Genomic DNA, 72,089 nt, shown 5'->3' with positions numbered 1-72,089 from the left:
TCTCTCATTTGATAGGCTATAGGTACCACTAAATAGGTATTTTTCACATCTATCTGTTAGAGTGGGGTTGTCATTGCACCCAAAGACTAATCTATCAATGCTCGATACAACCACTCAACACACAGGAGGCAATTAAGCCCTTGTCATGAATCTTGAGGGGAGGGTTGAACAAATTTAAAACAATCTCCCCCTCAATGTTATATGAGTGTTTGAGGATTTGAACCTATGACCAAGCTCTAATATCACTTGTTAGAGTGGGGTTGACGTTACATCAAAAGACCAATCTATCTATGCCATATACAACCATGCAACACACAGGAGGCAGTTAAGCCCTTATAACAAATCCCAAGGGGGAATTGAACAAATTTCTAACAATTGTTGGAAAAAATTGATCAATTGTGTATCATTTTTGATGTTACACAAAATGTCATATCATTTCCAGTCAGTGTATGTCGAGCTCACTCGGGCATTGAAGACAATTTATTGTGTTTGTCAAGCATTCCAAAGTTTTCCTAGTTTGGAAGACAAGTGTCTACCAAGTTCACTTGGGTGACAAAGTAAAGTTTACAGAAGTTGAGTGTTAACCAAGCTCACTCGGTTAATGAGAAAAATGTTGGATGGAACCAATGTTAATCGAGCTCACTCGATTACCAAAGGAACATTGTGAATATGTAGTGTTAACCAAGTTCACTTGGTTAACATTAAAAATTCACTTTGAGTTAGTATCTACCGAGCAGGGTCAGCTAACGAAGAATTTTCTTGTTTTGGCATATTAAGTTCAATTGAATTTTTTGTTGGTTCTAGCTGATAGAGAAGATGAATATTAATTATTCTAAGTTATATTCAAGTTGACTTGACAATGTGTAAGATATAAATATAAATCCAAGTTGAGGATTGAATAATAAGAAGATGATTAAATTTTTAATGATGCTTAGAGGAAGTGAATTAGAAGGATAAGCAGAATATCCTTGTTGAGATTGAAAGATACATTTGATCAGAAAGGATTAAGTATACAAACTAGAATTGAGATCTGTAATCAGCAATTCAGTTGCATCAAAAATCAAGTGATCTTATTATTACTCTATAACCATTGTAGCAGTGATCTAAATCTCTTAATAGAGTTGGCTTAATAGCTAATTGCAAATTCTCTAACAAGGTGACATTTCTGTTGACTTGTCTAAAGACCTCTAACAAGGCCACTCTTAACAGGGTGATTAAATCATCCAATAGGGTCACACCTAACAATGTGTTTTGTAATCTTTAACAGGGTTGGCTCCTAATAGGGCTCACTTCAGAAGAGTAAAAATTAGTAACTTGTTACAATTGGTGGTTTTTCCCAAATTGGGTTTCCACATTAAAATCTTGGTGTCAAATGTTTTTATGTTATTTCCTTTATATGTTTGCAACTAAGTTAAAAGTAATATCAATCACAAATAATATCTTAAGGTTTTCATGATAATCTTTATCAAGTTATTTCAATGTTTACTGAGCTTCAACATTTGTTAATATAAACTGAGTACCTATGTATTTGTTGAGTTATACTAGAGTTCTATTCTCCCCAAGTTTTGATTTGTATTGACATCTAAGGGATCTGGCATTTTTTTTTTGGAGCAATTAATTCCCCCCTCCCCTCTCAGTTACTCCTTGTTTATTTCCATTAATTGGTATCAAAGAATTTGATGTTTGTAGAGAAGGTTTTAAGGACCAAAACTACAGATCAGGATGTCTTATAGGAGAGAGATTCCCAAGCTGAACCAAGATAACTTTTTAGCATGGTAGGAACTTATGAGGCTACATTTGGCAACTATCAGTGATTCAAGATGCAAATATCTTGATAGTGAATACAAGACTCCTACTAGAATTTTATTAGTTGAAGATATTGTTAAAAAGAAAAAGCATAACATCATGATGATTGACATTGTTTTTACTCTTAATTATGTTCAATTTAATGAAGTAAAAAATTGCACTACAACTCATGGCATGTGGATCAAACTAAAAGCCATCTATGGAGGAGATGATAATGTAAGAAGAGCTAAAGTTGAAAGTCTCAAAGGATAATTTGATCCGATGAAGATGAGAGAAGACTAAAATATTGTAAAATATGTTGAATGAATTAAAGCAACTGTGAGTGCAATCAAGGCATTTGGAGGAGACATTGATGACAAAATAGTTGTAAGCAAGATATTCAGAACCATTCTTCCTATCTATGCAATTAGAGTGTCTACTATTCAAGAAATGAGATATGATCCAAATAGAAATATAACTTTGGATGCTCTAGTTGGAAGATTGACAGCCTTTGAATTGGATAACTATGTTAACTATGTTCCTAATTCCAAAGGTATTGAGTCTGCATTTGAAGCCAAGCTTTCACTTAAGAAAAGGGGTAAGAAATCAAAAGCCAATCAATCAAAAAGTAGAGAGAAAGTTTAGATAGTGATCTTGAAATTGTTGAAGCCCTACTTGCAAAGAAATATTTCAAAGGTAGAGGAAATTACAAAGGTAAGATTCCTCTAATCTCTTTTTCTTGTGAAGAAATTGGTCACATTGCTGCAAAGTGCCCAAATAGAGAAGACAAGGATGAAAAGAAAAGTAATAAGTATAAAGGTGAGAAGGAATTCAAGAACTTCAAGGACTACAAGGGAAAAGGTAAGAAATCTTGTTTGATGGCTAAATATTCTAACAATAGTGAAGATGAAATGGTGTATATTGTTGTAAAAGATGAACCTAGTGATGAAGAAGATAAAATGGCACTTATCTCTCATGTTAGCAAAAATGATACATGGATTATTAATAGTGGTTTCTCACATCATATGGCTGGAGACAAAACAAAATTTGAACACATGGAACATTATGATGGTGGTAGTGTGAGTTTGGAAATAATGAACCTTGTTGCATAAAGGGAAAATGATGTATCTCATTAACCAATCAACTTAGATGTGACAATGCTTATTGGTTTGAAGGACTAAAGCATAATATAATGAGTGTGGAAAAGTTGAATAACATTGGATTCAAGGTGGAATTCATGAATAGGAAGGCCAAACTGCTACATGGAAAAGGAAATCTGGTTTGGTCTGGGAAACAAACAAAAGGTAATCTATTCTACCTAGATCTTAGTGAAAGTTCATATTTTATTGCTCAAGTTGAAGAAATTGATTATGGCATAAGAGGTTATGTCATGTAAACTTTGATAACCTAGTCAAGATAAGAAAAAATAGAAGAGTAAGAGGTATTCCTAGCTTAAAGAAATTTGATATGGGTCTATGCAAAAATTGTCAAATTGGTAAGATGGGGAAAACTAGTTTCAAAAGCAAAAACTATCATTCTAAAGAAGTCTTTGAGCTTGTACATACAAACTTATGCGGACCTATTGGAATAGAGATTTATAGTGGAGATAATTTCTTCATGATGTTTGTTGATGGTTATTCTAGAATTATGATTAATGTAATGTATCTAAAAGAAAAATCCGAAGCTTTTCAAAAATTTAAGTGGTATCTAGCAAGAGTAGAAAAAAGAAACTGGAAAGAAGCTGAAATGTTTGAGATCAGCCAGAGGTGGTGAATTAATCTCTAATGAATTCAATGAATTTTGCATTGAAAAAAGAATTAAGAGACATGTATTAGCCCTTGGTACACCTCAATAGAATGGTATAGCTGAAAGAAGGAATGGATCCATCATGGATTGTGCAAGAACATTGATGATAGAAAAGAATGTTGCAATCAAATACTAGAAGAAAGCAATCAATACTGTAGTGCATACCTTGAATAGAATATAGTTGAAGAAAGACTCAAATCAAACTCCTTATGAACTATGGTATAGCTACAAACCTAATGTAAGTTACTTGAAATTATTTGGCAGCAAATGTTGTATCTTAAAAAAATCTAGGAAAGGTAAATTTGATGTCAAAGGTGATGAAGGTGTATTCCTAAGATACTCATGCAGAAGTAAAGCATACAAATGTTTGAATTTTTCTACTTATAAAATCATAGGAAGTTCACATGTGAGAATTGATGAGTTTGCAGAAAAGAGTGAAGAAGAAAGCATCAAAGAACCTAAGGATTATCAAAGATTTGTTTACTATGAACCTGATACTTTGCCAAATCTATCTAAAAATTAGGTCTCACCTCCTAAGTCCCCAAAATCTCCAAAAGTTACTGAGTTGCAATCAGTGCAACCTAAGTCATGGATAGTGGAACCTGAGCTTAATATAGAAGATCATAAAGAGGTCAGTGGAACAAACTCCAAATCTAAAGAACCTGTATTAGCAAGATATATTAGAAGGCATCATGCACCTAATCAGATCATTGGAGACAAGTTAGATGGAACAATGACAATAAATAAATTAAAAGGTACATGTTTGTTTTCAGAATTTGAACCTAGAAATGTCAAAGATGCTTTGGATTATAAAAATTAGATTGAAGCAATGAATGACGAAATAGAACAGATAGAGAAGAACAAAACTTGGACTCTCATTCCTGGATGCAAGGATAAAAATATAACTGGCACAAAGTGGGTATTCAAAAATAAGCTAGATGAAGATGGAGAAGTTTTCAGAAACAAAGCAAGGTTAGTATGTAAAGGTTATTATCCAAAAGAAGGCAATGATTATGGTGAAAATTTTGCTCCTATTGCAAGATTAGAAGGTGTTAGAACTTTGCTAGCATATGCAGCACACAAAAGATTTAAAGTATATCAAATGGATGTAAAATCTTCATTCTTGAATGGAATTCTTGATGAGCAAGTCTACATTGAATAACCTAAATATTTTTTAGATCCTAGCAAAAGAGATATGGTTTGCAAATCACACAAAGATTTGTATGGTCTCAAGTAAGCTCCCAGAGCTTGGTATGAAAAACTTCATAACTACTTGATAAAGTTTGGATTTCAAAGAACAAATGATAACAACAGGCTATATATCAAAGAAGGACCAAACAAGAAGATTGTGTTGGCAAAAATATCTGTGGATGATACTTTATTTATAGGAAATGATGACTTGTGCAAGGAACTTTTGGAAGAAATGAGTAAAGATTTTGAAATGTCTATGTTTGGAGAAATAAAATTATTTGTTGGATTACAGATCCGGCAAAAGAAAGATGGCATCTACATTACTCAATCTAAATATATCAAAGAGATACTAAAGACATTTGGAATGGAAGACTCAAGACCAGTTGGAACTCCTATGTCTATTAGACATAAGCTTCCAAAAATGATGATTCCAAGGAGGTAGACCAGACCACATACAGATCAATGATTGGAAAATTCTAGTATGTATTGCATACAAAGCCTGATATTGCATTAGTAGTCTGTATGGTGGCAAGATTCTCAACAAATCTAAAAGAAAATCACATGATGGCAATCAACAGAATCATGAGATATCTAAAAGGTACTGAAGACTATGATTTGTAATACAAAAAAAAAAAGGCAATTTGGATTTAAAAGTATTCATAGATGTTGATTGGGCAGGAAGTGTTGATGACAGAAAGAGCACCAGTGGTGAAGCATTCTTTCTTGATAAAATACTAGTGTCTTCGACAAGCAAGAAATAGAATTGTATTTCTCAGTCTACAGTAGAGGTAGAATATGTGGCAGTAGTAGTTAACTATTCTAATATTGTTTGGTTCAAACAACTGTTGGTAGGTATGAAAATAGAGATCAAGGATCTAGTGATTATATACTGTGATAATCCTAATGCAGTTAATATATCAAAGAATCTTGTGATGCATACTAAAACCAAGCACATTGCTATAAAATACCATTTTTGAGAGAGTTGGTACAAGATAAAGAGGTCAAATTGGAATATGTGAATACAAAATAATAAATTACAAACATATTCACTAAGTCATTACCTAAGGATGCATTTTTGTATCTAAGAGATAAGCTAGGGGTCATTCCCCTATCTAAAGCTCACTAAATGAAGTTTAGTGATGCATCAACCAAAGCATGTTGAAGATCAATCAGTTGATGCAATATTGACAAAGGCACATTGCAAATGAATTAGTACATGAGGTACATAGATATACACTAAATATTGTCTTTGGAATGAGATGTCAAAGAGGGAGAAGTTTGTTGTCATATCTCACAAAAAAAATGTATTACTTCAAAAGATGAAAAAGAGGGAGATATCGAAGGCAGAAGGTTGTTGACAGAGGGAGAAACTAAAGGTAGAGGGAGTTCACACTAATAAAGGGAACTCTCATGGATGAGAGTCAAAATGAAACTAAGGATATGCTCCTTACTTTATTCTAGCTCTAAAATTTTATTGCATTATGACATGTTGTGTTGTCATCAATACCAAAGAGGGAGATTGTTGGAAACAATTGATCAATTGTGTATTGTCTTTGATGTTACACAAAATGTCATATCAATGCTAGTTAGTATATGTCGACATCACTCAAGCATTGAAGATAGTTTTTTGTGTCTGTCAAGCATTCTAGAGTTTGCCTAGTTCAAAAGACATTGTCTACCGAGTTCACTTGGGCAACAAAGTAAAGTTTACAAAAGTTGAGTGTTAACTGAGCTCACTCGGTTAATGAAGGAAATGTTGGATGGAACTAGTGTTAACCGAGTTCACTCCGTTACCAAAGGAACTTTGTGAATATGCAGTGTTAACTGATTTCACTTGGTTAACACATGAGGAAAATTGCTTTTGAGTTTGTATCTACTTAGTAGGGTCAGCTAACGAAGGATTTTCTTATTTTGGCATATTAAGTTCAATTGAATTGTTTGTTGGTTCTAGTTGGCTGAGAAGATGAATATTAATTATTCTAAGTTGTATTCAAGTTGACTTGAGAATGTGTAAGATATAAATATAAGGTCAAGTTGAGGATTGAATAATAATAAGATGATTAAAGTTTTAATGATGCTTAGAGGAAGTGAATTAGAAGGTTAAGAAAAATATCCTTGTTGAGCTAAAAAGATGCATTCAATCATAAAAGATCAAGTATACAAGCCAGAATTGAGATCTATAATCAGCAATTCAATTGCATCAGAAATTAGGTCATCTCATTGTTACTCTCTAACCATTGTAGCAGTGATCTAAATCTCTTAATAGAGTTGGCTTAATGGCTATTTGTAAATTCTCTAACAAGATAGCATTTCTATTGAATTGTCTAAAGACCTCTAGCAAGGCCACTCCTAACAAGGTGATTAAATCCTCTAATAGGATCACACCTAATAGTGTGTTTTGTAACCTTTAATAGGGTTGGCTCCTAATAGGGCTCACTTCAGAAGAGTGAAAATCAGTAACTAGTTGCAATTGGTTGTTTTTCCCAACTCGAGTTTCCACGTTAAAATCTTGGTGTCAAATATGTTCATGTTATTTCCTTTATATGTTTGTAACTAAGTTAAAAGTAATATCGATCACAAATAAAATCTTAAGGTTTTCATGATAATATTTTATTAGGTTATTTTAGTGTTTACCGAGCTTTAGTATTTGTCAATGTAAACCAAGTACCTATATATTTGTCGATTTATAGTAGAGTTCTATTTTTTTTGAGTTTTTATTTGTATTGACATCTAAGGGATCTAGAATTTATTTTGGAAGCAACTGATTCACCCCTACCCTCTCAGTTACTCCTCATTTATTTACATCACTATCCTCCTTGAGTGAGGGAAATGCAGGAATAGAAGAGACTAGCTAGAGGTTGAAATATTAGAAGAAAGTTCAAAAAATGCATGCATTTTTTCCTTGCTCAAGGGGTCCTAATCTTATGATGATGAGACAAAAGATGACATAAAGGTTATCTTGAGGTACACACATCTTCATAAAGAATGAGTACCCAAAGAATTACCTCCAATTAACATTGATTTTTGTATTGACGAGAGGGTATATCGCATAGCTTCATTGCCATGATTTGGGCTTATTTTCCATGGACGGCACAAAGGTCATTTATAAAAAAAATTGTAGAAGATGGAGTATGTAAGACCTGTTGGGAGTTTAATTGGGAAACTAAGATACTGAGAGGGGGGGTGAATTAGGATCTGTAAAAAAAATTATCCCTTAAATCAACTTTATTTTATTCACCATATTGACCTTCTCATATCTAGTTTATGCATAACATAACTTATAAAATTAAAGTGTTATATTAAGTAGATCTAACTATCAATCATATACATGAAATGTAAACACACAACACAAGATTTGGCTACCCTGAAACCCTCCAAGATGAAGGTAAAACTTGGGTGGGGATGACACCTGCAAATCTTCACTATTGCAGTAATAAAGTTAACCTATTAGGGTTACAATTTTGATCACTTCTAATGATCTACCCTATGAGGTGTCTACCCTATTAAAGGTTGTCAAGATTATTAGGTCTTACCTTGTGAGAGTATTTTACACTTACAATAAAGTAAGGACTTAGTTTAAGAGATTTATAAAATGTCTGTTAAACCCACTTTGTTAAGAGATTACCCCTGACTTAGTTATGATTTAGTACTTGATCCTTTGATCTGCACTGTAATTTTTTATTACAGATCTTCTCCTTTCAATATTTGATTCTGATCTCCTATCTGATATGTCTTTACTTAGTCCTTCACTGCAACATAAGGTTGTGGTACATTATTTTTTTTAACTCTCTCATTTGTGTTGCATCCAAAACTTAACTCCTTCACTTCCTTTGCACACTTCACAATCTCTTCCATGATAGCTCTCCTCACTTGTATATAAAAATAAGGTTTGGATTTGCCTATTTAAACACTTCTAAAAAAATTCTAGACACTTTTTTCTTTCCTCTTCATATGATTTTTTTTCACCTCTCATAGTGATTGGTGATCCACATTAAAATGCATAACAACCTATGTAACAAACTCTACAATCATTAAATGTCATGTCTATGTCGACTTGAAATGATTTACCTTAAAGTTTGTAACATTTTAGACTTTTACATCTACTCTATGTTTCTTGGCACTTAATGTCTCTAATGCTCAATCGTAATTGTTCTTCGTTCTATTGCTTAGCCTTAACTATACTCGGCACCTTCTATATAACTTGGAATCTATGTGCTCTGTCTACTCGGTATTCACTAGGCTTGGCTTGTATTGAAAATAATCGACGACCAAAGACTTTCTCAACTCTTATAGAGCTCAACATATACATATTTATTTAAAAGGCTTCCACATGATTCAGTCTATAAAGAGTAGCTCAGTCATAGTGATGACCAACTGACTCTACCTCATATATGACTAAGTGTTTGACACTAATAGACAACAAGATTTAGAGATACCAATAGGACCTTGTTACAATTGCAATAATTGGATGCAAATAGTTTAATATAAAAAAAGTATGTGTAGGTATGCATTGTCAGCAAATTATCTACAATGGAAAGAAAATTATCAAAGTAAAAGACTTTATATTGGAGTATGTAGGACCTTGTTACAATTACAATGATTGGATGTGGATGGTTTAAAAGTATGCGTAGGTATGCACTGTTAGAAAATTATCTACAATGGAAATAAAATGATTAAAGTAAAAGACTTGCTATGTACATTGATGGAAGGCCAAAAATAACATGGAACATTATATGTTTTATAAATAGTAAATGTCTCGAGTCAACTAATAAGTGACCCAATTGTATTTTTGAGGTGTGTGAGGGAAATTGTATTTTTGTATGTATGATAAAATATATGTTTAGGGGAACAGTTGCTAACATACCATAATTTGAATCGCATAGATCTAAAGAAAGATACTATCATGGGACTAGTAAGTACTATATATATAACACTTATACTAATTACTTCCAATTAATAACTCCAATATACAATACACCATTTTATTAATAATTTGTTTGTTAAGTCATTTATTGCTTTCATTACACTGATGCTTTTATATTTAATATTTGTCATAGAGCGACATGGATCTATTAGATGATAGAGGTAAGGATGTTCCTCCCACCCCTTCTCTGGTGAAGATAAAACCTTTATGTAAAAATTAGTGTAATTGTAATTGTACAAAATATTATATCATTATTCTATTTTCAATAGGATTTTATACATTTTTTATTATTTTACTAATATTTATGTCACAAATTGATGCTTAGGGAAAGGGAAAAGCACTAGTAACAAAAGAGCAATTAATTGTCTATATGCAGGTGACAGTATTATGTGATGATGACATTGCATATACCGCTAACCCCATAAGCATGTGTAGAAAGAGCCTAAATTAATAAATTCATAAATTCTTTCCATTGTGATGGATCCAAATCCAACTGAGGAGACAGAGGTGATGAAAAATAAATTGTTATGGAGAGCACATTATCTGGAAGTAAACAACAATGAATTTATAGCTATAACAATAGCTCAATAAAGGTTTATGTTTTATACTAGTTTATGGATCATGAACTAAAATATGCATGTGTTCTTACAGGGATTTTTGAAACCTTGCTGAGTCGTTGAACATGATGAGGGTACTAGCATAGTTCAACCATCATAAGGGACATCATCAAAATCACCATATACCATGCTTCTCTATTGTAGTCCATTAATAGTAGAAAATGCATCATTATTTTCTTCATGATTAATATTGACATTTTTATAAGAAATGTAAATTATATTACTGTTGTTTGACATGATGAGGGTACTAATGTAGTTCAACCATCACAAGGGACATCATCAAGATCACCATATACCATGCTTCTCTATTGTAGTCCATTAATAGTATAAATTGCACCATTATTTTCTTCACGATTAATATTGATGCTTTTATAAGAAAGATGAAGTATATTACTGTTGTTTGAGTAATATATTTTCCTCCTCCAAGTGTGTCATGTTTTTGAAATCTATAATTTAAAAATAAAAATACATTGTATATATAATTATTTTTTAATTCATAATGAAGTACATATGTCTCCTTTGATGAGGTCAATCAACACTCTAAGATTGTCAACTGCAGAATTGGCAACAAGGAGCATGCAAACATCCATGTATGATCCAACTAGAACTAGTAAATCCTTGTTTTGCTATATTTTTTTATGTGTTAATTATGATTTGATTTGTACTTTCCTGGGTTCATTTAATCATAGTCATTGATTAACTTTGTCCAATGATAGATACACCTTCTCATGATAGAACAAAGACCAGTACTTGATAATTTACCATCATTTCTTGGATCATCCCATGTTACTAGTACTAGATCATTGCAGGCGTCATTGTTGTTGGATGTGAAAGATGTGATTTCCTTAAAAGTGCCTAAGCTTCCAGTTTCTTTAAAATTGTTATTATTTAGAGTGTAATTATAGTTTACTTATTCATTACTCATTTTGGACTAATGATCCCATGATGGTTTTTTAGGAAACGATGATATTTATGAAAGTCTTTATGAAATAACATTGAAGCTATTTGGGCCCATATTGTGTAAAAGGTATGTAGCTTCATATAATTGGTAAAATATTTTTCCATTCATCCATTTATTGTACTATATTGAAGGTACATAGCTTGAGCTAAATTTTTTATATAAAAAATTTTTTTTTGTTAAAAGTTGGAATGACCAAGCTCCCAAATTAAAATATCAGCTCATAAAATCTCTAGAGGATCTCTTTGGTCAAAAAAAATCGACAAAGCCAAAATTCTTCAAAAAACTTCCAAACATCTAAAGACTATGAGGGATCAATACAGAAGGGCTAAAAAGGACAACCCAAAGTATGAGTGTCCTCATATGGTTCCAGAGATGGAATGGAATGAAATCGTTGAAGATGTAAAAGAGAAAAGTTGAAAGTTGATGGAATTCAACCAGAAGAAGGAAAAAATAGGTATGTGCTAGTATTAATGTAATTATGCACTAATTAGTTATTTGTATATCTATATAATCTAACATAGTTCAAAGTTTTCATATGTAGACTATGGGACACATCAAAGGCTAAGAAAAGATAAGGTTGGCCAACACCATCTTGGCTCTAGTGGATATATGAAATTTCATGTATAAGTTGTAAGCAGCAGTAATTGAAATTGTGTATAAATTTTTTAATATAAAATTATAAACATTTTTGTCCAATCAAGCAATACATTCAATATTGATGATATTAAGTAAAAAATGTAAGGCTTTGAATTAAATCTAGGGCCCATGGAAGAGGAAAAACAAATTGTCCTCAAGAAAGGCTATAAAGTCGTGGTTGCACGTCACCACATAGATTTCATTGGCCAAAGAGAAGATTCTGGTACACTAATTCACACATGGGGAAATAGGCCTAATGAATAAAACCTCAAATTGAATACTTGAGAAATAATCTATTTGATGTTAATTTCAAACATAAATTGATTATTCTTTATTTTATAATGCAAACAATGATAATAATGTGCATGACATTTCACTATAGCCTTTTAATCCTAGCACAAATCCTACACATGACAAAGGTCGTGATGTGCATCACAATGATGGAGGTATTCATTTTCAACTAAAAATTAATTATTTAATTATTAATAAAATTTAACATCATAAATTGCAATTGGTGTAACCTTTTTGTGAATATTTTAGACCATGCAGAACATCATGGTGTCGGAGTGAAGCATGATGTTAGTGTTGAGAATGTTGAGGTTGGATAAAATGTGATTGTAGATGATGTGGAATTATCAAGTAAAGAAAAATATTTATTATGTTCTTTTTATTAATAAAATACTTGTAACATTCATAGAAAAATATTGTGAATTCAACCCATTTATTTGTTACTGCAGTGAACCCCCCTTTGGCATAGTAGCCTCATGCTCCAAAAAAGAAAGGAGAGGTCATATCATAAGATGATGTAGGAACATCATGGGTGTAAGAGAAATCTTGCATCAACCAAAAATATTTCATTTGATTTATTTGAATAAGGGTTGTCTTAATGTAGAGTTGTTATCTGTGGAGGCTTGCTACTTAGTAAGTTAGACATACGAGCTCAAAATGTCCTAATTTCAGAGGTACATGTTCATCTTCAATATATCAACCTACTAGTTAAGGTTCAATGTCATATCATGAGTATTCATGTTTTATTGTGGATTTTTGGTGTGCAATTTTGGTATAAAAAACTTCAGGCTCACCATTGAAGACCTAAATGTGCCCAGATGAGGCCTGAAAGCTTAACGAATGGGCGGTTGCATGGATCTGAGCTTGTAGATCAAAAGCTGAGGATTCTAAAAGTGGTTACAATGGCCAATCAAAGCAACAATTTGAGAGTTATGGCCTTTGTTGAGATAATGGGTGTTGCACACATTGCATAGTATTGTTATATTTTATTATTTTATTTTATTATCTAATGTTGTGCCTAGATGGACGTGCAAAATGTAAAGATTCCCATGGAATATTTTTGATGAGTTGTAGTGTAACATTGTGATAATATTTCATGTAATTATTTAATATTGGGGAAAAGAATTAAATGCCCAATATTAAATGTGGGGTCAGTGGGTTAGGTAGCACATGGTTTTAGCACATGGATTATGTAATACCACTTATTGGTTTTGTGGGACTTGCTACTATATAAGCAGCCACAAGGGTAGTTGTTGTAGTGTGACAAGAGTAAGAGTGAGAAAGGCAAGAGTCGAGCAGGACAAGGCTTGAATGATTAGCCAAGGGAACATTTGTGAAGGTTGAAAGCATGGCATGGGATGTGTGGATTCATGCTTGTTCACATAGTTTGCTCGATTGTGGCTATGGCCATGAAGGCTTCCATGGTTGTATGGCAATGGTATTTTTTGTTGAATAATACATGGTCATGGATGCTTTTGGAGGCTGGGTTTTTCCCTCAATGAGGGTTTCCCAGGGTATATCTTGTGTCACATTTTGTGGGTATGTTGTCTATTCTCTTGCATATGGATTTTAATTTTGTGTTTATTTCAAATCTATTATGGGTTATGTGGAAACGGTTATATTCTTTGTTGCCAAGTTTCCTTACAAGTGGTATCAGAGCCTAGTATTGGCCTGGTCATGGGTTCACATCTCCCTGGTGCCTTCCCGACCTGTGTAAGCACCTGGTATGCGCGTCGAGGGGGAGATTGTTGGGTGATGTGATGTGCTCCCCTGCCCACAGGTGGTTAATTATGTGGTGTTCCATGTTCACTAACAGTCATGGCTTTTGGTGCAACGGCAAATGGGCCCAACAGCCTTTTGAAGGAGGGTCTACCAAAACTTCCAAAATAAATGTCAAAATTTTATTTGGCCGACTATACGTTTATTGTTAGGGTCTATTGGCCCTAGGTATTATGTTTGAGTGCCTAAGACCTTCCCAGGTGGCATAAAATTGCCTATTTAAAAAATGCATGAACATTGTCTAGGACAGCTCTAGGCGATAGTTCGCAGCTTTGTCTTGCAGATTACTCTAATGAAGGTGCCCATGAAGGTTAGCATATTATAATTTTGAATTCTACAATTTTGAATTTGTGGCAATAATAAGAAGCCCATATTTTTTTCTCGCAAATTGTTGTTACTTCTTTGTTCTTATTATGTGTTTAAGGTACTAAGGGGAGAACCCTTCATCATAATATCAAAACAAAAATAGAAGGAGAATGACAAAGATATTAATGTTCCTAGTAGAATTTACCTTCAAAAATCAAAGAAAAAACCAAAAATAAAATGATTGTTATAAACCTTATTTGATGTTGCAAGAACATTGTCTTAATGAATGTGTTGATGAATGTTGCTTGTTAATGAATTTTATGTCATATTATTGAATGGTATGTGATTATAATGATTTATGTGTTCATGAATTATTGATGAATGTTACATATTAATAAATTTTGTGTCATGTTAATGAATCTTATGTGATTATAAAGATTGATTTGTTAATGAATTATTGATGAATGTTATGCATTAATGAATTTTATGTCATGTTAATGAATGTTATGTGATTATAATGATTGAATGTGATAGTTGGTAAGTAAATAAATGAATGAATGAATGATATATGTAATTATATGTTAATGGGGAATTTAGAGTGATCATAGGGGAGGAGGGGCCAAATGAGCTTCCACATTCACATGGTTGACCTTCTTAAGTAAAGAAATTATATTATACTCAAAACCAAATGAAACTCAAACTTACCCAATCAACACTTTCCCAAAGAGATATTGTTGTTATGCTTATTAATAAATCTACTCACTCTTGATAAGAGTATTTGTATGTCCCCATAACCCACCTTGAGTCAATCTATAGATATTGTTGCAGCTTGCATAGATTTATTGCCTTTTTTTCACAATTGTCTACCTTCACCTTATCAAACAAACTAGTAATTTGATTATTTGACAATAGGGACAAAACATGTTCTCTAACATCTACAGAACCATTCAATCCCTTTTATTGGGTTACACACATGTCCAAAACCTTGAATTGTCCACTTGATTCTTTGCACTTTTTGATAGTGTATCCATAACTTGATCATCTAACTTGTTCTATCCACTTCTTGAAAAATCCCTTGACTCCATTAGTCCCCTATGATAGAAACCATATAAAATTTTGAAAGGAATCTTCCCTACACTACTTTTCATGAATTCATTATAAGGAAATTCTTCTAAACTAGTCACTACTGTAATCACCTAAAAATGGTCATTTAGACTATTAGCACCCTTCTCAGCATTTTGACTTAATTAATTAATTATTTCCCTAGACCAAATTGCTAAAAATTAATTTATTTGATTTTAAAATATAGTTTGACTATATTATCCTAAGTCCATAACTGATTAAAAGAACATATCCCCCTTTTAATTAAATAAAAGACCCCATTCTTCTAGCCCACTCAACGTGCACACATAAATTCCTTTTCCTATCTTCAAATTAAAAGGAAAGGATTTTGTCTCACATGAAGAGTCAACTCCTTTTCATTGGTTTACTTGCTCTTACACATGGATCATGCCAAAAGTCAACCCCCACCCTTGATCGTCCATTTTCTTGATCTTGATCTCAACCATTTGTGCACCTTTAAAAGAGAGAGCTCTCTCCCTCTCTAAAGATCCTAATTTTGAGCTAATGTTATCTTGCAGGTTTCTTGACAGGTTCTCTTAGAACTTTGTGAAAACTTCTTGTTTCTTGTCTCATTCTCTCGTTATCATCCTCATACTAACTTGGATCCATTTCCAAGTAGTCTAGTTTCTTTTACAATAGCTTGGATCACCTAGTTTAATTAAAATGGTTGCAATATGATCGTCTTGCTCAGTTTGGTTGCATTGTGCATTTCATCTTAGCTTAGCTCATTTCTTGCATTGTCCATTTCATCTTAGCTTAACTCATTTCTTGCATTGCATGTTTGAGAATCCTTTTGATATTGCACTCTTGCTCTTGTCTAAGGAATCTCCTATTGCATGGTTTACTACAAAGGGTTGTGTCTCTAAGGCTCAGCTGAGAGCTCCTCATATGCACAAATACACACATTTTCATTCCATGGATAGGGAGCTCTAAGCTGCCATTCAAGTTTCCAATCTATGGGATAGCTTGGATAGAAGGGTTTAGATAAGTGCACAAATTGAGTGTACATTTTTTGGTGCCCATCGTGGGGTGCCAAAAATGTGTGTACAAAAAGTGTCACACTTCTATAAACCATTATTCCCAAGAATACCCATGAAGGAGGGCATCTCAAGAGGTGGCTTATAGCTCTCTATCTATGACATATAAAGGCTATGAGATGGTGGCTCTCAAATGAACCAAGCTATGCAACCCTTGTAAATTGCACCACAGAATGAGAGATTTAAAGAGTAAAGGCAAGAGTTCCAATATCCAACAATCTAGAATAAAATGCAATGAAAATACAAGCTATTCTAAAAGAAATGCAAGTTAAAAAAGAGAGTTACAAAGTCTCCAACTTAAGCTATGTAATCTAAGCTAGAGGAAAAAAGAAAGCTAAGAAAATAATGTCATAATGCAAGTAGAATGAGAGCTAAGTTAAAAATGCAAGAGTGCAAGAATGCTAGTCCTTCAAAGCTCCAAAGTCACCAAGAAAACTTGCAGTGTAATGTTAGCATGAGAATCTAAGATTAGAGATTGAGGAGAGAGCCCTCTCTTTTTTAAAGAAAAATGGATGATTGAGATTAAGAGGCAAAAGAGGTATAATCAAGGGAGGAGAATGCATCTTGAGTGATCCATGTGCACAAGCATCTCCACCAATGAGAAATGATAGTTGAATTTTGAGAGGGTAAGAAATGTGTGGAGGAGAATTAAAGTTATTTTAAAATAGAAGATTCCTCTCACAGAGAAAATTGTGCATTTGTGTGTAGAAAAAAATGTCTTTTCTTTTATTTTTAAAATACGAATAATGATTTATGTGTGCACACTTAGGATAAGTGGGAAGAAAGGCTTTTTAATTAATTAAAACTAAGCATGTTATTTCAATTAAATAAAAGAATTAGGATAAAGTGGCCCCACCATAGGTTATAATCAAATAAATAGATTATAATGCTAGAAAGGGGGCTCATACTCTAGATGACTATTTTTTGGTGATTACATTTTCCCATCTTTGACTAATGTGTGATCGATCTAGGAACACAATACGTAAAAGAATAAAGAACATGGTGGGTCCTCGCTCCGTGCCTACTCATCTATCAATTGTTGATCTCGCACAATTATAGTAATCTGTGTTTCTTGTATCATTGTCTCTAATGCTCATATACAAGCATCTCTAGGGTCCTGTCCTTCACCCCCAGCAGGTTGCTCCTATCGTGGCTCCACTCACTCCACCCTCTTATGCCTCAGGGGACACTCCTCCTCTTACTCCTCCTCCCTCTCATCCTACTCCTTCTCCTCTCTCTTCTCCATCATGGCTTGGTCCCATGTCCACCACACCCCTAGTCCTTAAGAACTACCCTTGACCTCCATCTGTCTCCCACCTCTACCCTTGCCTCCACCACTATCCCTACCTTCTCCTCTTTGTCCTGCTACTGCAGGTAATGCATCTAGAATAGTTAATCAAGGGAAAGGATGCCTCTACATCTCATATAGGTAGGTTGGATTAGTCCCTGCATTTTCCAAGTCTGGTCGGTAATCCCAGGGCTCTCGCATCAAGGTTTTTATATCCCTGACCACTGTCTAGTAGTCTAACATCGATAGTCATCCATGTTCCTCCTCTCTATAAAAGAGGGCATATGTGGTGGTCTCCATAGAAATCACCTCCATTTATCCAAACCATCTCTAGACATGGTTGATAAATGCTCTACTATATTTGCATACCTCCCTACAATTGGCCAGCTATAATGCATATACTCAAGCTCCCAAGCATTTGACCATTTGGCACACTATCAGTATGGCTACTAGACAAAAGAGATAAGCTCATCAAAAACCCATCAATAGTATGTCACATCCCTATTGTGGCTCTAGGGGATGAACCCTTTGTATCTATAAATGTATGGGTGATTGCACTCTCGCGGTTACACCTATGGTCGGATCACTGTGATATGCTCCCACACCCATATCTGGGCCAATATTGCACTGCATGACCATGTCTTACCCTCACAATAGATGATATCATGTAACTCATGGTACATATCAAGCAAAATGGCAAGTCCCCATGCCATCCTCTGAGACCACCCAATCAGATCCACAACCAATCTGCCCCATCCTAGTAAGAAGCCCTTCTGGCTCCTATCTAAAACAAGATCCTGGGAAACCAATGAGAAAACCAAGTAGGGTAGTGTTTATTGGTCTCCATACTCATCTATAAGCCTCTCCCAGCTAAGGTGTCAGTCTAGGATGGTGACATCCTCAAATAGCTCATGTACGACTAATCTCCCCTCTGTCAAGGTTTGATCGTAATAAACCTATGACATACATAAGTTCACATCAGCACACCTCATATGGAAATCAAAAACTTAAAGAAAACAAATGAATCATACTCACCGAATCACCATGGCAGGACACGGAAAGGATGTGATATACATCCTCGAGAGTAATGTTGGCCTCACCAGTGGGAAAATGAAAGGTGTTATGCTCATTGTGCCATTGCTTAACTAAGGTTGTCAACAAACCATGGTTTGCTCGAATATGGGGCATACTCAACAACCATCAAAATCCCATGCTCTTAATAGTAGCCTCCTCATCACCCCCTAGATGACGAAGGATGCGCAAACCCACCACCTTGGAGACTCTAATCAACAATGTTGGGAAAAATAATCTATGTAGTCAAAATCAAGAAAACATTACAACATCAATAGAAGACATAACATATCCAGTAATAGCATACACAAACTTAGTACAGTAGAAAAATAGTGATTGCACATGCAAAATTTTCTCATAAACATTCAAAAATGCTCAATATTTAACCATGTGATACTTTTCATAATATGTATGCGATGTGGTTTGATGATTATGTATCGTGCAATACTTCTTATAGGATTTGGGCAATACTTCTCCTTCGTGCAATAATTTTCACAGTGTCGTGTGACAGTTGGGTATTTTTGATGCAATAAACTCTTACATCGAGTGTGATACAATTTGTGTAGGAGAAGTATCACGTGATACATCTAAGACAGTCGTGCAATACTTTAAAAGTATCACACGATAATTTTCAAAAAAAACTCACAAAAATGCATTAAGAACATGGTAAATGGCTCAAAAAGTGCAAAATTTTTGAAGACTCACCCAAGCCTCGTACTTGGGTGGCCGGTTGTGCAACTAGCTACGCTCAAAATGGTGCATGTGCATTAGAATACTTGCTAGAGCCATAATCTCTCTCAAAATCACTCAAGAGCGCCTCTCCAAAATTGCAAAAGACAAATGAATTGAAAATGATGCTTGGACCCCTTATATAATACTCCGACCTCATTTTTTCAAACTCCTTAGAATTTTGCAAAAATGGCACCCCTAGCTAATTTTGATGTCCTAGATCAATTTTCGAGGTCAGAATTGAAATCTAAGTTCATCAGATAGTCAAAATAGCATTTTAAAATTTTGTCTTCTTCTATACACTTAGCCGACCTTTTGAGGTTTAATCTTCAAATATTTGTTGGAGCATCTTCATTTCTCCATGTCTTCACCATTTCTACATTCTATACTTACTTCGATTTACATCTTTCTCTTCTCATCTTTCTACTTGATCTGACCTATTTATCATCTTATATCTTTCTTGGTTAAACTATGCATTCTATCACTTCCTTGTGGTCACTCTTGGATTCTAATTGTATACACCCTAAAATGGTCACCTAGACTATGGGCCCCAATTCTTCAATTTATCAATTTCATGAATCAATTCAAATCATTTTCCTTGATCATATCGCAATTAATTTAATTATTTCAATATTCCTAAGGTTTGGTCATTTCATCAATAATCGTATTTAATTAAAAGAAAACATCCCTTTTAAATAAATAAAATAATCTTATTTAATTAAAAGAAAATCTCTCTTTTAATTAAATAATTTTATCTTATTTAATTAAAGTCTCTCTTTTAATTAAATAATATTTTCTTATTTAATTAAAAGAAAACATCCATTTTAAATAAATAAAATAATATTATTTAATTAAAAAAAATCTCTCTTCTAATTAAATAATTTTATCTTATTTAATTAAAGTCTACCTTTTAATTAAATAATATTTTCTTATTTAATTAAAAGAAAATCCCTCTTTTAATTAAATAAATAAATCCCCCACTTAAAACATGTTTTTTGATGAAAAAAAGAAATAAATCAAATAAAATCTTATAAAGATTCTTTTTTTTGCACATATCTCTAAGTGGTGGGATTTTTCATCATACTTGCCTTTTTAGGGATTTATCCCACATTTCTCTTGTGAGAAGCCTCCCACCTCCACACTTTCCTTTATAAGGAGCCCTCTCATTCTGATTTAGATAGATGTTAGGTGCTATAGTATTGTTATGTTGCAGGTTTGGAGAGCGATTTTGGAGGAGTTTGAGCCTTAGGACTTGGACATTGGAGTTTCATTGCAACTTCTCTCTTCTTGTCTTCTTCTCTCATGCATTCATGGCTGCCATCATCATGCGTCATCCTTGCATTTTCATATTAGCTTAGAGTCATATTTCCTTTCATAGACTAATTTTGCATTGTTATTTCCTTTCATAGATTAGATTTCCTTTCTTGCATTGATTTGCATTGTTATCATTTAGATTAGCTTGCATATTTATTTGCATGCATATTTTGATATTTGAATCTCTTGTTGTATGGTGTACTTGCATGGGCACAAACTATGTCAAACTGAGGGCCTCCATTACAAACCCTTGCATTCCATGAATAGAGAGCTATGAGTCTCCATTTGAGACTTGATTCTTGAGCAATCTTGGATATAATGACTCATAGAAGTGTGTCAACATTTTAGCACACACTAATCGCTTATCTGTCCTCATGGAATTTTTTATATCTCAATTTAATCATATCTTTCTCATGTTTGCATTCCCTTACCTCATTTCGATTTCAATCTTGAGGAGGCAAAAGTACTTTATCATCACTTACTACAGCTATCTATTTCTCAAGAGCATATGATTGATCTCTTCATTTTCCTCTCAATCATCTACTTTTCTTGATGTGAGTATTATTTTCAAGTTCTGATATTGTCTCTCTCCTAGTGTTCAGTATTGTCGCTACCAGGCTACACATTCAGGACTTGCTATCTCTTTCTGCATTTCGTTCTTCAGAATCATATCTCTCTATCTATTGTTGCCTACTTGGCTTCTATATTCTTTGAGATAATGTGTTCCTAGATCGATCACCATTATTCAAAGAGGGGCAAATGTAATCACCTAAAAATGGTCATCTAGACTATTAGCCCCTTTCTCAGCATTTTGGCTAAATTAATTATTTTCCGAGACCAAATTGCTAAAAATCAATTTATTGATTTTAACCTATAGTTTTATCCATTTTCAAGTAGTGTAGTTTCTTTTACAATAGCTTAGATCACCTAGTTTAACTAAATGGTTGTAATATGCTTATCTTGCTTAGTTTAGTTGCATTGTGCATTTTATCCAGGCTTAGCTCATTTCTTGCATTGCATGTTCGAGAATCTTTTTGACATTGCACTCTTGCTCTCATCTAAGGAATCTCCCATTACATGGTTTACTAGCAAGGGTTGTGTCTCTAAGGCTCGGTTGAGAGCTCCTCATATGCACAAACACTCACCTCTGCACTCCATGGATAGGAAACTCTAAGCCATCATTCAAGTGTTCTAATTTATGGGATACCTTGGATAGAAGGGTTTAGAGAAGTGCACAAACTGGGTGTACAACTACACCCCAGCTCTAGTCATGTTACCTTGTGAGATGCCTTATCATATTGCAAATGAAATCTCTCCATAGGTTAGCATGTTTAACTTAGATGGTGCAGGTGCTACATTAGTTATTTGTTCACTGAGTTTTCTTTTGAAATCTTGTTTTCGTGATGAGCTGCAAATGAATTTCTTACTAGCAATAATAGTTGTTTATGTTTAGTTAACTAAATGAGATTTAGTGCAGCCTTATCTTCTTGTTTGGTGGCATTTCAAAGTATTCCATTATGATGACATCTTGTAATCACTTAGTTGTCAAATGAGTGAAAGAGATATTAGATTTTATACTAGGGAACAAAGAAGACAACAATGTCAAAATCAACAATTGCTTAAGACATCTTTAAGGGCTTTAAGAGAAAGGGATATCAACAAACTAGTCGAAACCATGTTAGAAGACCCTAGACTTTCCTCAAACATAAAGGAAGAGAGAATGGAAAAGAAACTTGATGAAATGATTGACATGATGACACACTTGAAAAAATAGATCATCAAGCAACCAAAAATCATCATCATTATCACAACATTAGCTTAACATAGTGGAGTTAATGGTAACCATCAAGGAGAAAGAATTGTCCAACACATGACAACCATTAGACCTATTCTACACCTAGCTAGTGGCATATCAAACTTTATTTATTTTTATAGAATTTCAAAAGATTGTCTATGAAATTAAATGTATACTTTTTATATCAACATTTTAAATCGCACTCAATTATTGTTTGTGAATATGAAATGTAGGCACCTTGTGCACTACGAGTGCTGACATAATCACAGTCATCATAAGATCTGAAGTCATTTCACTTTCATGGGTTATAGATCAATTGGGATGGGTGATTGGACCATTGGTTCTCATTGCTTTCTCCTATGTCATTTTTATACCTCTAGCTTACTCATAGATTGTTATAGATCTCCTGATCCAATCAAAGGAAAATGAAATTACACTTACATGGATGCCGTCAAAGCCAATTTAGGTGCATAAACAGAGTGTGTTGATGATCAAATTGATTTCAATTTTTTTTTTAATTCATTTTGATTTGTTTAGGTGGTTCATCTCAAATCATACTATACTAATGCAGCTTCAAATAAACTATATAAACAAGTCAAAACTTAGAATATGTTTAAGACTAAATATAATGCACTAAAAAACCCACTAACCATTTGAATGTTATTCCTTGAATCTCAAGAAGTGCACAAATATGGTTATGTTGCTTGAGCAGTATGCCAATCTATATGGAACTTCTATTGGCTATACAATTATGGCAGCTAGCAACATGAAGTAAGACTTTATTTTAAATCTTCAAACAAAATCTATCAGTATTAGATGTTTTTAAATTGATCTATGACCCATTTTGTTTCTATTTATTTCTATTGATCATAGAGTTTGATCCAAAACATTTGATAGAAAATGCTTACACCATTGTTGAACAATTGTAAGGCTATCAAGCGCTCCAATTGTTTCCATGACAATGGGAAGGAAGCTTCATGCAACTCTAAGAACAACCTTTTTATGATTCTAATTGGAACAGTACAACTTGTTTTATGTCAAGTTCCTAACTTTGACAAGTTGTGGTGGCTTTCTATAGTTGTTGTACTCATGTTATTTAGTTATTCTTCAATAGGACTTGGCCTTGGTATTGTAAACATTGCAGGTCTGTCTTCATTTCGTCTACCTTTGAAACATCGACTAATTTGTTTGAAAATGTGAGCTCCAATATGAGATACACTTAATAAATATAATATGATGTGAAATTACAAAAGGGAACTTCCATGGGACTCTTACACGAGTGCCCATTGGTGCAATCACCGCAGCCCGAAAAGTTTGGGATGCCTTCAGAGCTCTAGGAAATATTGCTTTTGCTTATTCATACTCATCCCTTTTGATTGAGATCCAAGTATGACTTCCCAACCTTCAGTATATTGTAGCATTCATTCATAACTTCATTTTTTTTTTTTGCATCTTTTTCGAAGTCTCAATGTTGTAATATGGTGAAGGATGTTGTAAAATCACCTCTAGCAGAAAACCAAACAATGAAGAAAGCCACAACAATTGAAGTGAGTGTCACCACCATCTTCTACATGCTATTTGGTTTACTTGGATATGCGGATTTTGAGAATAATGCTCCAGGCAACTTCCTAGCTGAGTTTGGCTTTTATGAACCATTTTGGCTCATTGACATTGCCAATGTATGCATTGTTGTCCATCTCGTTGGAGCATATCAAGTATGCATGCTTCTCTTTTTCAAAACTATGTTCTTAATTTCTAATTCTCATTATTGTTGAATGGTTCATAAATTAGTTAGGAGTTTGTTTTTATTCTAATCCTCATTATTGTTCACCCGTTCATAAAGTAGTTAGGAGTTAAATCTAAGATCTTTTATTTAAAGTTGGAGAGTTCTTATTTTGGTACCATGTTGAGGTATAACATAAATGTGAGATCTTGTATTTATTGTTAGAATGTTTGTGACATCCTTCATAAGCTTCTTTATAGAATATTTAGGGTTGTAAATTAGCTTGACTTTGATGTCATGTTGAGTTTTTCATGGACTAAATATGACTCATTCTAGGACTTTCTATCTGTTTCCAAAGTGTTCTCGGACATCTGATATTCTAACTTGACCCTAATAACATATTGAACTTTCTATGAACTAACTAGGATTCAACCTTTTCTTTTTTCTTAACCAAGGGGGTGTCTCCCCTACTTGTGGAATTAATGGAAACCATGAAAGCGAAAGAACTATCCCACACATGAGAACCACTAGACCTATTCTACACCTAGTTACACCTACCTAGTGGCATATCAAGCTTTATTTTGGCAGTCAGTTGAAATTTCGACAAGGATTACCATTGAGGACATAGCATCCTTGTCGAATCAACTATTTTTTTTGATGCCCACACTGGTCGAAATTTGGTAAAAATTTTGACGAGGATTATCATCGAGGACATAGCATACTCGTTGAATCAACTTTTTTTTTACGCCCTCTAGTCAAAAATTCGGTGGCACTGGGTAGAAATTTCGACGAGGATTGTTGTCTGAGGACATAGTATCCTCGTCGAATTTAACTCTTTTTCGATGCCTTGTTTTCCCAAAAAAATGATCTATTTTTCAACGGCAACATGCGTCGAACAATAGACGCACAAGGAGTTTTGTCGAACATTCGACCAAAAATCAATAACAGACTTTGGTCAAAATTTTGAGCAAAGGGCGTAGAAACATCGACCAATCAACATCGAAAATTGAGTCCAATTTTAGTAGTTAAATTGCATCATGGAAGAATTGTAAGCGGACAAGAAAAGATAAGACCGGTAAGTATGTAAGATGTCAGGTGTTGGCTAATTGTAAAATGGCTTCTCTTATTTTCAGTTCCAACCTCAATGATACAAATAATTTTGTTTCAAAAGTTCATAAGATGTTGCAGCTGGAATCTCTAAAGAGCCGCAAAGTTCCTAGTGGAAAAAGATGAAAGGGTGCACGAGAAGTTTATTGTAAAAGAAGTTGAAAGGACAACTGATGAAGGGAAAGATGGTCAAAAGGCCCAAGTGATTTCTCAATTTGTAAAAAGGTAGCAGAAGAGGAAAGCTATGACTGAGAAGCAAAGAACGAAGCCTGCAGATTGCTTTGTGATTGCTAAAGTGAATTTGCTTATTCACCTATCTTCCCTGCCCACGATCTTCCCAAAATGAAGTGAGTGCTGAGGATGGGTGCTTTGGATTAGAAGTTCCATGCAATAAGACGGAAGGAAAGGGGATTTTATACAGTAGTAGCTGGGGCTTTGAAATGTCAAATGTTAAGGTTGGAGATATTTGGCAACTTGATTGATTCTGATGATGGGTCTAAAGATGGAAATTCAAATTTCATTTTGTTTGAAATCTCAGAGAATAGAGGTGAGGATTTTGGACTAGCCAAAGACAGTGGGTGTTCTCAATCGGTAGGAGTTAGTGGCAGGAAACGATGGAGAGATGAGAGTATTAGTCTAGATGTGGTTGCTGCTGGATGTTTAGTGCATCTCCGGTTAGGGGACTCGAGCTTGTGAGTAGTAAACAAGAAGCCTGATGAATGTGAGGAGATTTGGTCGTTACGAGACCTTACTCATGGCCACTGTGTAGCTTTGGAGGCCATGCAAGACCTCGAACCATACAACCACAGGTCATATTTACCCCCTACAGAGAGCTCTAATATGGTTCACTCCCCAAGTACATGTCCGACTTGGAAGACTACAGATGTTACCCAATTTGATATGGGTAACACTGGACAGAGCAATATATTGGGCAGTGTGTCACATCCAAGTGATGTGAGAAATTTGCGGGCCAAACTTTTTTCCTAGCGGCAGACACATCACCATCTCATTTCATTACTTGGCCTAGACAATATGAAGCGAATTTCTAATTTAACTGGCCCTGCAAAGATATATGAAAGTGACAATTATGTTCATACTAGTAAGGAGACTACTGGTGAGATGAGTGGTGTAATAGAAATCATGATTCAGGAGGAAGAAGACTATTTTCTAGATGCTCCCTTCAATGTTGAAGAAAAGGGAAGCATTATAACACAAGTTATTCGGCTGTTAGATTATATTCAGGCCGACAATATTTGGAGAGGAGTAATTTGCATTGTATTTGAGCAAAGTTTGGCAAAGTTGATGTCTTATCAAGGTCTGGTTATGATGTAAATCAAAACAGGAAGCAGGGATGTCATTGTGTATGGTTGTGTCGGTTGGTTGTCACAGGGGAGATTGTTGGGATATGAAGTCCAACGGTCACACAACTATTTTTTCTCTCTTAACTCTTCGAATTCGTTGAGCTCTTTATAATGGTCATGCACAGCCCATGTAATTGTATAGTTTATTGATTAATAAGAGTGATTCCTACTAGAGTGTGGACATAACCACTTACGATGAATCACGATAAATACTAAATACCTGTGTTGTGTATTTTGTCTTCATTGATTTCATTTATTTGCTTGTTTTTTATTTACACATAAATCTTATCATAATTAATTTCTTTTTTTGTTATGTATTACTACGTGAGACAAAAAAAAATTGATTCTCTGTAGTATGACAAAAGAAATAGTATATTTTATACTCTTCTTATTTCAATGTCCCCAATTGCACACTCCATATTTTATGTTTCATTTTTTTTTTTCTCTTTTAGAAAAATGGAAATTCTCATCCTTGGAATCATTCCCTCAATGGAGCTATGTCTCAGACAAATCTAAGTATGACTATGTATGTCAATCACTATATTTTGAGATCGGCCACCAACAATCAGTAGATTAGAGACTGTGTTTTTCTCTATCAAAGGTAGAAGGTATCTAATAAATATGTTTGATGTTAATATGCAAAATAGTTGCTATGCGATGCTTAATGTGGTTCATGGAATTTTACTTTCAGTAGTGATGCCACCAATCTTTTCTAGACTAAAATATTATCAAATGCTTTTATTTAAATTATGGATAAGAATGGAAAGTCAAGTCTATGAATAGTTGAATACTTTCAAACATTAATCACATCCTTTCATGTGATTGGTGTTGTCCTCTATTGATTGGCTTCATAGTGTGACTCTTAAGTAGAAATTAGTTGTTCGGATAACATTTTTCCCTTAATTGTTCTTTGTAGATAACATCTAGCCATGTGTGTATTTGTTTGAATATTGATATGTTATCATCTAATGAACCGATATTAATATAACAACCTCCACTAATGTGTACCATTGACCAATTCTCTCTTCTTCTATTTAAATCTTGACTTATATCAATCTAATTATATTACACCCGTTGTATAGTTTGGATTGTCAATAATTCTTTTTTGTTATTCTATTTTCGCCTCTAATCTCTTGATCATCTCATTTTCATCATTAATATTTTCTTTAAGAATTCATATTGATTGAAAATCATTTACTACAATTATTGTGTAGACACTTCTCTCTATGTCCTTCATTGAATTACTTGTCTCTCTGTGTCCTTCCTTTTGTTTGACAGTTTTCATACTCGATTACTTATCTCTATGTATGCCCTCTATGTTTCAAATAATTCCCCCTATAACACCAATTTCGCCTCTCTAGATATTAGTGGCAATATGCACAAATTGTATACATATATATGTGCTAACATTAACAGCCCTATTCCTTTTATCAATGTCTACTTTTCAATCTTTGATATTTGAACATTAGTGTTGATATATTGTTCTTTGTTCTAAATAGATTGTTTATTCATATGTTCATTGCATTGCTTTTTCTCTACTCTTGGTTATGTATCCATATGTATGGGCAAGTGCCCCTCAATTACCTTCCTCGCTCCTTATGTAGTGTAGTAAATGATTTATATTTCATCTTAAAATCGTGTACCCTTTAATAATATATAATAGTAGGCAAAGTGAGAGTTATAAACAACCTTAATTTTTGAATCTTTTTATTTAACTTTTTACAAGCTAGCTCATATATTTTCCTCCCTATTTCTCCATGTTTATTTATCGAGTTTAATATTCCTCTATATACTTTGTAATGACAAAATGTCTTTTCATTTGAATAAATTGTGATGGTAGTGTTGTCAATTTATATATTTTTAATTTAATAAATCATTATATGAAACTATATTTATTGTTTTATAAATCATATTTAATTATCATTTGATTCATTTCCCTACTTTAAATTATTATTATCATGTGATATTATAACATGGTTATAATGTTAAAATTATGTCATTAGTAATGTAGTATTATTATTTTTTAGTTTTTAGTTTTTATTAATTATTTTGATTAATTATTCATTACTATTTTAATAATATAGACTTTAATTCGATGGGGATATCACAAGAACACTGGAGCTTTATATTATTGAATCTGTGATTTTAGATAGCAATTGGAAGTACTCTCAAAATTTTAAACATGTTTGCAAAAAATTTGAGAATTATACCACCATCGTGATCTGTAGTATTTACTCTATCAGCATTTATATTCATTGTTGTTCCAAATTATGATATCCCTATGAAAATACAACTTATATTATAAATAAGAATAATGTGATTATAATATAGACAATGTAACAATTATAATGACAAATAAAAATATATTCAGAATGTAAAATAATTATTTGATTAAATATTATAATAACCAATATTATTTAAATATAAAAATAATTGTTTAATACCAAATAACATATTAAAGATACATAATAATTTTTATAATATATTGTTAATATATTATTAAAATATCAATAGACCAGAACGACTTATAAATCTATTCTTGATAAAATATATAGAATTAATATAAAAGTCACAACCCTTGCTTCAAAATGATACCAATTCAAAATAGTGATATTAGAAGTATCATCCTTTTTAATTCTGAAGATATATACGGAGAAAATATATATATAATCAGTCTGCAGAAAGTTTTAATAGAGAAATTTAAATTAATAAATTAATGTAATGTCCTGACAAGGACAAGGACATTACACAATTTGCCGGAAAACCAAATAAAACTGTACATTATAAATAGGACATACAATCTGAAACAAAAACGGGGTAATGAGAAACAGTATTTTCTCCTCGAAAACCTTTTCAAAGTATAAAAACACCCAGCACGGCAAATATTTGCTGCTGCAAGAAATTTGCCATTCTCCAATAAAGTAATAAATCTTTCTTGTGTCACCCTGAAGCAGAGGTAGATAATAAATCTCAGTACCAGGTGTGGATGCGGATACGGATATGAGAATCCAGTACGTGGATGCGTGAATTTTTTGGGGGATTCTGGGTGTGTGTGTGTGTGTATCGATTTCATTTTTACTCCACATTGTTGAAAAAAATCCAATAAAACTGTACAGCATAAAGACATATTCAATCTGAAACAAAAACAGGGTAATGAGAAACAGTATTTTCTCCTAGAAAAACCTTTCAACTAAAAAAGGCCCAGCACAGCAAATATATGCTATTGCAAAAACTTTTTCATTCTTCAATAAAATAATAAATCTTTCTTGTGTCACCCTGAAGCAGAGATAGATAATAAATCTCTGGGTGTAGATATAAATAAGCACATCAAAATTAATTTTACACATTCCATAAAATCATGCAAAAGATAAATGCGGAAGGGAAAAATAACTCCAATTTTCCAATCATTTTGCAAGGTTAATCTCATCCTAATTTTAAAACATGTAAGCTAAGTTACCGGGTGCTGATGCAGATATGACAACCCAGTACACGGATGCATTAATATTTTTTGGAGGGCCTTCTGGATGCGTTTATATATGTATATATAATGAAAGGAATATATGAATTAAATCATTTGATAGTATGATACAAAATCACTCAATTCGGAGATATGAGTGGGCAGCATGGCAGCTAACTGGTTCCATGACAGATCGAGCATCTGCAAATGCTTGCGCTGCAAGAGGGCATGAGGGAAGGGATCGAAGAAACTATTGGCTTGAAGAGTCAGGCAGTGTGATTAGAAAGGGCGCATATGGTGGAACTAAGGTTGCCAGAAATGGAGGCCCCAGTGAGATCAACAGTGTAATGCTGTTGTAAGCATCACAAGCAATTCCTTGCCAAGCACGGGGATTTTGGTGAGACTCGTTCCAGTATTTCAAAGCATTCTGTGTGTCCCTCCATTTCTGCCTTCTTAATTTTAAGCAGAAACGGCATCTTGGGAGAGGGAATTGCAGTGGAAAAGCAAATGCAAAACAGCGAGAATGAAGCAAAAGCTAGAAAGAACATGGATGGGTATTACTGCTTCCATAATATCTCTATTTTTTGTGAAAGAAAAAAATCTCCTTCCAGAAATGTCAGGAAAGCTCTCAGATTTAAGGCTCGTTGGTAGATTGTTTTATTCACAAATTTCAATTGAAGTAGTGGATGTGCATTATAGGAGCTTCCCTCCGCCTCCAGCCAGTCTCTAAGCAAATCCGGTAACTCAGCATGTAAGTATACAACTTATCCAACACTATGAAGCAATGATTTCCTGGTCAGAACATCTCCCTACAAGATCTACAATAAGTTGGGTTAGAGATACTTGTTCTTAACTATTAAAAGCTAAATCCCAAAGTAGCTATTTTATAGACTGAAACTGTAAAAATGTCTTTAAAGACATAATTCAAAAGCAAGACTGAAACATAAGTTAACATTCTACAGAGATTGCATCTGATGATCCCCAGCAGGATTCAACAAGACAATGTGAAACATTACAAATATAGTCAGCCTCGACTCACAACTGCCTAATTGGCTTGAGCAGGTAAAAAATGCACAAACATAAGGCTCTTCTATTCATTGTGATTCATCTTATTGTCTTACATGAGAAATATAGCTAGTCTAGACTCTTGACAGTTGACACCCTAACGGGCATGATCAGGTAATAAACCCACGAACATAAAGTACTTCTATTCATTGCAATTCATCTTAATGGACCACATTGCATCAATAGTCAATGCTGCTTCCATTTCAGTGGAATATTACTGAACAAAACAAGGAAGGCCTTTATAATGGTGTTTTGCATTGTCATTTTGGAAGCCTATAAAAACATTTGGCTGTGATTTGAGATTCTGTAAGTATTCTATATATGTTCCATAAATTGTAGAAAGCAATTCTTCTGTAGATTACCCAGATCGACATTGTGAGCTTTTTCTGCATAACTTTTGCTAAACATCTGATTTATCACTATCATTTCTATTTCAGAAATTCATTATGATCTGGTATTCATTAGAGTTTCATGTTAGTGCAGTTTTCAGTGTGGACAATGTTCGGTGACTGAAATTTACTGGCATGTCACCAGCATAACATAAACATTCAGCCCAGAATGTATGTTTTATTTTTTATTTTTCTCTTTTCTCATCTAAATGCCAATGTAAAGTTTATTACCAGATTTAATTGATTGCAGAATTTTTGTTGCAGGTACAAACAATAACACCAATGTATTGAATTGCTTCCAGAATCTGCAAATGTTAGTGCAACAATGATAGAAATGAAGTATATCAAACTCAGAATTATCTTTGATCCTTTTGGAGTGCTTGTATTAATAGATATCGATGTCAAGATTACATCAAGCAGATTGGATAAATACCAACAGAAGGGGTGTGGGGATGAATGGTCATGTCTCCAATTGGAGACATGGACATTCATTTTCACACCTGTTCATTTAACTAATACTCATGATTAGTTACTTTCATAAACACAGTGATTAAATGTATAACCAATCATTACATCTGCAGCCCAATATAAAGGATAGATCGATCATGATCTAAACATCCAAGGAACCAAAAATAATCTCGATCATGCCTTAATGATCTCGGAACATAAGTTGCAGACTATGGAAGGTACAATAGCATGTACATATGCATATATGCATAACAGCGTGTGCATCATGCTGTTGCGCATATATACATACGTATGTGCTTATCACACTAATCTCAGACCGAAGCTACATGCATTAACACTCCCTCTTAGCTAGGGAAGACAAAGTGCATATATATATAAGTTCTTCTTTATATGAAAAGTAATATCCTCAAGATATATATAAGAAAATCAAGTCTCATGATATTCTTTCTAGTTATGGTGTGTATACGGATATCAAGTCACATGATAGCCACCATAAAAGATCATGGTACATCCATAGATATTAAGTCACATAATATCCACCATGAATTTGAACATATTGATCTTCAACAGATATCAAGTCACATGATATCCATCAACATGCTCTTTTAACTATCATGATTTTTCCTTGAATATCAAGTCACATGATATTCATCATAATAGTGATCTAATAATAATAAAGTCGTCACCTTATATTATCAGAATCAATATTTCATTATAAAAGATTATCACCTTAAATAATGAACATTGAGTAGGCCCATGAGTCATAGAGTCGCACATATGACAAAAGAGTTTACATTTTAAACATCTTTATTTAAATAACACAAATTTACAAAGTTGAGACTCAATCTCATAAACTTACATTAGTAATCAAGCCAAGTTTCTTTCTAAAATGATCAACTTTCACTTTAGAGAGAGCCTTGGTGAGAATGTCAGTTGTTTGATCACTTGTATTAATATATTCTAATTGAATAGCTCTTCTTTCCACCATGTCTCTTACGCAATGGGAAAGAATTTCTATATGCTCAGATCTATCATGAAATACCGGATTCACAGATAACTTGATGCAACTTTGGTTATCAGAGTGAATAATGGTAGGTTTCATAAGTTCACCAAACAAGTTAGAAAGCAACTTCCGAAGCCACACTGCTTCTCTAGCTCCCATAGCTGCTGCAATATACTCTGCCTCAGTAGAACTTTGAGCAACAGAAGCTTGCTTTCTGCAGATCCAAGAAATCATGGTTAATCCTAAACTGAAGCAGCATCCTAATGTGCTTTTCCAGTCTTTTACACTTCCGGCCCAATCGGAATCAATATATCCATGTAACTCCAAGCTGATATTCTCATATTTAAGTTCATACCCAATAGTACCCTGAAGATACCTCAATATATGCTTCAAAGCAACAAGATGAATCTCACGAGGTTCACACATGAACTGACTTAATGCATTCACTACATAGCATATATCAAGTCGAGTATTTACAAGATACATCAAAGACCCAATTATCTGCCTATATAAGGTGGGATCTACTAGTCTGGATTCAGCACTTGCTTCCTTTAGCTTGTGAAGGTTGGTTTCCATAGGTGTAGACATAGGTCGACAACCCCACATTCCAAATCTTTTCAAAATATCGATAATATACTTCTTTTGATGTAGAAAGATATTACCAAACTTCTAACATGCTTCCAAACCAAGAAAGTAATGAAGAATTCCTAAATCCTTCATTTCGAATTCAGAAGCCAAATCTTTCTTACATTGATTAATGAGATGTTCTTCCCCTGTAATCAAAAGTCATCAACATAAAGAATTAGAATTAGCATATCATCTTTAGTTACCTTGAAGTAGAGATTTGGATCAGCCACGTTATTGGTGAATTCAACACTTAAAAGGTATTTGTCAATCCTTTCATACCAGGCCTTTGGAGCTTGTTTAAGTCCATATAGAGCCCTCTTCAATTTACAAACATGAGAAGCAGCATCATGAGTTACAAATCCTTATGGTTGTTCCAGGTATACTTCTTCCTCTATTTTTCCATTAAGAAAAGCAGTTTTTACATCCATTTGATGGATTTTCCAACCTTTGACTGCTGCGATGGTTATTACAGCTCTAACAAAAGTGTACCTGGCAACTGGTGCAAAGGTTTCTTCAAAGTCAATTCCTTCCTTTTGAGAAAAACCTCTAGCCACAAAACAAGCTTTATGTTTTTCAATGCTGCCATCTACAGCATATTTAACTTTGAAGAGCCATTTTGAAGACACAACAGGTTTTTCCTTAGGTCTCGGAATTATGTCCCAAACATCATATTTTAGTATAGATTGGTATTCTTTCACCATGTCATCTTTCCACGCTTGATGTTTAAGTGCTTCAGAAGTACTAAAAGGTTCAGGATTCAAGCTCTCACACAAGAAAGCATTGTATGTCAATTTTCTAGGTCTCTTGCTTTCTCGAAAGGTTCCTGAAGGGGCTGCGAATCCATCTCCATCTTGTATTATTTTTTTTCTTTTCCAAAGTGGCCTTTAAGAGTGATCAAGACTCTCTTCTTGAGTCTCTAGAAGGATTTCAATTTCAGTTGAAGTCTCTTCAGGGAACTCCTTCTAAATCTCAGGAGCAGGAATCTCTTCTAGAGATACATCAAATGTATCTACTTCATCAGAGGTTTTGGCTCTTCTGAAAGCAATGTCTTCCTCAAAGATGACATCTCTACTTAGTTCTATTTGTTTCTGTCTAGGTATGTAGACTCTATATCTTTTTACTATTTCACTAAAACCAATGAGAATACCCTTTCTTCTAGAAGGTTCTAACTTAGTCCTCTTCTCCTTAGGTACATGAATATATACAGGACACCCAAATATCCTTAGGTGACTGATGTCAAGTTTCTTTCCAAAAAATGCTTCTTCATGAGTCTTATTGTCCAAATGTGAGTGAGGACATCTATTCTGAATATAGACTGCAGTGTTGGATGCTTCAGCCCAGAAGGACATACTCAAATTTTGATCAAAAATCATAGCCCGAGCAGCTCCTACAATAGTTCTGTTCTTTTCAGCAACCCCATTTTGTTGAGGATTGTAAGGGATTGTGAACTCCCTCTTAATCCCAATGAGTTTGCAGAAACTTTTTAAATATTTCAGAAGTATACTCCTTCCCATTATCTGTTCTCAAAACTTTAATGTTCTTACCGGAGTTTTCAATGATAGTTTTGAATTCTTTAAACTTGAAGAGAATCTCTTCAAATTCTTTGCATTTAAGGAAGTATATCCATGTCTTCCTTGAAAAATCATCAACAAATATCAAATAGTACAAGAATCCTCCTATAGAAGGTATAGGCATAGGCCCACATAGATCAGAATGTACTAGTTCCAACACTTTTTTAGTTTTGCTCAAACTATGAGGAAATGGCTTTTTAGTGTTTTTCCCTAAGGCACAACCTTTACATGATTCATTGTGAATATGTTTTAACTCGGGCATTCCAGTTACTACCTTCTCCATTGATGTTAGAGCACAGAAGTTGATAAGACCTAGTCTTCTATGCCATATTTCATTTGAATCTGAGGTCTCATGTACAAGTGCAAGGTTTGTCTTAGCACATAGTTCATATAAAAGTCCTTGTCTTACTCCTATTGTTAGAGCCCTTTTAATGGTTGAATTTTTAGGCCATGCTAGTACTTTTCCTCCCATGAATGCGATTCTAAAACCATCATCTTGAAGTGCAGATATAGATATTAAATTCCTCTTAATACCTGGTACATAAAGAACTCCAAAAAGTTGAATAGAACTTCCAGATTTCAATCTTATGGTGCAGGTCCCAATTCCTTTTACGGAGTGTGCAGAATCACCACCAATTATAACTTCTTCATCTCTTTCTATTTGCATGCTTTCTAGGTTATCCTGATATCCAGTGATGTGTCTAGAAGACCTGCTGTCAACTATCCATGTATTCCTTTTGGTTGATATTTGGCTAGACAATGCTGAATAGAAGACATATTTCTCATATTCATTGCCTTCATTTGACTTCTCAGATTTTGCAAAAGATGCTTGAGGTTTAGATCTATCGGAATAATTTATTGCATAATGTCCATATAGATCACATCTGAAGCATTGGATTTTGGACAAGTCTTTCTTCTAATTGAATTGTCCTTCTCCATAAAAATTTCTTTTTCTTTTGCCATTTTTCTTCTTTCCTGTCTTATGAGCATTTGTATTAATAACTTGAACATCTTCATCTAGGATTTTGTGTTTTCCCTTAATCATTAATCTCAATTCTTCTTGAAGACAATTTGATCTTAAACGATCTAGTTTAGGGATTTTAGACCTAGCACTTATACCTTGTACAAAGGATTCCCAGGAGTTTGGAAGTCCTCCTAATGCTATTATGGAAAATTCTTGATTTTCGATTTCATAACCAAGTGCAAACAATTCATCTCTCAAATCTATGATTCTCATAAAGAAAGCATTTATAGTTTCTCCTTTATTCATGATTACACTATTCATCTGCCTTTTAAGAGCAAGTTTTCTACATGTATTATTGATTATAAATGCACTTTCAAGATCATGAAACATACGATATGTTGTGGTATGTTTTGCCACAATAGGTACTATGTGGTCTCGAACAGCATCCACAATTATCTTCATAGCCTTTTCATTTTTCTCGATCCATTCTAATTTCTCAAGATCATCTTTAGGTTCCTCTTTGTCCTCTCTTACAAATGATTCCAATTTGTTTTCTTTTAACATCATTAATCGAAGTTTCCAGGATTCGAAGTTATCAGCACTTCCAAGGTGATGTTCGAATCTCATTGTGTTTGTCATCTTTGTCGAGAGAGAGAGGACAGTTATTTGAAGTAAAATCTGATCCTTATAAACTCAGTCTGATCTTTCATTAGCGAAACTCTGATACCATGTAAAGTTTATTACCAGATTTAATTGATTGCAGAATTTTTGTTGCAGGTACAAACAATAACACCAATGTTTTAAATCACTTCCAGAATCTGCAAATGTTAGTGCAGTAATAACAGAAATGAAGTATATCAAATTCAGAATTATCTTCAATCCATTTGGAGTGCTTGCATTAATAGATTTTGATGCCAAGATTACATCGGGCAGATTGGATATATACCAACGGAAGGGGTGTGGGGGGACGTTCATTCTCCCATTCATTTAAACACAGTGATTAAATGTATAACCAATCATTACATCTGTGGCCCAATAAAAAGGATAGATCTATCATGATCTAAACATCCAAGGAACCAAAAATAATCTCGATCGTGCCTTAATGATCTGGAAACATATATATCTCATCAGTTGCAGACTGTGGAAGGTACAACAGCATGTACGTATGCATATATGCATAACAGCATGTGCATCATGCTGTTGTGCATATATACATACGTATGTGCTTATCACAGTAATGTCAGACCGAAGCTACATGCATTAATAGCCAAAAACAATACAAATCATTTCTGAACTGCCTAAGGCACTCAACCAAGTGACACCTATACTAGGAAGGGCTTCCAATACTCAAGCTTTGTCCAACAAAATCTTATTTCCAACTCTGAGATTGTCTTACTTCAGAGGCTAAAATAAGAACCCATAGCTTTGATGCAACCATCATACAGATAAACATAAAAATAAAATATACTACCATACCCCTAAAGGTTCATAGAGTAACATTCGTCACCTGCATACACAGGTAGAAAGCTAATGAATTTCACCCTAATCGGCAACAAATTTCATTGAAATATGGAAGCTCATTCTGGGTAGTAATGGAAAGTATAAGCTATAACCCTATTTATAATACACGTTATTGAGATTCATCTTTTAGTATTACCTTTCATTAGATCCTTGTCTGATTTTTCATGAAGAGATATTCAAACAGAGAAACTTGGTTACTTCGCATAAATATTTGATGAGCTACTATTGGGATTGAAAAGAAATGGATGCTAAATCTAACATTCACAAGGGATTGATATTAGGCGGCAGGCCATCATCATAGATTAAGCAGACCATTTATTTTTTCTAAATGCATGTCAAAATGTTAAAAAGACAGGCACATGGTCTATTGTTTGCTGAGAGTTTGCAAAATGTAGAAATATAAATATGGTACATAGCCTTTTTGAAAGACATGGAAGCACAACCAAGGCATGCGGTAAAAAGTCCATGAAACATATCATCTGATAAAATGCATATTCAATCTTGAAAATTTTATGTTCATAGAGAGGTAAATCATTCATAATGGAGATAATGCGTTCTCTGGAGACATAAGGAACCCTAACATGATGTAGTAAGTCAGGACAATACCCACTTGGATTGCTTTGATTGATGCTATTTACTAAAGTGCAACAGAATTGATATGTAATATTATTGATGCACTGTTTAATTGTCCAGTCAGACAGGAAGAACGGGTCATGGGTGGAACCTGAGTGTGATAAGCTTATATAGCTTCCATTAACAAGAATTATGTTGATATGGACAAATGTTCCATTAGTACAGAATCAGATTTGTGGTTTTGAAAATGGTGACCTTTTATACTATTTAGCTACTTCTTTTTTCAAAATTATGAGTGGATTTCTAGACATTGACTTGAAAAATTAAATTCTTTTTCTAAATACATTTCAGATAAACATGATCTAAACACTTATTTTGAGTAATTGTTGATGGATTCATCAATTTATTTCATTCTACGGTTTAATATTTATTTTGCATATTTGTGGGACCACCTAACGGTATAGTATTGACTTGGTTCCCCTATTAATGGTGCAAACATGGTTCAAATCGCCACCCAGCCCAAATAAAATTGTTAAAGCTGGTCTGGGCTCACCTCGGGGGCCATGTACGTAATTGTTGGTGGGGATGACATTGGTGGTAGTGCAAGGAATTGTATATGGCAGGAAGGAGGGTTTTCCTGTTGTGATTAAAAGAAGAGGAGGTGTTAATGCTTTAGTCTATTCTCAGGGATGGAGTCCTCCATTGTGACCCCAAGGGTTCAAAGCTCCAGCCACAAGAAACTATCATCAATCAAAAAAAATATTTGCATATTTGTGAAAATGCAACATAATCGTGTTATGCAACTATAATTGCTGTATAATTGCTGCACTATATAATGCCCTTCTTGGAGAGAAACATTGAACAGTTGGAATCACAGCAGTGGGCTCCTCAGAGGCCATTATGCTTGCAGGTCTTGCTTTAAAATTGGAAATGGCAGAATAAACTCCTGCAGCAGGGAAAACCCTTCAATAAGTACAACATAACATTATTAATGACAAAAAAAATTACACTTTCACAACAGCAAATAGGAGATTGGAATTTATCTCAGTATAATTGATTGTCACTGTCCTTCTAGAACAGGGTTATTGAAGATTATGTGCATCTCCATATGTATTTCTGTAATATACTCTTTTCTGCTTAATGTTATAGGGCAACACTACCTGTGTTCAGCCACTATTTGTGAACTAATTTTCTTTCTATAGAAAAGGAATTGAAGAAAATTGCATTAATTTCCAGTTTACTTAAGTATAACCATCAAGATTCAAAACTCAAGGAAATCGCATAGGAATGAAACTCTTATTAAATCATAATTTGCAGCACTGTATGGGGCAAATATTGATGACTTGAATTGTATTATGCATGTTTGTCATCTGACAGGATTCTACAGATACCTTTTAGGTGCTGAGAATTTTTTAAATTTACATTTGCTTACATGTCATTTAATGCCCTGATGTGGTTTTCTATATATCATATTTCAGGTGTGTCATACTGAGATATTATATTTCATATACATTTGGCTCTCTTTACTGCCTACATGGGTTTTGCTAGTGGAAAAAAAAAAATAGTCCTTGTGATCTAGATGTATAGTATCTGGCCTAGAAATTTATGAATCATAAGGAATTTAAAGATCTCTTTACTTGTTCGAAGACATGTTTATTGGGTATCATGCCCTCATCCATGAAATCTACTTGCCTATGATAGGGAAGGATGTCCATATGATGATCAAATAGCTTTATAACTGGTACAGTGAAATGTATTTTAGAAATCAAGTACAGATGCATGTGAAGCAATCACTCCCAAATCAACTTAGATTACTGCCTGGCCCAAACTGTAAAGAACCAAACACATACAGCAGTAGTCTGAACTAATCAAACTGAATGTATAAAGCGAGTGTGATGACTTGGTTTTGTCCCAACTTTAACTTTTTGCAGTATGGCAGAGATCACAAAGATAACAGATATAAACACTTAAAAAGGAGGACAGTAATTATAGAATGCTCTAACTGCCTTTAACCAAAGGTTCGATTTCTTCAAGTTTCCAATCCAACGCAATTTTGTGATATCAAATAACTTAGGAATGCTTCAACACCGATTCCTAACTTGGACAACAAGCTGGAAATGTATACATAAATTAAAATGCAGAACAAACAATATTGGCACCTGTTACAGCCGTGGATGGTTGATTGCCTCCCATCTGCAATATGAAAACTGTGCTGCTAGCCAATTCTACTCCTGCCATGTGCCTGATATCCTGAAGCTGCCATGGGGAGGTGTGCGTGTTCACCAGTCCATGCTCAGAAATACCGCCCAGTCTGCTGCCAACATTGCCGGTTAACACTGTCTCCAGTCACTCCTGCAACACTAGACGTGTGTATACCTTGTACTCAGGCTTCCTTCATACTGCAAACTCAATGTCTCTGCTCGTTCCTGTGGCCAGTCAAAGACTCCCAGCACCATTCACCACCTTCTTGATAACTCAGATTCGATGTATCTAGATGCTCACGTGGATGGTATGCATTCTCTAACCATCGTCCTTATACTGTCTGATATCTTAACCTGCGGCCTCCAGGGAAATAACAGAAATCTTTTCCTTGGGTGTGAACGTATACTACTTGCTTCTGAGTGCCGATTCTCAGCTATGACGGAGGCTACCAAACTCCATGCTCGAATTCTGGATAAAGTTGCCAACGAGTTGTTGGTGGGGCTACATCCAGCTCCTCCACTCTCTCAAGGGGTTTCGTCCTCAAGAGTGATCAGTCACATTAAGCAACCTTTTGTCATTTTCAAACAATATTATATTTCATGGTGTAAATCCCAATCTAGCTCCTTGCTTTTATAACTTCGATGTGAGGGAAGATGCAAACAACCAGGCAACGTGGGATAAAAGCCAATTTTTCATCTTTTAGTCATTTAAGTTACTTTTGTCATAAAGTGACTTTAATGATATAGTAACTTTATTAATCAACTTTATAAAATAAAGTGACTTAACTATAGGAAGTTGTAATAACCCTCCTCAAATCTGCCCTCATCCTAGATTGCTTTCCCTCAAGCAATCTCAGAGTCAAATGTTGCAGGATTGATTTGCCCTCCCAAGTGGCATCTTCATATGGCAAATCCTTCTAGTGAATTAGATACTCCCTAATGGACCTATTACGCAGCTTCCTTTCTCTAATCTTAATCACCTCTATTGGGACCAATACTAGCTTCCCTTCCACATCAACTGGGGGCAATCCAATGGAGGGTAATACATGCTGACCAATTGCTTTCTTGAGGCAAGAAACATGGAAAACGTTATGAATTCTACTGTCATCTATTAAGTATAGCTCATAAACAACCTCTCCAACCCTCCGAGTAATGCGATAGGGACCATAAAATCTAGGCTGAAGTTTCTCGGACCCACACTTCTTCAAGGAGATCTACCTATAAGGTTGGAGACGAGGGTAAACCATGTCACCCAACTCAAAACTCTGCTCTGTCCTATGGCGATCAGCATACATCTTCTGTTGATTCTGAGCTTGTAGAATGTTCTCCCGAAGAGATCTGAGAATGTCCTGTTGATCCTATATCCAATCACCAGCTAGTGGTGCCTTGCTATCCTGCAAAGCTAGATCTACGAACAACAGAGGTTCGCTGCCATAGAGAGCTCAAAATGGAGTCATTGGATGGACATGTGGTAGGAGTTGTAGCAATACTCCCCTAGATATAACCATTTAACCCAAGCTCTCTGCTATCCCGCTACATAGTTCCAAAGATAACTCTCCACCCATTTGTTTACTATCACAGTCTGCCCATCCATCTGCGGGTGGTAACTTGTGTTGGGTGTCAATTTTGTACCTGCTAATCTGAATAGTTCCTGCCAAAAAGTGCTGAGAAATTTGCTATCGTTGTCCTTACAATGGTTCAAGGGAGACCATGTAGACGAAAAACCTCTCAAAAAAAAACTCGGCTACCTAATGGGCCGACCAATCTACTGCTATAGCAAAAAGTGAGTGAACTTGGTCAATCTATCCACAACCACGAAAAATGGAATCTCTGCCCTGCAATTTCGGCAATCCCGTAATGAAGTCCATGGAGATACTCTCCCATTTCTGTGCTGGAATAGGAAAGGGCTGTAATAATCCGGCTGGAAACTCGTGCTCTAACTTGTTCTACTAACAAGTTCGACATTCTTTGATATGCTGAAGGACATCATCCTTGAGGCCCTTCCATGAAAACCTTTCCCTGGTCTACCTATAGGATTTGAAGGAACCTGGGTGTCCAGTTGATGGTGCATCATGAAGAGTCTCCATAATCTTTCTTTTGAGTTTAGATTCTGGTACGAGATAGATACTATCCTTATAAAAAATCATATCATCAACTACCTTGTACCTATTGTCCTGGAGCTATCCATACATAATCTGACACACTTGAGTAGAATATTCAACCAACAATTGGGACTTCCAATCTACCGATATCTCGGAAATGGCACAACACTCTGCTACTGAAGGTCTCCTGGAAAGCGCATCAGCAACTATACTATTCTTACCCTTGACATACTCGATGTCAAAATCATAGGCCTGAATCTTGCTGAACCACTTTTGTTGTCTTTCATTTAGATCCTTCTACTCTAAGAAGTAGCGCAAACTATTGTGGTTTGTCTTAACTGTGAATTTGTCACCCACTAAGTACTGTCTGAGACTCTAAACTTGGCTAAAGTGTGCATAATGGCTAACATTTCTTTGTCATAGGTGGAGTACAATCTCTCACCGTCCTTGAGCTTCCTGCTCTCATAAGTTACCAGATGCCTATCCTACATCAGAACCGCGCCAATTTTGCTCCCTAAAGCATCACACTCTAGAACAAAAGGGTGAGAGAAATTGGGAAGAGTGAAAACCGGCCATGTGCTCATCACCTTCTTGAGTTTATCAAAGGTCAACTCTACATCATCTGTCCACCTAGAGGGCCCTTTCCGTGTGAGATCAGTGAGGGGAGTTGTTCTCTGAGAGAAGCCTCTAGCGTACCTCCAATAATAAGAGCAAAGATTGAGGAAGCCCCTCAAATCTGATATGTTCCTCGGAGGGGGCCAATCTAGGATAACCTGTATCTTTTCCTCGTGTACCTTCACCCCATCTGCACCAATCACGTGACCAAGGTAAAGAATCTCGATCAATCCAAACTCACACTTCAACTCCTTCGCAAACAATGAGTGCTCCTCCATAATACTAAGTACCTCATATAGGTGATGCAGATGCTCCTTCCAAGTTCTACTGAAAACTAGGATATCATCAAGAAACACCAACACGCTCTTGCACAGCTATTATCTAAAAATATGGTTCATACATGACTAAAATGTGGTCAATGCCTTGGTGAGTCCAAATGGCATAACCAAAAACTCAGTGTTCATAATGACATCGAAAAGTTGTTTTATGCACATCCTCTTCACGAACCCGTATCTGATGGTACCCAAATCTAAGATCTATCTTTGAGAAATAAAATACCCCATGTAATTCATCTAGTAACTCATCAATGCAAGGGGCAGGGTACCTGTTCTTAATGGTCCTCTTGTTAAGAGCACAGTAATCAATACACATGCAAAGAGTGTCATCCTTCTTCTTCACAAAAACGACTAAAGAAGTGAAGGGATTGAAGCTAGGTCTGATGTGTCCCATATCCAAGAGTTTCTTAATCGTCCTTTATATTTCCTCTTTATAGTGTCGAGGATGACAATAAGGTGTAGTGATGACGGGTTTGGCGCCCTCCTCTAACTCAATGATATGCTCAAACCCTCTGTCTGGAGGAATGCCCGGGGGTATGTCCTCAAAAATCCTCTTGTGCTTATCAAGCACTGCCTAAATGTCAAGCTGAATCTGCTGTCCTGAGTCTAAAGTAGTCTCAAAGGAAATGAATCAGTGAGCTGCCCACTCCATGTCATCATGCCTCATAATAGCCTGCATCCTGTGGGCTGAAATCAACCTGGGTTCGCCCTCTACATAGCCTTGAGAATCACCTATCGATCATCCTGTAAGAATTCCAACTACATCTTATCATGATCAACTATGTACTTGCCAAAAGTCTGCAACCACTATCTTCCCAACATGGCATCTAATTCATCCAAATCAACCACATATAAATCTGCCTCAAGAAGAAAGTCATCAAAGTGAATTAGAAGCCCTAGCACTTTTCCTATGAACCTCAATCTCTCGCCTCCTACCACTCTAACTTTGAACTCGGGTATGTCATCTATTTGTAACTTTCTCTTTGAAACCCAGTGTGTACTTATGAAGTTATGTGATGCACCTATATATAGGAGACACACAATGTGTTGTCCTCTAACTACACCCTTCAAGCGAAAGGGGTGACTCGTGGGATCACTGGAAAGGGAAGCTATGATAGGAGACTATCCCAGAGTGGATTCCTTCTTTCTCTCTCTAGCAGGCTGCTCCTTACTTTCTTCCTCATCACTGCCCCCTATTGCTCATCCTCCTCTTCCAAGAGTACCTCGACATAACATATTTTGCCTTTGCCAAGGCATTTGTGATCCAATGTCCATGGCTCCCTACAAGTGAACTATGGCTTCTTTCTCCTGAGTTCATTCCGTGTCTCAAAGTCCAACCTGGGAGGGGTAGTCTTATGTTGGTTCTTGTTCTTCTAGAACAAAGTAGATCCCTTATAAGGTTTCTTAGGGGGTTGTAGTATCCAAGAAGGGGAGTTTAGATCATGTGTGATCTTAATAGCATCATCCAAAGTGTTTGGTTTAAGGACCTTGACCAAGTTTCTATATCTGTCTTGTAATCCCTTAGTGGACAGCATTACCTTACATTGTTCTATCATATCTGGGACCATCACCAAAATCTGCTGAAACTCATCAATGAAGTCATCTAGAGATCCACCTTGTCGCAATTGCGCCAAGTCCCTGTAGTAGACCTCAATATCCTTCCTGTCAAAATAGGTGATCAGCTTAGAGGTGAGAGTCTCGTAAGATGTAATGAGACCATAATCCTGGGTGATTAGCCCATGATGCCACCAATCATATGTTGCTCCTTCTAAATGCATTGTGGCGAATCTAATGGCTTTTGTCTCCGACATGGGCTTAAGTGTTAAGTAGGTGTCTAGCTTGTAAATCCAAGCTCTAGCAGATGTATTATTACTACCATCAAAAATGGGAAGAGATAATTTGTTCATGGCGTGCTTCAAATCCCTATTCTGTGCCCTAGGCCTCCTGTCCTATTGTGCTCTCTCTGTCTCCCTGTTCTGATTCATGTATTGAACAAAAGTCAGATTCTATTTAATCTGTTCAGGGAACAGATTCCATTCATGGTACATAGCCATAACATTATCTAGAAGTAAACCAAGTGCCATGGGTTGTGCTACTTCCTCCTCAATGTTATTCTTAACAAAAATGGGCATCAGTGGCCTATCAGTGTTCTGTGTGGGGGCCCTAGCCGCTCAAGGTGATCCTACCACACTACCACCTCTACTATGATGACTCAATGTTCTCTTGTGAGTCGGAGCTAGCTACTACATAGCACTTGTAAGCTGTTGAAGTGCAATAGCGATGTTATTCTGCCCATCCCTAATAGCCTGTAAGGTTTCTCTCATTTCCCGTTCCTGTTCATTCCCCTCATGTGTCATCTAAAAGACCTATACTTGTTCAACTTGTTCAACTTGTTCAACCTATTCAACTTGTAAGTTCTTCCCAAAAGTTAGCTCTTCATCAACTAAGTAGCTGTCCTCAATGTCAATCTGATCTGAATATCCTGCCTGTCCAGGTCAGTTGTGACTAAATTTATTAGATTTCCTCTTCATGCCTAACTATCATTTTTTTTTGTTTAACCCAGCCTGCACTAATAAACTTACCCACAAGTCGGCCAATCTTGTGGCTTTGATACCACTGTAAAGAACCAAACACGTACAACAGTAGTTTGAACTAATCAAACTAAATGTATAAAGCGAGTGTGATGACTTAGTTTTGTCCCAATTTTAACTTTTTGCAGTATGGCAAAGATAACACATACAAAGACTTTAAAAGGAGCACAGTAATTATAGAATGCTCTAACTACCTTTAACCAAAGGTTTGATTTCTTCAAGTTTCCAATCCAACACAATTTTGTGATATCAAATAACTTAGGAATGCTTTAGTGTCAATTCCTAAGTTGGACAACAAGCTAGAAATGTATACATAAATTAAAATGCAAAATAAACAATACTGACACTTGTTACAGCAGTAGACGTTTGATTGCCCTCCCATCCGCAATATGAAAACTGTGCTGCTAGCCACTTCTACTCCTACCGTGTGTCTGATATCCTGAAGTTGCTGTGGGGAGCTGTGCGTGTTCACCAGTCCATACTCAGGACTACCGCCCAGTCTGCTGCCAACGCTATTGGTCACCACTATCTCCAGTCACTCCTACAACATTAGACATGTGTATACCTTATACTCAGGCTTCCTTCACACTGCAAACTCAACATCTCTGCTCCTTCCTGTGGCCAGTCAAAGACTCTCGGCACCATTCACCACCTTCTTGATGACTCGGATTTGATGTATCTAGATGCTCATGTGGATGGTATGGGCTCTCTAACCGTCGTCCTTGTACTATCTAATATCTAAACCTACGGCCTCTAGGGAAATAACAGAAATCTTTTTCTTGGGTGTGAATGTATACTACTTACTTCTGAGTGTTGATTCTCAGTTATAATGGAGGCTCCCAAACTCCATGCTCGAATTCTGAATAAAGTTACCAACGAGTTGTTGGGGCTACGTCCAGCTCCTCCATTCTCTAAAGGGGTTTCGTCCTCAAGAGTGATCAGTCACATTTAAGCAACATTTTGTCATTTTCAAAAGGTATTATATTTCCTGGTGTAAATCCCAATGTAGCTCCCTGCTTTTATAACCTTGCTATGAGGGAAGATGCAAACAACTAGGCAATGTGGAATAAAAGTCAATTTCGTCTTTTAGTCACTTAAGTTACTTTTGCCATAAAGTGACTTTAAATGATAAAGTAACTTTATTAACCAACTTTATAAAACAAAGTGACTTAACTATAGGAAGTTCCCACTTATATATCTCCCCAACGAAACCAAAAAGACTCATGTGATTGGCTGGCATCCTCAAAATAAGTGTCATTAGCCTATCTGGATGGAAAGATAGACCAACAAGGCGCCATAAGGTCTAGTGCAAAGAAGGGGACATTACACAAACACTCTCAACAAATTTTGATGTATTCTCTTAAAGATCAAATAATTGGCTTATATGGAACATTATATACGTGTAACACTGAGACCATCTCCCAAACAGATCAAATTAATTTTACCAGATTAGAACATAAATATTTTCTCAAAAGACTGGCAGCCGAGAAAAACTTTTGTCATGTGGTCATCTTGTAGGTTTGACATGTAGCATTTTAAGATTAGAGACATCACATATGTATGTAAGTGTGTGACTATACCCTCCTGGATTACCCACCTTTGTTTTCCGACATAATAAGCTTTCACTCATAAATAGATTCTACTATGTTAAAGCACAAGACCCTTCAACCAATTATGGCACCGGACTCTTCAACAAATTATATCAGCAACACATTATGTCAGAAACAATCCTACAACTAACAGTTCCAACCTCATAAGATTAACTTATTAGATGACACCATAAATGTTCAAAATACGTTGATTCAGGCAGCATATGTTCCAATTTCAGTTACAAGGTAGGCAATTATTGACAAGATGAAAACTACATTACTGGGTTCAAACCCTGGACCCTTGAACTGGTTCCGAGTGCAAATTGGACTCAGGCTCGCCTTATGGTACATGGCGGGTCCAAGAAGGGTTCACATTTGGACATGTGGGTGCGTCCGAGTCACAACCATCACAAACCCGAGCGGACTCACAGGTCCAAATGCGAACCCTGCCCGAACCCACCACATACCGAAGGCCCGCAGCTATTAAGTTAAAAAGTGGGCCCAGAAATAATTTGAATGACATTTTTAAATTTTTTTCCTCCTCAACCTAAAACGCCCCTAATAAGGAGGCTCCAAACACATTTCATTTCACATTTGCTCTCATTTGGCTCTCTCCATCTTGCAAGTCTAAAGTGAGGTGATTGTTTTTGAGGGAGATCGATTGTGGAGTTCTAAATACCTTCCAAAGAGCAAATTAAAGTGTTTGAGGTATCCATTTCAACAATATTCTTTAGTTTTTTGATAGATTGTTTCAAGTTTTCGAAAAGTTTTGTTTTAAAGAAGTTTGGAGTTTCTTTTTCTATTTTGTAGAAAATTGCAACAATGAATAGTCAAGGCTCAATGGGTGGGTCTCAAAAATTTAAAATTGATAATGGATCTCCTCTATGGAAATACAATACAAGATTTTCTCAATATCTTAGAGGTGGGGTTTGTATGGAAATGCAAATTTTGCAACTCAGAGTATAGAAGCTCCTACTAACAAGTAAAATTTTACTTTATGGCCCTTGGGGGTAAACGGATTAATATGTGTGGAGGTCCACTAGGGCGTAGATAATAGCATCATTCATTAAAGAACAAGAAGATGAAATAAAAAAGTTGCAGAGGGAAAACAAATTAATTATAATTCCAAGAAAAAACACACCACCACCACCCACTCGACCAGCCACCAAACATCCCTTCATGTCTATGCCTTCTAGGGAGGATGAAGATGTAGATGAACCACAAGTCATCACCTTCAAGAGAAGTACACTAGATCTAACATTTCAAAATGAGGCAAGATATATTACTGATGAAAAAATTGCAAGTTGCCTCCAAGCAAATGGTCTTCCATTCAACTTAGTGAGGTCACCCTATTCAAGGGAGATGGTGACAGCAATAAATAATGCACCTTTAGGTTACAAAGGTCTTGGATTTGAAAAGGTGTGCACCACCTTATTGCATAAAGAGAGGAAAAATAGAAAGGCCCAATTAAAATCAATCAAAGATTCTTGGGTTCGAACAGGTGTATCTATTGTCTTTGACAGATGGAAAGATTGCAAAAACCGTTCCTTGATCAATTTTATTATTGTGTCTCCCAAAGGGGCAATGTTTTTGAAGGCGATAGACTATGAGGGGGAAGTAAAAGATACAGAGTTTATTTCCCGGATTCTCATTAATTCTATAGAGGTAGTCGATAGTGATAATGTTGTCCAAGTAATTACGAATAACACAAAAGTTTACAAGGTTGCAGGTGCTTTGGTAGAGGCTAGTATGATCACATCTTCTAGACACCATGCATCATACATTTGCTTAATTTGGTCATGCAAGCAACTAGCACCCAAGTAGACTAGGTGAAACAAATATATGAGGGTAAGGGGGTTCAGATGTTTGTGACAAATCACCATATATCACAAGCAATTTTCAGAACTTTCTCCAAATTGGAATTATTGAAAGTAAATTTTAAAATTTAATTTATTTAGTTTCATTTATCATTTTTTGTCATGTTATGCATAATTAAATTAAATAATTTTTGTGTTATAGTGCTTAGCTTCAAGATTAGATTGTGTTTGCATTTTTAGCATCAACATTTCAAATCACACTCCATAATCCATCATGAGGATGAAAGAGAGCAAGAGATGCAAAACAAAGTATTGTTTACATATATTAAAATGCGTTACTAACTTACTATAACATGTTCTTAGGTGGCTGAAACTCATTTTGCCTTTCACACAATTGTCTTGAGACGACTTGTAAAGATAAAAGAGGCATTATAATAAATGGTCATTAGCAACCAATGGGGCATTTGGAATCAATCCAATACAGTAAGGGCCTAAAATGTGAAATCAATGACACTAGATGATGATTGATGGTGTTGTGTGGAGTATGTAGTGGAATTCACCAAGCCAATCATGTCCATGTTTTGCTTTGTTGACACTGATGAACCATGCCTTGGAGATGTCCTAAATCACAAGATACGCTGAATTTCATCCATAAAGTTTGAATTTCAGCAAACTTTTACCCTTTCTGAACTTCATCTGAATTTTATGGAATTTAATATGATATTGTTATTTATAATAAGATTCTTTTATTTTAAAATACTATTAAGTTTTCTAGATTAATTATTTAGCAATGTCAAACTATTTTGACAATTTTGTGGAAAGTTTACTTATATTTAAAAATAGTTAATGTCTTTTTTTTCCCAAATTTTTACCCTTGCCAAATTTCATCCGAATTTTATGACCAATGAACTCAAATTTGAATTTGAAGCTTGCGACATAGGAGGTCTATCATGCTATGGACACCATGTTGGAGAGGATAAAAGTGGTAAGCTATAAATTTAATTTAGAATACATTCTTCTATCATTATTTATTGAGGGATATCTAAATTTTTAATTGAATAACTAACATAAAGATAACATACATGAACATCATTTGATATCCCAAGTGATGCAAAGAAGAAACAATGGTCCTGAGAACACCTTTTATAAAAATTTGGAAACAATTATTCTCCATCACTAGAACAAAACATCCACACCTCTTCACCTCCTCACATTCTCTCCCGAATACTATGGTGTATAGATACTCACTGTTCCTGGTAGAGTACCACCATATAGAGATGTTGAGGTTGCTATAGGGTACAAGAGGGCATTTAGTAGGATCTTTAGTGATCCAAGGGTGGGGCTAGTTGTTAGGAAAAGATTTCGATTATTCATCTCAAGAAAAAATTTCTTCCTTGTGTTGTAAATGACCAAAGCAAAATGGACGTAATTACATGACGATAGCTTCATGGCCAGGGTTATGTGTACCTCCAACCTCTTGCCATTAAGATCCTTTCGCAAGTAAGTTTTTAATTTTAATTTTGTTTTTTTTAACACTAAATATTCTTGAATTTATCTTGTATTTTTTAGTCTTAATTTTGTGTGTTTTCTTTCCAAGTTGCTAGTTCTATTGTTGAGTGAAATTGGAGTACTTACTCATTTATCCACTCAGTCAAGTGCAACCGGTTGTCTGCCAAAAAAAGTTATGGACTTGGTGTTTATTCACACCAGTTTGCATCTTATGGCACACAAGGATCCAAAATACAAAAAGGAGGCAAAGAAGTTGTGGAACGTAACACCCAAGTTCACTAACTTGGATATGATCATCTAGGATAAAGTTAGAGTGACTTTACTTAATGTGGATGATGATGACATGACAGTGGTAGACCAAGTGCTAGCGGAACTAATTTGGGTGATAATAAGGATCTATGAGCAGCTATGGAAAATGAAAATACTATAGACAATGGTTTTTTTGATATCCTTTTGATGATTGATCAAAACTTTGATTATTGATGAACATTAAACTTTGAATCATGTTTCACCTTTCAAACTTTCATTAACTATATTTTAACTTAGTAATTCGATGCAATGGTTTTCATTAGAATGATAGGGTTGTGTTATCTCCAACATTTGGCATTGATAAATGATCGAGCATCATACTATGAGATGATTTAGTTTAACACTTTGTATATTTCTCTTTTTTTTTGTATATATAATGCATACACACACACACACACACATGAACCCCTACGAACCATAATAAAGGAAAAAATTCCTTGAACCCACTAACCAGATTCTCGTACCCAAACCCATCCCCAAACCTAAAACAGTGACTTAGGATGAAACAAAACATATTACAGAATAGGTTCAGCCGTTAAAGCATATTGTTTATTTCCTCTTTCAATAGAAGAGCTAAGTTCATAAACACATGTTAATGATATCGAAAGGTAACGTTCGTTAAACACAGTCATACCATCAAATATGTTGCCTTCCCAACCATAGATGATAAGCTCTTAGCATCACCCTTGAGCACACTCCATATTTTGTACATCACAAAAATCATTACTATTGATGCAAGAATGGCCTTGCATATATATAGATCAATGTCGTCCAATAGACCTCCAGTCAGCCTCGCAGTTTTGGTGCCAAGAATAGGATTGGACATATTAATTACAAGTTACATTCATATAGGTCTTGCCCAATTACATAATTGCAAGTCACATGAATCACACAAATAGGGTAAAAGCCTAATAAGGATTAATATGGCAAAGTTCATTAGCAAAATGGCTAAGGCCAACAAGCCAATTAGCCATTAGGTGTACTAGGTCAGCCCTAGAAGGGATCTAACTTAGATACACATCAACACTCCCTCTTAGCTATGGAGGATTCCTTCTAAATATCTGAGTTACATAGTGACAACCTGTGTCACAGGGTTCACCGCATTTCATGTATGAAATTCGAAATTCGGCGAATTCTGAAAGACTCTATAAAATTCGCTCTTATTCGTCCCAAAAATCGTATGCAATAGGGTTAGGGCTATTTTAGGTGATACATTTGGATCTTTGAAATACATTCTCGGGCGGAATGAATGGAAGTCCCGAAATGAAGAAATATTATCGATGCAAGACACACCAATGTTGGAATCTAGGGAAATGTACAAGTCATATCGCTGCAAGACACGCCAACAATCAAAAGAAAATCCGCACAAAGAGATTGTCTACTAGGCGTCTGGATTGTTCCCTGTAACGCAAATCCTCTCCAGCATGGTGAGCGCTCAAAATGAGAGTCAATAATACAAGTCCTCCAAGTATTTTTAAGTCCCGCAAATGTATACGCAAATGTATATGAAGTACTAAATAATACATTAAAACACATTACTTAATGTACATATTTAAGATATATTTATTACTTATTATTTCATATACTATATAGTATAAATAACACTTTTCTAATTTATATGTTAATTAAATAAATAATTAAAACTTTAATTTTGTTTACATTATACTGATTTTAAATTTGTTGTAATGTTTACATTGATCTATTTTCTATAATTTTAGCTTATCAATTGTAAAACTAAAATATATACATTAAGTTTCAAATTTAAAGTAATATTATTTTATTTTAATAAATAATTAAATAATTTATTTTATTTCAATTTCATCTAACGATGTTAAGTTATTTTTATAATTTAATCAATTTATTATTATATATAAAAAATTAAATTTATATAAGGAAAATTAAATGTCGAATTTTTTTTCGAACTTTTTACTTTTGTCGAACTTCATCCGAATTTTATTGTTGTCGAACACGAACTCGAACTCAAACCTTGTGACTTAGGTGACAACCATCATGGCTACTCCCATAAAAATGCAAGTGAACACTACCACCATGGCTACTCCCAAAGGGTGAATAAAAAATAGCGTTACGTCATGAAACCTCTTCCACGACATCCACCAAGCCTACTCACAAAGTGTGGATCCACCATACCTACTTGAAGCGGGTGGCACGAGAACTTTCACCTTGAACTTCTCCCAAAGAAGAATGCATCTCCACCATGCTTACTCGCAGAGGGTAGATCCATCATATCTAGTCGTAGAGGGTGGAACAAGGGCTTTCACCTCAGACTTCTCCCACACAAGAATGCATCTCCATGCCTACTTGTAGAGAGTGGAACAAGGGCTTTTTCACCTCAAACTTCTCCCAAAGAAGAATGTATCTCCACCATGCCTACTCACATAGGGCGGATTCACCATACCTACTAATTGAGGGTGGAACGAGGGCTTTCACCTCAGAATTCTCCCAAAAAAGAATGCATCTCCCCTATGCCTCCTCGCAGATGGTGGATTTACCATACCTACTCACAAAGGATGGTAAGTATGCTTTCACCTCAAACTTCTCCTAGAGAAGAATGCATTACCAAGGTGATGTGGCTCCCTCATAACCTAATATCAACCTTTTGAAATGACTAGCTCCCTCTGAAGCAGATATCAACCTTCTGACCTCTAAGTCCAAGGTTGCTTCTAATGATATGTCAAACTCCCTCTGAATAAATATCAAGCTTCTAACCTCCTTGATCAAGGTTGCTTCTAATGAATTATCATACTCCCTCTTAATGTTGATTCTTCCTCTTTGAAGAAATGCAAACAGGTATCAAGATCTTCTTTTTTTTAAGGCTCCTATGCTCCTTGGTCAATCCTAAAAGCATTTCATAGATATTAATAATAGTCCAAGACTATTTCAAAGAGAAATATCAATGCTTGAATGATTCACTATCCCAATGATATAACATAAATTAATAACAACATGAAAAATTCATAAACACCATTCAAGTATAAAGAATACTTCTCTCTTTATAAGTTAGTCTTCCACCAATGTTCTTTACTAATTTCACTTGCTAATCAAATTCGACAAAATGCAAGGTGAAACATTGAGTGAATTGAAATCTGCAGGCTTTTCCCATATTTCGAACCGGCTCTAATACCATGCTGACTTTACGGTAGTGCTCATTGACCACAGGAAAACCATCAGATATATTACCTTCCAAACCAGAGATGATAAGCTCTTATCATCACCTCCGAGCACACTACATATTTTGTACATCGCAGAAGTCATTACTGTTGATGCAAGAATGGCCTTGCCTATATATGAATCAACGCCTCCTAATAGACGTCTAGTTGGCCTTGTAGTTTTGGCACCAAGAATAGGATCAGACCTATTAATTACAAGTTACATTCATATAGTCTTGTCCAGTATAATAAATCTTGCCCAATTACATAATTGTGACTAACATGAATCACCCAAATAGGGCCAGGCCCAAATAAGGATTGATATGACAAAGTTCATTAGCAACATGGCTAAGGCCGACAGACCAATTAGCCATTAGGTGTACTAGGTCGGCCCTAGAAGGGCCTAGATGGAATCTGACCTAGCTACACATCAACAAATGAGTTAATAGTTTCCTAGTTTTATATTTTATTTTATTTAGATATTATAACCACAAGTGGCCAAGAATGACTGATGAGATTTAATAGAAGGTACAAAGTTGATGAAATATACAATAGCAGTGCCTATTGCATCCTTGGTATAGTGAAATGTCCTTTAAATATAAAATGATCGTACAGACAAAAACTCTACATAAACAAAAGCACAAGCAACAAATGTAATACTAAAAAACCCTAAGCTATGATCAGTAGACACTATCCTGACATTTGATGTTTATAATAAGTCGGTAATGGGATTTATATGCTATTTGCTTGGTACTGCTGAGATGAATATAGACTGAATAATCTCATACGTTTTTAATTAGAGGGTCTCTTAGAGCTCTCAAAAGTGACCACCACTAACTGAAAGTGGTAGTTGAAGACTGTTACATCTAAGCAATCCATTAGAAACTATAAAAATATATAACTGGATGCCTCTCTAATGAAAAAGTATGAGTCCTAAAGGCCAAAGGAGTTTCAAAAGAAAATGAAAGAACTTAAGGCATTTAGAAATAGCTAAAATAGAGGATGATAAATCCATCTCAGTAGAGCTTCAAATCGTCCTTTGAAAAAAATAATGTACTCTCATCTGTATAACAATTATCATATCCACACATTGTTACTACCACAAAGCTGGATTCCTTACTATTGCTACTCTAGGATGAGCATGCTTTAACTGTCAAGTTCCATCTTGAACTAGCTGTACCAAGACAATGGATAGGAAATGTGTTAGCCATTACTGTATACATCCAGGAACCTGGTAAATCACATGACCATTGTTCATTACAAAATATATAGAAACATAAATATGATGATTGTCAAAAGGATTATGTCTAACTCAGGCTAACTCGGTGCAATTACAGCCTTCAAATTTGTAGATGGTTAACATGAACATGACTGCATTATATAATCATCTCTTAAAAGCACTTCTGGACTAGTTTTGTTAACTTTGAGCAAGTGAGTTAAACTGAAATTGCACAAATGCACAAATAATACATTTTACCTGAGGTATATGGCTAGTCATTTAATTGTACCTAGAAGCACCTCAGTGAACTCAAAAGAAGGCATTTTGAGGCCCAAGGTCTTATAACTGTGGAAACAAAGATTTAATGATTAAAGTTAAGCAGGATTGAAACCCCTGAAAATAGAAATAGAGGCAATGCTATTGGAAATAACCTCCTCTGATATTTTAGTCATCTTCAAGTCAATTTCTCCCAATCTCCAGGTCTTTGATGAGCCCCTAGGCTTGCATGTGAGATGAACCATGACCTGCATAATCATTCATCATCAAGTGAATAAGCACATGTTGGACAAGGACAATGTCACAAGAAAGTACCTTTTGTAAATCTCTCAGTGGTTCAATCATCGCAACCCGCATAAAATAAATGTATCACCTCAGATTACATATTCCATTAACAAACTGTAAAAGCACTACATTTAGTTTTAATCTCTTATGTACTCTCCATGATAAGTATCAGCCATTCATTTCATCTCAGCCATTTTGTTCAAAATTTTCTTTGCTTCATCAATGTTGCCCACTTTGTTATAGCCATCAATCATATATTTGTAGGTAGTACTATTAGGAATCAATTCCCTGTTCATCATTTCTATCAGAAGTTTACAAGCCTCTTCCATATTGCCTTCCCTGCAAAATCCATTAATCAGGAGGTTATATGTAGTGACACTTGGTACAGCACCTCCTTTCACCATTTCATGTAGCAATTTTAGAGCATCTGCCATCCTTCCTTCATTACAGCAGCCAAAGATGAGTACATCATATGTACCAGCAAATGGAATCATACCCTTCTCATGCATTTCTTCACACAATTTAGAGGCTTCTTTCAGATTTCCTTTTTTGTAATAACCATTAATTAGCACCTTGTAAACGATAGCATCAGGGGCAATCCCTTTTTCAACCATTTCATTGAACAAACAAACTGCCTCAACCATATTACCTTGTTTAATGTATCCATCAATCAATACTGTGTAAGTAACAATGTTTGGCATCAAGCTTTTCTCCTGCATTTCCTTCAAATACAGGCATGCATTTTGCATATTGCCTGCCTTGCAATATCCATTAATAATAGTGGTATAGGTCACATGATTAGGTAGATATCTGTTATCTACCATCATCTTTAACAGTTGACTAGCCTCCTGTGTATTGCCAAGATTGCAAATTCCATGGATGATTGTATTATATGTTGCAATATCCAGGGAAAGACCTTTTTCTGCCACTTCATTAAGAAGCTTGAAGACATTCACAAATTCTCCTTCCTTCCAATGTTGGTGTATAAGTATACCATAAGTAAACTTATCAGGTTTAATCCCCTTTTCCACCATTTCCACATATAGTTTATGAGCATCCTGGAAAGTTCCTTTCTTAAAGTGCCCTTCAATAAGAATTGTGTATGTGACAGTATTAGGTTCCAACCCCATTTCCAACATTTCCTTGAATATCCTGTCAGCTTCTTGCATATTGCCCAGCTCACAGAAGCCATTTATCAAGGAATTGTAAATAGTAACATTTGACTGAATACCCTTTCTTAAAACATTACTGTGGAGCTGTAAAGCCTCATTCACATTTCCTCTCTTACAATACCCATCAATCAAAGTGCCATAGGTAACAATATCTGGGACCAGACCTTTATCCTGTATTTCTTGCAAGAGACGGTGTGCCTCTTGCATCTTTCCTGCATTGCATAGGCCATGAATGAAAGCAGTGTATGTGTGAATACTGGGAGAGATACCCTTTTCGGACATGTCATCAAGCATAGCAAAGGCCTTATCCAAATTATCTTGCTTGCAGTAACCGTCAATGAGGGTGGTATAAATAACATCGTTCGGTATCAAACCTCTGTCAAGCATTTGACTGAAGATCAAATATGCTTCATTCATCTCTCCATGCATACAATAACCATGTATGAGTGCATTGTACGTATAGGCAGTAGGTGATAAATGTTTATCCAACATTTCCGTGAACACTTTATTGGCCTCATTAATCTTGCCAGCTTTGCAAAGGCCATGGATAAGAGTACCATATGCAAAGGCATCTGGAGCAATTCCTGTCTTAATCATGTGATCTAAAAGCTCTAAAGCATAGTCTGCATCACCTTCCCTGCAATGGCCACTAATAAGAGTGGTATATATAACAACATTGGGCTTCAGACTTCTTTTCACCATGTCATTAAAGACTTTTTTAGCTTTCTGCATTTCGCCGCCCACTTTGCTGAGCCCCTGTATTATTACCCCATAGGTCATAACACTAGGTGCAATATTCTTCCTTTCCATCTCATCAAGCAGCTCAAAAACCTCATCCATCTTTCCTTCTTTGCAGTAGCTCTCCATCACAAAAGTATAAGTAGCCTCATTCGGTCTCAATCCTATCTCTCTCATTTCAGTCAAGAGCTTCGTTGCCTCTTGCACTTTACCTCGCCTGCTAACCCCGTGTATGAGTGAATTGAACGTAACAACATTGGGCTTGATCCCTTTTACCATCATTTCATCTTTTAGTTTAAAAGCCTCTTCAATTTTTCCTTCCTTCATGAACCCAGAAATCAATGTCGTATATAGAACTTCATCGGCCTTCAAACCAACATTCTCAATCTCCACAAGGAGTTCCCTCGCCTCACTCAATCTCTGATTCTTGCACAAACCATTTACAAGAGCACTATAACTTAAAATATCAGGAGCCAAGCCCTTTCCACACATTGTATTTTTCAGACCAAAAGCTTCTTTAAGATCTCCTTTTCTGCAACATCCAGTAATTAAGGTATTGTAAGTAACAACGTTTGGACTGCACCCCTTGGCTTCCATTTCAAAGAGCATCTTCTTAGCCTCTTCCAACCTCCCTTGCTTGCAATAAGCATGAATCATGGTACTATAAGTATATACATCAGGCGCCATCTTAGCATCCAATATGTTCTGATAGACAGTCCCGACCATATCCCAACTGTTTGCTCTTAACAATGCCTTTAGCAATGCATTGCAACACCTCAAACTTGGCATAATACCATGCTTTTGCAATATCTGGAATGCAGCACCAGCTTGAAAGATCTTGCCATTCTGAACATATGCATCAATTAGTATGTCAAAAACCATTGGAGATGAATCACAGTCTCTGCGTGTGTCCACAAGGGCATCTACCAAATTGGCTGGTGGAGTAGACGATTTTTCTCGGCCAATCAGACCTTGTATAACACCATTTGCAGCTGCAAACATTTTTGCTCTTGACAGTGTATGCAACATGATTGAATATGAATGAACACTGTGAGCAATGCCCATTTGTTTTTCAGACCAAACAAAAAATTGACGAATTAGTAGCATATCTCGTACCTGGTGCTTGAGCAGCAACCTATATATTAAATCTGGGTGGAGTTTTTTTACAATGTCTGCATTGGTGACAAGAGAGTTCCACTCATTCTGATTGAGTAGATTGCATACTTTTTCTACCAGTTCGTCTTCTTCTTCAACTAATGTGGGCTTTTGCTTGCCTACAGCAATACAATACGCAAGTGTCTTTGTCAATTGTGTTGGTGGTAACTTGATGAATGCACTCCGCCTCTGAAAAAAAATCTCCATTGTTTCCTTCGGGCTATGATTTAGGGTTCCAGCTAGTCTCTGCGATCCTAAACAATAGAATTTATATGACAAACCATTTACAATACTATCTCCGTTGATTGAGATATGGAAGGAAGACACACCAGTTCTGCACCCTCGTTTCCTACTAAAGTTGTTACATTTATTTTCTGGAGTCGCCTCTACTGACCAGCAACTCAAATGGTAAGTTCACCGCGCAAATCAATCCTCTCCACCAACATTCAAGTCATATTGCGAGATTTTTGCAATAGGAAATGTCTCTCAACGCATGAAAAATTACAGAATCTATTTTCTAGCGTGTTTTTTTTTTAAATCCAATAGATTTTTTTGACCTTCGAGGGCACTGATCCATTCTCAGCGGCTTAAAACCCCTGCATCGTTTTCTTTCGAAGGGTTTCATAACGACGAGGGCTTCAATAATATCATTTTAAAAGAAATATGAACAAATTTTAAAAACTCGTTCGTGAGTTCATTGTTAGTTTCTCAAAAGTTGCATCCATTCAAATTTTTCCTTCAATTAAATTGATCAAGTTGATAGAATTTAAAAAGTTAAAAAGAAATTTCAAAAGTTTACATATTTTCAATTTTATAATTCACATTATCATTTCATTGATAATAATTTTATATCATTCATAAACAACAATTTTATCTTTTTACAATAGAATTAATTAGATTTTTTTTTTTATTTTTTTTTTAAATTGTATATTTTTACAATATTAGAATTAAATATAGTTAAGTTAATACATATCATTTATTAACATATTATTTTTGTATTTAATGATTTTTTAAACTAAAGAAAATAAATTATATTAATAATAATGAATGAATTTTTTTTCAAAATATAGATATTGTCAATTTTTCATCAATGGTCTAACATAATTTTTAGATATAATTTTTTTTTTTTAATTAAAAAATTTAAATTAAAGATGCTACTATGATATGTTACTTATTGCAACAATAAATGGTTCTTTAAAGATTTGATCAAAACAAACTTAACAAATTTACACATTTCTCATGCAAAATTATTACAATTCAACTCACACATATGATTCAAGACATAAACTCAACAAAAAATAATTGAAGGGAGGAGAATAATTTAATGATGGTGCATTGCGACTTGTTTAAATAAAAAAAATCAAAAGAAGTCTCATCTATAGAGCGGCAATCTAAGTCCTCCTCAAATCACAAAGCACTATACATTCTTGAAGAAAATGTAATGCATTATTGGCAAGAACTTTGATGCTTTGTGTCATTTGTTTTTACTTAGTCCTCAAATTAAATTAGGGTATTTAATGTCTTTTGACATAAACTAGCACTTGCACTTATAGGGGTTTAAGGATATGTCGATGGGATTTTAGAGGTAAATGTTTAAAAAAATTATATATATTATATATAGAGTATAAACATTTTACAAAAAGAGCAGAGGAATTATGATCATTACAAATCACAAGACATATATAAAATGTGAAATATACATTAGTTACATGTTGATACAAAACTATTAAAATTCATAGTATGTGTTGTTATAAAAGTTAACAAAGTAGGGAAGGCCTACTAAAAGTTAACTCTTAATGTTGTTGTCACTAGTTACATCTTTTCCACTACCTAATAATGTAGGAGTTATCCTGATTCTTTTTCCTTGCCCCTTGGAGATGTTTTGAGTTGGTTTATGTTTATTATACAATGAAATATAGTAGTCCCAATAAAAAATGTTGGTTATATTGTCTATTAAAGGCATGTGTATATCCATTCAGTATCTTATTAGCACTCATCGCTACCAGTCCATTTTCTGATAAATTCTTGAAATTCCTATAAGAAAACATCATAGTAACTATGATACGTGAAATGTTATTAAAGATGTTGAGTATCTTTGAAAAATTAATAGGGTCATCTCCTTACCATGAAATGTTTCTTTGTTTTGATAAATTTATATTTGACATAAGATTTCAATGAGTATTTGAAACCAAAATTGATTGAGTTCATTATTAATTTATTAGTATCACATTTTTTACTAATAAGAGCAAAATGCCTAATAGATTCCATATATTTTAGTAACCAAGTAGGCTAAAAAAAATAATTAATATATTCACAAACTGCAACATTTTCTCATGTTAACTTCTTTGTGCAAAGCTTTGTAAGGAAGTCTTTAAAGAACGAGTAAGAACCCAAAATAAGCCCTTGGGCTCAAAAGTATTATCCCAACATCCTACTAATGTTTATACATAGCTTGTTAGAACATAAATATTCCAAAATGCATTGCAATGAGCATATAAAAGACTCTAGATTGCGAGAAGATCTATGAATAAACTTTGGAGTAATCTTAAGCATATTACTTAAAATACAAATTCATCTTTTTCTCTACTTATTGATCACTTCACCATAATCCAACCACTGAGGCACATGAAATATTCAAGGACTTTGTTGCAACTATATTTTTGTAGAATAACATTTCTTAGTATGGTGTCTTGAATATTGCTTACCTATTAAGAGTGAACAATTATTTTCATAAAAAATTCAACAAAGATGGTGCTATTACCAAATGTTTCTTAGATCTAGATTTTTCCCATGCTTATGTAATATAACTAGTATAATTAACTCTTCTCTAATACCCTTGTCTAAGCATTAGATGTAATGTTATCTCTACTCTTCCTTTTGCTAAATGGTTTGATAGTTGAAAGCGTATGATACTAGCAACTATGATGGTATGACCATAATGCCAAGCCTACAAATTGTGATTTTTTTGTTCACAAGATATTATTTGAGATTATAATCTTAATCCATGCTTGTAGGTTGAATGTGCATGCATGCGTGCACACACACATCTTACTATAATTATCTAACTCTAATCCACTTCAACAACATTTTGCTTAAGATTTTTTGCGAGGATTATTTATGGGTGTTGGATCAGCATCCAATTAGTTCACTTCTATTTCCTTGGATACAACTCATATGACCATTACATATAATGCAATTATGGTTAATTAATTTAGTCTAGTGCTTTCATTATTGCAGTGTCCAAGAAATGTGTGTTAACATTCTTGGAGGTGTTGATATAAGATTGTTTTGAAGAGAAGAACTTGTAATGGAACAATCATTATTTTGTCAATGATGTCAAACTTGCTACTTGTTGGTGAGACAATTGATTTTTGGTCTAATAGCTATCATTTAGTTGATTGATGAAGAGGATATAAAAAGAGGAGATAATAATAACACCTAGAGAAAGGCTTAATTATCTAGTATGAAAAAGAAGTATTCAGACCAAGTCAAACATTGATACTACAGTGTATTATTTATCGACTTAAAGTCTAAAATGAAAGATTACTCAAGTTAAGACTGGAAGAAGATCAAGTATGAAAAGTGTAACGCCCTGCCAAGGGATCCAAAAGAATTAACCAAGAGTTTTACTAAGTTTGCCAAACAATTTTTTTTTTAAAACGTGACAGTTAAACCATTCACAACATACAAATAGTAGCAGAAGCAATAACATACATACATAAGCATACATAACAGGTTACATTCCTTAAGGATCCCAAGACGTTGTGTCACATTTAAACTAATTAATACTAAGTCTAACACTACCATATCCACATGAAAGAATAATTAAAGAGTCCAATGTCCATATTACACATTTGTTCCAAATGCCTATTCAAAATGCTCAATCATTCACTGCACATGTCACAGGGTATGAAAGGCTTAAAAGAATATACATATGTTAAATAAAGATACATCATCCTCATCAATTCTATGATACAAGTGCAATAAAGTAAATGAAACCAAATTCCATACATGATACATCATCATAGAAGATATAAACATCCATTGTAAAAGATAGCCATAAATCATAAACACCACACTTAATTATCTAAATGCATAGTTCCTCCCAACTGTAAATAGCATCATTAGACCATCATGGGCCCTAGCCATCCCTCTGTGCGCAACATCCCAAGTTACCGAAGAGATCATTGGTATTATCACAGTAGGAATGTCACTCCTAAAACATACTACATTATATGCATAAAGAAATCTAACATGCAAAATAAAGCATAGGATAAGTAAATAACATCATCTATCATATGTTAATTATCAATATAAGGATACATGTCCATCATCATAATCCCAGAATATAATGAAGATAGATGCCAACAAGGAATGCATCAACCATAGTGTCTCAGACGAATCTCAAATGGTAAGAGCAAAAAAGCACTACCACCCAACTATGTGGAACCTAAATGGTCCACTCCCACTGTGCTGAGGAGATAGTCTTAAGTCCCAAATAAGATATCAAATCACAAATATCAAATTACATAACACAAGATAACAAATCACATAACACAAGTACTCTCTAAGTTCAGGAATCTTAAAATTATACTAACTCAAAGTTTCCAACACATAGACTGACATCTAGTTCCTAGAGGCACACAAGACACGTAGGAAACTTACTATGTAAACGAGAAAGTGTCATTGCACGAATCATGCTAGAGTTACCCTGGTAGTCTCTCAATAGACCTCGGCCCCCTAGTGATCCCTATGCGGCCACTAGTATCCTCTTGTACTGATGAGTCATACTACGAAATGCAAGGTTGCAACCAAGTGTTTTCTCTACTCCCATCCTAGTTTATACTAGCTGATGCAGGAGCATCTTGCATGTGAAACTTATTGAAAAAAAAAAAAAAAAATTTGAAAACAAAAATTGGAAAAAAAAAAAAAAAAACTGGAGGAGAGAGAAAGTGACAAAAATTAGAGGAGAAATAATTAAAAAAATTAAAAAGGGGAAAAAGGAGAAAAGAAAGGAAAAGGGGATTTCTATTTTTGAGGTGCATAGGTGGCATAATAGAAAAAATAAAAAATAAATGGTTGTCATTCCATTTATCGAGGTGTGTGGGTAGAATTCTAGAAAGTTATGAATATTGTAGAAAGTTGTGGATATTGTAGAAGGTTATGGACGTTGTAGAAGGTTGTGGAGGAATTCTAGAAGGTTGTGGATAAGTCATGCATTGGGTGGTAAGTGCCTATTTAAGCAAGGCATATGAGCATTTCTAATCAAGCTCGAGGAGTAGAAGCTTGAGAAGTGAAAGCTTGAGAAGTGGAAGCTAATTGAGAAGGAGAAGCTCGGGAAGTAGAAGCTTTGGAAGGAAAGCTTGGAAAGGTAAAAGTTATGGAAGGTGAAGCTTGGAAAGCTTGGAAGGCTTCAAGGTGTGAAAGAGAGGAGGAAGTGAAGAGTGAGTTTTCCTAAGTCTGTGGACAGAGCGCCGAATGTGAGGTAGTTTACAGCAGGATTGTGATGGACTTGTGAGTGTGTAGACAAAGCATCGAATGTGAGGCAGTTTACGCTTGGATCTTGGATAAGGTTAGAGAAGAGCTAGTGACTATGATTTAAAAACAAGGAGGTTGTTTGGTGGCTTGCAAGCACAAGTTGAGATCTTGAAGGTTTCTACTAGAGTGTGGATCTGGATCTAGACTAGAGTGTTGCATTCTTGGTTGTGAGTTGGTAAGGGTGGAGTGGTACTTCATTAGTGGTATCAGAGTGTACCTTCATCAAGTGGTATCAGAGCAGACCTTCATCACTAGCACTCAAGGCATGGGCGAGAACATACAATTATCTTATTAGGTTCATTTTAATCTCCATTTAGTGCAAATGTTTTTACTTATTAAAACAACTTACAATGAGTTACCCTAGCAGCCACTTAGGGCCCTGGCCCCCATTGCAAGCCACTTCCCGACACTACAAGTAGATAACCTACCCTAGGCTCAAGAAATCACAAATCAAAAAATCACCTCAATCCTATACAAGCGACTGGAAAAAAAACCAAAAAATAATCCACAATAAGAACATCAAATCTCCATGAGCAACTTAAAAGCATCCATTGATAATCATGACCACAACAGTTCTCTATTGGCAACTGAAAGTATCAATGATAATCACAATATCCATCGGTCCTCATCGAGCAACCGTATAGTATTCCAAAATAAATCTCAATATCCATATCAATGATAAATCACAACATCCATTGGTTCTCAACGAGCAACCAAAAAGCATCTCAAAATAAATAATATTGATCGAAGACTCCAAAATGGTCAAGTCCAAAACATGTCATAACATGACAACATCAAGAATAAATCAACACCTTAGTCCCATCAAGGCAACTAGAAAGTAATCCAAGTATAACTGATCGATGACTCAAAAATGGTTAAGTCAAGTGTCTCATGTACATACATCTCGGCTTGACACAGGAAGACCGATGCACATCAACGAATAGTGAATAAAAACATCTCATAGAGCACACCATCACATTACCATGGTTGGGTTTAGAAAGATTGAGATCAAATAACATCAACATGCCATCACATTCACATAACCCCCGAGCCTCTGGTAACAACCTAAGACTGGTCAAAGCTAGGACAAAACCCAAAACCCCAAAACACATATAACATAGAGAAACAAGATACAAACACATGTTTTGGTTTGCTTTTGCAATCACATGATTAAGCCAAATATGAGGTTCTGATTTTGTTTCAAGTGTATTTCAAGAGTATAAGATTCTTCTACAAGTCAACCCATTTATTTCTTTGAATAAAGCATAGAATTATCCTTCCATTATTTTAAAACAATTTTCTAAAATAGTCAAAAGATAATTATTTACTTATTTAAATCATTAAACTAATTTCCATTGACTTTTAGATAAAATCATTCGCATTATTCAAAACATTAGAATAATACTCATCAACTTTCAAATGATCAGTTTACAATTTCCTTTAAACACTTCAAGGACAATCGTTTATTTAAAATAATCCTCATTGATTTTAAGTAAAATCAATCTCATTAATAATTCAATTATTTAATTCCAATAAACACTTATTAATATCTCTTTTCTTTTAATTTTTCCTCATTTAAAAAAAATCCATTTACTTAAATTGACTAATAATTAATTACACTTCTTCTACTATTAACTAATCTGAATTTAATTTAATTTAATTAGATTAGTTAATAAATCATATAAAACTAATGCATAATAATAAGATTCTATTTTAATTCAAACCCAAACCCGAATCAATTTCCAAATCTTGATTCTACTAAGGGAAGATTGCAATAATATTTTTATTCTCATAGCTAGATGAAACAATATGCATGCCCGAATTCCAAATTACAAAATTGAACATTCATTCATAGAAAATTATTCAGACATACATAACATACACGATGAAGATAGGAAGAGAAAGAGCGTAATAAAATATGCGAAATAATCATGAGTGCCTACCTGGACATTGATGCTAATTCCCTACACCTCAGAAAATTGTAGAGAAGCTCCTCCTCTTAGAACCTTCTCCTTTCTAAAAATTCCTTCCTTCTCCAACATTCGCAATTCCTCCAAGAATCAAAATTGCCCAAGTGACTAGGAGCATATGAGGATGTAGAAACATATGAGCTTTCGAAGCATATGAGCTTGTAGAAGAATAAGAGGATGTAGAAGCATATGAGCTTCTTGAATGCATATAAGCTTGTCCATACACACTAGGAGAGCCTCTATATAAAGGCCTTTGAGATGCATCTAGAATGTATCTAGAAAGAACTAGGAGATAAGCATGACAACCAAGCACATAACTTCCACGATAAGAAGATAAACATGATGAGGTGTCTAGAATGTTGTAGACACCATGTGCTCAAATAATGCGCTAACTCCTAAGTGTAGACAACACGTGCATAATTAGAGTGCAAACTCTTGTGTTGTCTACATGACAACTCTGAGAATTTGCAACTCCTATGTGAATAAATATTAAGATAATGCACATTAATTTATTTAATTAAATTTCTTTATTTAATATTCACTTGACTCCTTTTAAAATTAATTTATTAATTTTAAATCTTATGCACTCAGTTTATTAAATCCACTTGTTTTATCTTAATATATTTTAATCACATGCATGCATCATGCAATCTAGAATCTTTTAATAATTTTAATATCTTTTCCACTCTTAAATTTATTTTTGAAACTTAATTGATAAAATATTTACTAACTTAAATAATAATAATATTTAGCATTTATTTAAGAATGTACTCTAAATATATTAGTATTAAATTCTAAATCTAAACTTATAACTTTTATCTTCAAATTTAATTCTTTTTATTTAATTAATTTCTAAATTAATTAAATTAAATTAAATATTAAAATATCATAATAATTTTCTATTAAATTAAATCTTTTAATTTGACTTAATTAGTAGAAAATACACTAAACACTCATAAAGTAAAATACAAAAACCCATCATAGCAAAACACATACAAAATCAAACCAAAAGGGTTAATATCACGAATTATGTCATCCGACGTATTTGAAAGGTACTCAAATTAGATACTTGTCCTAATTTTCAATTACAACAAATGGCTTAAAGGGTTGGGATTTGGACTTGAGAATTTATCTCCCCTCTCTTACCATTGAGATTATGCGATAAGCTACGCTCATCCTGACAATTCAGGGAAGTCGATACCCAGTACCTGCAACATACATAAAATTCACACATGTACATACACAATATATACTAAGCTAAGCAGGCAATGGCAGGAAGTGGGGCATCGTGTAGATCCCGACTAGCAGGTGATTACGACTCCCTTCCTTAACCACATCAGAAATGCCATACAGAAAGAAAACAAACACGCACACCATACACATGCAAGTATGGGGTAAGTATCCATAAGAAAACACATATGATGATAAACCATCTAACTAATCATCATCAATAACTGAAATCGTTGAAAAATCATCATGCATACATGAACTATAAAGTACCAAGTAATCTCATCATATAATAAACTGAATCTGAAATAATATCTGATAATCTCAAAATAATGTTACTAATAATCATCAACATAAAACTAGCCCTAAAAGAGTTTGACAATGATAACAAAAATGCAACCTAGGGGCAGGCACTACAAAAAGTGTCTGTCAAGCTTTGTTGAGCAATCAGTGCAAGCCAAGCAAAAATCGGTGGAAGCCAAGTGAAAATCAAGTGATGCCGAGCAAAGATGAAAATAGTGCAACCTGAGTGATTGTTAGTATATATTGAGTAAAGTTTAGTTGGTGTTAAGCATCACTAAAGTTTAGTGTTTATCAACTAAACAATATAGTTGTCAAGTGACAAAAAATAGTGTTGAATAGAAGATTTGATGAATTTGAGCAGACTATTTTGTTTTCTTGAATTGTGTAAAGCATGTGGAAGATAACTATGATGAGTTGGTGGCACAAAATTCAAGGTAAACCATTTGAAAGCAAATTCAAGGAAGATTGTATAAGAAGTTTCTAGAGGAATCAAATGGAAAAATGGGTAGATCCATTGTATCCTGCCTAACACTAAAATGGATGATTATGGTTAAGCAGCAAAAGATCTTAATTCTCTATTTATAGAGATAGCTAGTTAGAAATAAAGATTGTAATGTGTGGGAACCTAAGGAAGACAAGGAGTCTAGGGTATTGCTTCATTCAATGGCCAAACAAAGGTGATTGTAGTTCTCATGCAAAGCAAGAAGGCTTAAGAGTATGAATGCTTGAAGGGTGAATAAGCTATAAGAGCTGAAGTGTGTGAATGCCAAGTAGAATGGAGGACTGAAATAGAGAACTGTAATCTGCAAGTAAGTTGTAATTTGTTATCAAAACAAGCTTTATTGTTACTTTATAATCATTGTATCAGTCTAAGGCAAATCCTTTGGATTAAGGTTGACCTAACAATCATTTGTAAATCCTTTAACTAGGTGTCATTCTAATGGAATGGTCTAGAGTCCTCTAACAAGGGTCACTTCTAACAGGGTGATTGAAATCCTTTAACTAGGTCACATTTAACAGTGTGTCTTGTAATCTTTAACAGGGTTGGCCTTTCATAGGGCATCACTTCATAAGAGTGAGAATTAGTAGCATGTTACTGGTGGTTTTTCCCAAATTAGGTTTCCACATAAAATCCTTGTGTCAAATTGTGTGAATGTTCTTATGTTGTTTCATGTTTACATTTCTGCAAAGTTATTTTGACCTAGGACAATAACCTATAAAGTTTAAGTATTGTATGATCTAATGTATGCATGCATTGTAAGGTTTTATGGATATGGGTCGACCAAGTATTGAAATTTTTTATTTGTACATCTAGACCTTGGATAACTAATTCACCCCCCCTCTTATTTATTCTAAAGAATTCCAACAATTGGTATCAGAGTGTCATAGTGCTTAAGAGGACTAGTTTGAAGGTACTAGAAGCAAAAGATCAAGATGTCCAAAAGAGATGTACCCAAGCTTAACAAGGATAACTTTCCTGCATGGCAAAGTCTGATGAAGTTACACTTAGGAGGTCTTGGAGACCATGCACAATCTAGCATCACTGCTGAGCATGTTGACCTTGCTGGAGTCGTAACTATCGAGGATCTAAAAAAGAATAAAGAACGCAATCAAGCAATGTTGAAGATTGCATCTGCCTTAAGCTACACCTAGTTTAATGACATCAAGGAATGTGATACTACTAAGAAGATGTGGGACACTATAGAAAAGATCTATGGAGGAGACAAAAATGTACTAAGAGCCAAATCTGAAAGTTTAAGAGGTAAGTTTGATGATATGAGAATGCAAGAAGGTGAGAATATAGTTCAATACTGTACCAAATTACAAGTAGTCAATGTTATTAGAGGAGCAACTAGTAAGATTGAAGATTAGATTGTGATCAACAAAGTACTAAGAACCCTATTGCCCATCTACGTTATTAGAGTCTCTATCATACAAGAACTCAGTTGTACTCTTGGTAATAATCTAACCCTTGAAGGATTGATTGGTAGACTCACTACTTTTGAACTCTCCAATTTTGATAATTTCAAATCTGAGAATGTTGAATCTGCTTTCAAAGATAAACTGTAATTAAAATAACCTAAAGAGAAGAAGAAAAAGGTCAAATATGTTTCTAATGATAGTGATATAGATGAGGAAGATGTAGAACAACTTGAAGCACCGATAGCAAGGAGATTTCATAGAGGCAAAGGAAAATTCAAAGGTAAGTTATCTATCATGTGCCTTAATTGTAATGAGGTTGGTCATATTGTTGCTAGATGTCCAGAAAAGAAGAAAAATAGAGGTGGATACAAATATAGAAGTAAAAGAGATGAGGTTAATAAAGATTACAAAGATAAAGGCAAGAAGTCTTGCTACATTGTTGAAGAGGAAACCAAAGATGGATCTAATGACCATGATGATGAAGTGGTGTATATTGCAATGAAGGATGATTCTTATGAGGATGAGGCAACTGCACTAGTATCTTATGTGAACAAGAGTGATAAATAGATAATTGATAATGGGTGTTCATATCACATGACTAAAGATAAAATTAAGTTCATTACCCTTGATTATTATGATGGAAATAGTGTAAGGTTTGGTAATAATACACTTTGTCTGATAAAAGGAAAAGGATCTATCAAACTCATAGAAAAGATCATGTGTGATAATGCTTATTATGTATAAGGACTTAACTATAATTTGTTGAGTGTGTCACGACTAAAAATTTTAGGTCGCAAAGTTGAGTTTGAGAACAAGATAGCAAAGATCTATGAGACTGATGGGAAACTAAATGAGAAAGGTGATTAGACTAGAGGTAATCTATTTTATCTTGATATGAATGATGCTACTTGTTTTGTTGTAGAATTTGATGATGTGCAGTTATGGTACAAGAGGTTATGTCATGTTAACTTTGATAACTTAGTCAATATCAGTAACATGAAAAGTGTCAGAGGTTTGCCTAAACTGAAGAAACCTAACAATATGATATTCAAACAATGTTAGTTAGAAAAAATGACAAAATCTAGTTTTAAGAGTAAGACTCAGATCTCTAAAGATATTCTGGAGATTATTCATACTTATTTGTGTGGACCAAATAATGTGCAAAGCTACAAAAGTGACAAGTACATTATCCTATGCGTTGATGATTATTTTAGGATGATGACAGTGTTGGCAATATGACCAATCAGTCAAATAAGGTGAGATGTGTGGTTTTCATTTATGGCAACATATGTTTTGTAGTTTAGTTATGATTATTTGTGAAGGAAAATTGTCTAAGTATTAGACAATGTTACAACAACATGATGAGACTTATTGATAGCAAAATATTCCCTTAGAATATTCTCTTATGCAATTAACCATAGATGCATAATGTCATTTTGATGATGCCTACTAGTGTGCATGTTCCTACAGTCAACCAAGTTCAAGTTATGGAGGAAATATTATTGCAGATACTTCACTATACAAAATAGAGCATGTCAGTAAATTAATTTGTACAACCTACATAATTATT

At 34.7% G+C, this 72,089-nt stretch overlaps 1 protein-coding gene across 4 annotated transcripts; it reads right to left on the bottom strand.

Annotated features, from left to right (window-relative positions):
* Positions 1-30,365: 30,365 nt before the first annotated feature.
* Positions 30,366-59,906, bottom strand: LOC149539680 (uncharacterized). 4 transcript variants are annotated; one of them, XM_089800902.1, is made up of 4 exons: positions 56,524-59,906; positions 56,364-56,456; positions 56,191-56,277; positions 30,366-31,115 (listed from the first exon to the last, which is right to left on the bottom strand). In XM_089800902.1, the coding sequence occupies exon 1, from the start codon at positions 59,763-59,765 to the stop codon at positions 56,670-56,672; it is 3,096 nt and encodes a 1,031-aa protein (XP_089657028.1). In that variant the 5' UTR covers positions 59,766-59,906; the 3' UTR covers positions 30,366-31,115; positions 56,191-56,277; positions 56,364-56,456; positions 56,524-56,669. The 4 variants fall into 4 exon arrangements, with proteins under 4 accessions (XP_089657028.1, XP_089657029.1, XP_089657030.1 ...); XM_089800903.1 differs by having other exon boundaries at positions 30,366-31,106; XM_089800904.1 differs by lacking the exon at positions 56,191-56,277 and having other exon boundaries at positions 30,366-31,106.
* Positions 59,907-72,089: the final 12,183 nt, after the last annotated feature.

Source organism: Cupressus sempervirens, chromosome 9 (assembly GCF_028749045.1).
Source record: "Cupressus sempervirens isolate cs-2001-9-10 chromosome 9, ASM2874904v1, whole genome shotgun sequence".
Taxonomy (NCBI): domain Eukaryota; kingdom Viridiplantae; phylum Streptophyta; class Pinopsida; order Cupressales; family Cupressaceae; genus Cupressus; species Cupressus sempervirens.
This window is presented reverse-complemented; position numbering and strand designations above follow the sequence as displayed.

What these genes read in the sequence shown, in the direction of transcription:
- LOC149539680 (XM_089800905.1), bottom strand. Translation starts at nt 59,765, where the DNA reads ATGGAGATTTTTTTTCAGAGGCGGAGTGCATTCATCAAGTTACCACCA.